The sequence below is a fragment of the Silene latifolia genome, chromosome 6, assembly GCF_048544455.1.
Source record: "Silene latifolia isolate original U9 population chromosome 6, ASM4854445v1, whole genome shotgun sequence".
NCBI classification, from domain to species: domain Eukaryota; kingdom Viridiplantae; phylum Streptophyta; class Magnoliopsida; order Caryophyllales; family Caryophyllaceae; genus Silene; species Silene latifolia.
In genome coordinates this window covers 139,777,803-139,849,891 of record NC_133531.1, presented here as the reverse complement: position 1 = coordinate 139,849,891, position 72,089 = coordinate 139,777,803, and the positions used below count along the sequence as shown (strand labels likewise).

At 40.5% G+C, this 72,089-nt stretch overlaps 2 protein-coding genes and 2 non-coding genes across 4 annotated transcripts; 2 read left to right on the top strand and 2 right to left on the bottom strand.

Annotated features, from left to right (window-relative positions):
- Positions 1-13,995: 13,995 nt before the first annotated feature.
- Positions 13,996-14,102, bottom strand: LOC141589121 (small nucleolar RNA R71). Its single transcript, XR_012520073.1, has one exon. It is a non-coding gene; the product is annotated as a small nucleolar RNA R71 (small nucleolar RNA).
- A 32,383-nt stretch (positions 14,103-46,485) lies between these two features.
- Positions 46,486-46,592, top strand: LOC141589527 (small nucleolar RNA R71). Its single transcript, XR_012520461.1, has one exon. It is a non-coding gene; the product is annotated as a small nucleolar RNA R71 (small nucleolar RNA).
- A 10,461-nt stretch (positions 46,593-57,053) lies between these two features.
- On the bottom strand, positions 57,054-58,014 carry LOC141588814 (uncharacterized). Its single transcript, XM_074410238.1, has 3 exons — positions 57,979-58,014; positions 57,540-57,587; positions 57,054-57,458 (listed from the first exon to the last, which is right to left on the bottom strand). The coding sequence occupies exons 1-3, from the start codon at positions 58,012-58,014 to the stop codon at positions 57,054-57,056; spliced, it is 489 nt and encodes a 162-aa protein (XP_074266339.1).
- A 1,300-nt stretch (positions 58,015-59,314) lies between these two features.
- LOC141588813 (uncharacterized) lies at positions 59,315-60,295 on the top strand. The gene is made up of 2 exons (XM_074410237.1): positions 59,315-59,942; positions 60,072-60,295. The coding sequence occupies exons 1-2, from the start codon at positions 59,315-59,317 to the stop codon at positions 60,293-60,295; spliced, it is 852 nt and encodes a 283-aa protein (XP_074266338.1).
- The last annotated feature ends 11,794 nt before the right edge of the window (positions 60,296-72,089 follow it).

The window sequence follows — 72,089 nt, the reverse complement described above, 5'->3', positions numbered from 1 at the left end:
GGGTACGTATTAGGAAGCTCTTTTGATCAAACACCTAATCCCGCCCGCCTCGATAGCGGCCTCTACTAATGATTAGGGAAATTATCTATACTTGATATGTTGTCGATTTATATGCATGCAATACAACATCCAACGTTTTAATCCTAGCATGTGAATTAATACTAAGTCGGTGAAACAATTAATTTAATCATACAATTAATGTCAAGGTAGAATTTAAGTTGATTACATGTGAAGGCATACAAGAAATACAATAAAAGAAATATAATAAAAATACAACGAATGAAAATTACAATAATTACATTGGATTTCTTGATTTATGTCGAAAATACATTTAAAACGGATGATTATAGAAAAGAAAGAATAAGTAATTAAACGAACATAAATTAAGAGTGATAATACGAGTAATAGTTAATTAAATACGTAATTAATAAACTAGGTCAAAGCAGAAACGGGAGTTCAGGGACAGAAATCAACCGGGAACAGGCGCAGCAGAGCTGCGTCCCTTGGAAGAGGCGCAGAAGTCGCTGCGTCTGTTCCTAGGTTGAGTTCTGGCTGTGAAGCCGGAACTGCATCTCGTTAATGTTCATTGATGAATTTAATGCTTGATTATGAACAATTGACTCGGATGAAAGTGATTAATAAACTATTTACATGTGATTAAGGTCATAAAAACGATAAAACATGAACGAAAACAATTAGAACGAATTAATTACAAAATGAGAAAGATTATTTACAAATACAAATTAATCGAATTAAATGAGTTAATTAGGTTAAACAAGTTATTAATGATGGTGACGATAAACAACAGATGGAAATATATCAAAGGTGAATTCCAGAGATTCAATATGGATGAATCAAACCTCTAAAACCCGAATTGAGTATAATGACGAAAACCCGCAAATATGGATTATAAGGGATTTAAGTCGGGATTTAAAAGATGAATTATTTATTAATAATTAACATGTTAAAATTATCATGCTTAAATTATTATGTTAAAAGAAACGTGAACAATTGATAACAAAGCAAAAACAATAGGACGAACAAAAGATGAAGGAAGAAGAAAGGAAGCAGGAACTGTGGCAGCCTCATGAAGAGGCGCAGCAGGTGCTGCAACCCTTCGAAGAGGCGCAACAGTTGCTGCGTCCTTTCTCGACGGTTGTCTCCTGATAATCCGTAAAAAGGGTTTTAAAACAAGGTTTTATAAATCGGTTTTAAGTGTGTTTTCGACGTAAATCTTACAATTGTGATTACAAAAATGAAGAACAAAAATAAAAGAAGGATTTACACCCTCAGACTTACATGTTTGACGAAACGAGATGAACTAAGTTAACGTTCAGTGATGCTCGACTCGAATGTACGACGAAAGTGCCCTCTAGGAGGAAAACGAACAAGATTGAGTAAGTTGATTGATTGTGGAGCTGGTCAAATTGGTCGGTCATGCAAACGAGGCTGGTACTCAGAAAGATCCGAGCTTATGTGGTCGAATGTTCAAGCACGTAGACGCCAAAAAGTAAGAACGTGGTCTAGAATGCAAAGGGAGAAGAAAAGGGCGGACACTCGCGTGAGAAATATGTGAGACCGAAGGTCTCTATTTATACTAATCACGGAAGGAAGTAGGGTTTTCGGAGAAACTTTGGAAGTGAATCTCGAAAAGATATGAAAAGATACGAAAAAATACGCAGAAAAGGACTTGGGAAGAGGCGCAGCAGGCACTGCGTTTCTTGAAAGAGGTGCAGCATCTGCTGCGTCCTTTCCCAAGTGATTTCCTCCTGCGGAAGAAAGATTTACGTGTTTTTATTATGGCAAAGTGGATTAATCTCGTTTCCTTAATATTTTGTGTGAATATTATGGGAAATACTTTACCAAAGATTAAAAGAATGGAAAATATGGAATAGAAATATCCGTAACATTCCAGAACATTCTGACTCGGTTATTAAAAAATGAAGACGGTTTATGGCCCGGACTCCAAATGTACTCTAATTACTGCCAAAATGACCGTATCGGCGCGTAGATGACAATTAAGAGGTAGACACAAGTGTTTGAGTGTTCACTTGACGATAAACTTACAAACTGTCACAAATCGTTCCGTGTACCAAACATGCGGCCCAATCATCATCGGGTGGCTTGCGGGAGGTGCAGAAATGAGGTATCTACAATTCCTCGCCAGATTCAACAAAAAGAAAGTGTCTATTCCTAGGTGTAACGTTGGAACAGCAGTGGAGGCATTCAGGCAGGGGTTACTACCTCATAGTGACTTATACAATGAGCTCACTAAATATCCCTGCCATACCTTCGAAGATGTCCAGGCCAAAACTCTTACTTTTATCAGGCTGGAAGAAGACAAGAGCTACAAAGTCGGATCATCCAGTGGACCAAAGGACTATGAAAAGAGCAATAGGAAAAGCAACAAAGGAAACAATTACAGACCTACTCCATATTCTAGGCCGGACCATTCAGAAGTCAACCTAGCACATGAATATCAAGGTAAGGCTAAAGTTTTCCCACCTATTTCTGAGCATAAATTCAGTGTTGATATTGCAGGGTTAATCCAGAGGCTTGACAACATGGGACCGTGAGTCGATGGCCCAGAAAGGTGGAAAATCCTAACCCTAGGAGAGATAACTCCAAATGGTGCGAATTCCACATGGACGTTGGACACACGACGGATGATTGCTTTACCCTGAGGAAAAAAGTGGCTTACCTACTAAAATATGGATACCTGAAAGACCTGATCAAGACGAAAGGCAGGAATGAAGACCAAGGCAAAGAGAACCATGAGCATAAGCAGGATCACAGCCTTCCTCCATCACCGCCAATCTATGAAGTAAAGTTCATATCTGGTGGATCATAAATCTGCGGCCTTACCAGTTCAGCAACAAAAAAGATAGCCAGGACACCAAGGATTACATCACCCTGTAAATCGGATCACCTCCCAACAATCACTTTCAGTGATTGTGACCTGGTAGGCATCCCTGATGTTCATCATGATGGCCTGGTAATTTCTATGCAGATTGGAACTGCCACAGTAAGAAGGATCCTAGTAGATGGAGGTAGCTCAGTGAACTTGATCATGCTTGACGTACTGAAGGCCATGAAAATTAACGAGGATCAAATCACCAAAAAGTCCAGCGTTTTGGTAGGATTCATTGGAGAAACCAGAAGCACATTGGGAGAAATCCATCTCCCAACCTACGTTGAAGGAGTCTCATCTTATGAGAAATTTGCAGTCTTGGATTGCTTGTCATCCTACAACGCAATCCTAGGCAGACCCTGGATTCATAATGTTAAAGCTGTACCATCGACCTATCACCAGTGTATCAAGATACTAACGGATTGGGGCATAGCCACAATCAAAGGGGATCACAAGACAGCCCAAGAATGCTATACAACAGCCTTTAAACCTTCCAAGGCAGGTAAGTCCCTTGCATAGCAATTACCGTACCCTATCAGGAGTACTTATGTAGCACCTCCCAGAATGGAAACAGATCAGGTAATCCTAGACCCTGAGTACCCTGAAAGGTATGTTCTTGTAGGGTCTGACGCCCCAGATGGTGTCAGGCCTGAACTGGTAAAATTTCTTAAAAATAAATCATCATGGTTTGCTTGGTCTCATTTTGATATGACTGGAATTAGTGCCGATGTAATTACACATAAACTTAATGTTGATCCATCTTTTAAGCCTGTGCAACAGAAAAGACGAAAATTTACAATTGAAAGAAATGCAATAATCAACGAGGAAGTGAAAAAACTCTTGGATATGGGAATGATCAGGGAAGTAACGTACCCTGAGTGGCTGGCTAACGTGGTTGTTGTGCAGAAAAAGAATGGAAAATGGAGAGTCTGTGTAGATTACACTGACCTGAACAAGGCTTGCCCTAAAGACCCTTTCCCCCTGCCTCATATTGATGCCATGGTAGATGCAACAACAGGACATGAGATGCTAACATTCATAGATGCCTCTAGTGGATTCAATCAAATAAAAATGCACCCTGTTGACCAGGAGAGTACTGCATTCATTATAGACCGAGGTGTTAGGCCCAGATTAGCCTGATCTGACTCTAACCTGGCCTGACTTTACTAGGCTGATTAAGGGAACTAGAGACCGGACAAGTCTAACCATTATTTGGCAGATAAAGAATATTACAGGATGAGTAGGCTACTAATTCCCAGAAGAAAAGCCTGATGGTAAGCATGGAATGACCTGGCAGCACACCTAAACAGGCTGGACTATGCTGAAGAGCAGCCAAACGGTTATATAAAGATAGATGTTCATGTCCTATTCTCAAGGAAGACCAAGTCTAATCATAAGACTATATCACCCACGAACCTAGACGTACAAGAGGAGAAAGAGCTAAAGATCAATGAAAGGAGAATGAGTCAACCGAATTAATAGGGAATGTGTCCTATTAATCCGGTAACAACCCTGACAATCGTGAGAGACGTTGAGATCAATACAACATTAGTATTTTGAGAACTATAAATACTGTAATCTGCTATTTGTAAAGGCATTCAAGAATTCATCAATTATTATTCAGCTATTTGACAACTCATCTTTCATTCTCGTATATTCAATTACTTAATCAAAGTTGTATTCAGCTTAGTAAAATAATACAAGTGATATTCCTTACACTACGCCTCCCTTTATTATTCATTATTCATTCACAATACACAAAACTTATAGAACTAGATACCCAAATCACTCCTTAAATAAAGCCGGATCCTATCAGGGGTAATCCTGCTAAAACAATTGGCGCCCACCGTGGGGCATCTAGTTCTTTAATCAAAAAAAAAAATACCTTTTACCATCTTTCATTTAATATTCACACACAAAAATGGTGGAACTCACCTCAGAACAACAATTAGCGGCTGCCCTGGCCAAGATCAAAGAATTGGAGACAATCCAAGAGAAGGCAGCCCAAGCAGAAGCAGAAATCAATAGGCTGAAAGAATCTGAGTCTAGTCTGATGAAGAAATTGGAAAATCAGGCCTCGGGCTCCAAGACCAGATTCGAGCCAGGAACTCCATTCTCATCCATTATCAAAAACATTGACTTCTCCAATTTTGGAACCCCGGAGAAGGATACATTATCCGGTACCCCGACTATTCCCAATGACGAAACAAACAAGATCAAGCAAAGAATAATGATGGCCATGCTTCAGGAAATTCAAAAACTCCACAACAAAATAGAAAACATACCCGGAGTACCAGACCCTGTGGCTGAAGCAGAAGTTGACAGCTTTGCAGATTCACCCTTTGCAGATGAAATTGCAAAAATTGATCTCCCCAAGAAATTTACGGTTCCATCCATGAGAACTTATGATGGAACCTCTGATTCACAAAATCACGTTGCTATATTCAAACAAAAAATGTTGGCTGCCTCAATACCCAGTGAACTCAGGCAAGTCTGCATGTGTAAGGGCTTTGGTACAACCCTGACCGGGGCAGCATTACAATGGTTCATTAATCTCCCAAATGGAGGCATCAAGAATTTTGCAGAATTGATCAATGCCTTCAATCAACAATTCGCAAGCAAAGCAGAGACATGGCTAAGAGAACCAAGAACTGTTCAGGGTAAAGCAACTTCTCAAGAATCTCTCAAAGAATTCCTGGCCAGATTTGTCAAAGAAAAGGTGGCCATTCCCAGGTGTGATGAAGAAACAGCGGTAGAAGCCTTCAGGCAAGGAGTCCTGCTTGACAGTGACATCTATGCAGATCTGACCAAGAAAGCATGTCCAACCTTTGCCATTGTTCAATCCATCGCCTTAGAGCATGTCAGATTGGAAGAAGATCTCAACTTCAGAACGAACTCATCCGGAGGAAAGCAAGGCTATGGACACAGTAACATAAAAAGCTCCTACCAGAAAGGAAGCAATCCCAGATCAGCACCCTATTCCAGGCCTGAACGATCTGAAGTCAACATGGCACAAGAACATAAAGGTAACCTTTTTAGCCTTCCAACTATTCCTGAATATAACTTCTCTATTAATACTGCAGGATTAATCAAACGCCTGGAAAGCCTGGGAGATACGGTTAGATGGCCAAAGAAATCTGACAACCCCAGGAAAGATCCAACAAGATGGTGTGATTTCCATCAGGACATCGGGCACACCACAGAAGAATGCATCCAACTCAAAAAACAAGTGGCATATCTTCTAAAGAAAGGCTACTTGAAAGACTTAATCCAGCAGCCAAAGAACAAAGATGAAGGACAAAACAAGAGAGATTCAGGAAACGGCAGAGATCCTCCTCCTCCTCCCCCCATTTATGAAGTCAAGTTCATAAATGGAGGATCAGAAATCTGTGGTCTAACCAGCTCAGCTGCCAAAAGAATATCCAGGGAATCCAGACTTCAACCTCCTTCTAGGCCCAAGTCATTGCCTGCTATCACCTTTGATGACTCGGACCTGCAGGGAATATCAGACCTACACCATGACAGCTTGGTAATCACCATGCAAATTGGCACAAAGAAAGGTATCAAGAATCCTGATAGACGGAGGCGGTTCAATCAACCTGGTGATGCTTGACGTCCTCAAAGCTATGAAGATAGATGAAGGAAAGATCATCAAGAAATCCAGCGTCCTGGTTGGATTCAAATGGAGAAACAAAAAACACCCGGGAGAAATCGGCCGCCAACCTATGTGGAAGGCGTGGCTTCATATGAAAGATTTGGAGTAATGGACTGCCTATCCTCGTATAATGTAATCCTGGGCAGACCGTGGATCCACAATGTCAAAGCAATCCCATCAACATACCATCAATGTATGAAAATTCCAACAGTTGGGGATAACCACCATCGGGGAGAACAGAGGATGGCTCAGGAATGTTACAGTCAGGCTTTGAAACCCTCAAAGTCAGGTAAGTCCCTTGCATAGCAATTAAAGTCACCTGTCAGGGAGGAATATGTAGCACAATCACAGATGGAAACAGGAGAGGTCATATTGGACCCAGAATTCCCTGACAGGAAAGTACTTGTAGGGTCAGATGCACCCGACTCAATCAGACCCAATCTGGTCAGCTTTCTCAAAACTAAAATGTCTTGTTTTGCTTGGTCACATTTTGATATGACTGGTATAGATGCTGATGTTATTACTCATAAGTTGAATATTGACAAATCCTTTAAGCCTGTACAGCAAAAGAGGAGAAAATTTGCTGCAGAGAGGCATGCAATCATCAACCAAGAAGCTGACAAGCTACTGGACATGGGAATGATCAGGGAAGTAATGTATCCTGACTGGCTTGCAAATGTAGTAGTCGTCCAAAAGAAAAATGGCAAATGGAGAAACTGTGTGGACTACACCGACCTAAACAAAGCTTGCCCAAAAGATCCATTTCCCCTGCCACACATTGATGCAATGGTAGATGCCACTGCAGGCCACGAAATGTTAACATTCATGGATGCCTCCAGCGGATTCAATCAGATAAAAATGCACCCTGCAGATCAGGAAAGCACAGCTTTCATTACTGAAAGAGGTATATATTGTTATACTGCTATGCCCTTTGGATTAAAAAATGCAGGTGCAACCTACCAAAGGCTAGTCAACATGATGTTCAAAGACCAGATAGGAGACACCATGGAAGTCTACATAGACGACATGGTAGTCAAGTCAAAAAGGCGTAAGACCACGTCAAAGACCTGGAAGTAGCCTTTCAAATATTGGAGAAATTCAATATGAAGCTCAACCCACAAAAATGCCACTTCGAGTCTCAAGAAAATTCTTGGGTTATATGGTGACAAAAAGAGGAATAGAAGCCAGCCCTGAACAAATTAAAGCTATCCTGGAGCTAGAACCACCAAAGACGGTCAAAGACATACAAAAGCTGACTGGAAGAATAGCGGCCCTGAACAGATTTATTTCAAGATCATCAGAGAGATGCAAATCATTTTATAACCTGCTAAGGAAGAACAAGGACTTTCAATGGACCCCTGATCATCAGGCTGCCTTTGAAGACCTAAAAATATATCTATCCTCTCCCCCCTTGCTGGCAAAACCAATCAAAGATGAACCCCGACAAGATACCCATGCGATCCACAAAACCGCCGTCGGTGCGCTCTTGGTCAAAGAAGGGACGGACAACAAGACACCATCTATTATGTAAGTAAGAGTCTCACGGACGCAGAGATCGAGATCGTATGGCCTACTTGAAAAATATGTTTTAGCTTTAATTATGAGTTGCACAAAATTAAGACCATATTTTGAAAGCCACCCTATAATATTCAGAACCAATCTTCCTATCAAGTCCTCAGTACTTAGGAAACCAGAATTGTCCTGGACGAATGTGCAAATGGTCACCCAACTAAGCACATACAATATAACATTTGAACCAAGGACAAAGAATTAAGTCACAAGCATTAGCAGACTTTGTGGCTGATTTTAGCCCGACCCTAGAACCCGACCTAATAAAAGAATGGAATAAACCGACCAAATACCAAACAGGACCTAGAATGGACCCTATTTGTCGATGGTGCAGCCAACATGAGGGGCACAGGCCTGGGGGTAGTACTAAAATCACCACAGGGGGATAAGATAGTACAGGCTATAAACTGTGCATTTGAGGCTACCAACAATGAAGCAGAATATGAAGCCCTTATAGCCGGATTAAAGGTATGTATTGACCTTGGTGTGCAAAATCTAAAGGTACGTACTGATTCCCTTCTTGTAACACCCCACGGTAATTGAAGAGGTCCAGTGATAGGTTTAAATGACTAGTGCTTAAAGGGATTGGAAATACTACTCATATCAACAAAGTGCACTTTCTTTTATGGTCATCCATGCGAAAGAACTCCAAAGTTAAGCGTGCTTGACTGGGAGTAGTCTTAGGATGGGTGACCTCCTGGGAAGGTTTCCGGGATGCGCATGAGTGAGGACAAAATACGCTGTAAAGGACCCGTGTTGATCTGTGGGCCATGTACACAGCCTGGTGAGTTATCATAAGTAACTGATCCCGACCCGGTTTGGGCCGGGGTGTTACAAGTGGTATCAGAGTAACCCTGCGACCGTGTGGTGATCAGAGGCAGTTGTTATACGCTCCCGGAGGCAAGGTTATACGCTCCATTGTAATCACACACCTAGCGGGGAGGATTCTGGGTTGGCGGTTATGCTCCCGTGCGCAACGAGGACGTTGCGTTCTTCAAGTGGGGTGACCAGTAACACCCCACGGTAATTGAAGAGGTCCAGTGATAGGCTTAAATAACTAGTGCTTAAAGGGATTGGAAATACTACTCATATCAACAAAGTGCACTTTCTTTTATGGTCATCCATGCGAAAGAACTCCAAAGTTAAGCGTGCTTGACTGGGAGTAGTCTTAGGATGGGTGACCTCCTGGGAAGGTTTCCGGGATGCGCATGAGTGAGGACAAAATGCGCTGTAAAGGACCCGTGTTGATCTGTGGGCCATGTACACAGCCTGGTGAGCTATCATAAGTAACCGCTCCCGACCCGGTTTGGGCCGGGGTGTTACACTTCTTATTTCCCTTCTTATTTCCAACCAAGTAAACGGAATATATACTATTACACAGCCATGCTTTTCGGCCTGAAGAATGCAGGGGCAACGTACCAGCGCCTGGTCAACATGATGTTCAAAAATCAAATAGGAGATATCATGGAAGTCTACATAGACGACATGGTGGTAAAATCCAAGAACGCCGAAGATCACGTGAAGCATTTGGAAGTGGCATTCCAAATATTGGAAAAATACAATATGAAACTCAACCCTGCAAAGTGCCACTTTGGAGTCTCTGCATGTAAATTTCTTGGTTATATGGTTACAAAAAGAGGCATAGAAGCCAGCCCAGAACTAATAAAAGCTATCCTAGAACTTCAGTCACTCAAGTCTATCAAAGACATTCAGAAATTGACAGGCCGAGTGGCCGCCCTGAACCGATTCATATCAAGATCCTCTGAAAGGTGTAAAATATTTTACAACCAGCTCAGAAAAAATAAAGAGTTTCATTGGACTGATGAACATGAAGCAGCCTTTCAAGACTTATAATCATATCTATCATCTCCACCCTTACTGGCTAAACCAGAGAAGGAGGAACCTCTGTCAGTATACTTATCCGTCACTGACACAACAGTCAGCGCAGTCTTGGTAAAAGAACAGGAGGCCAACAACATCCTGTCTATTATGTAAGTAAGAGCCTGCTGGATGCCGAGATGAGGTATAGATTACTTGAAAAATATATTTTAGCTTTGATTATGTCATGTGCTAAATTAAGTCCTTACTTTGAACGTCACCCCATCATAGTCAGGACCAACTTACCCATAAAATCCGTCCTGCATAAGCCTAAATTGTTAGGAAGGATGGCCAAATGGTCAGTTCAACTTAATACATATGATATTTCCTTTGAACCCAGAACATCAATTAAATCACAGGCCTTAGCAGACTTTGTGGATGATTTCAGCCCTAACCTAGAACCTGGCCTCGAAAAAGAAGTTAACCAATTAGAAGATAAGACCTCAGATCAGGAATGGACCCTGTTCATAGATGGGGCATCCAATACCAGGGGAACAAGGTTAGGGCTAGTACTTAAATCACCACAAGGAGACATGATAGCACAAGCTATAAGCTGTGAATTCAAAGCTACCAACAATGAAGCAGAATATAAAGCTCTAATAGCAGGCTTAAAGGTATGTCTAGACCTCGGTGTTCAGAACCTGAAGCTAAAAACTGATTCACATTTAATTGCTAATCAAATAAAGGGAATTTATACGGCTAAGGATGCAAAAATGATTTCGTATTTAGAATATGCAAAAAACCTTACCGCTAAATTTGCTTTATTTGATATAGATCAAATACCAAGAGACCTGGACACGAAGGCTGATGCTTTGGCCAGCCTAGGTTCAAATTTTACCCCTACAGTTTTTGATAAATACCAATTGTTCATTTATTAGAGCCAACTATCAACAAAACTGAACAAGTCAACCCCGTCGTTCAGGATAGTAATTCTTGGACCAAACCCTATTATGACTGGTTTTTCCAAGGAATACTACCTCAGGGAAGACATGAAGTAAGGGCTTTTAAAATCAGAGCTTCAACCGATGCTATTATAAATAACACTTTATTTAAGAGATCACAGGCTCGACCATACTTGAGATGTTTAGATCCCGATGAAGCTAAGCAAGTACTTCAAGAAATACACGATGGACACTGTAGTAACCATAAAGGAGGAAAGAGCCTGGCAAGTAAAGTACTCAGGACAGGCTAATATTGGCCAACACTGAGGGCTGACTGCCTAGAATAATCTTCAAAATGTGAAGCATGTCAAGTTCATGCACCAATAATACATCAGCCATCTGAGCTCCTTCACTCAATTTCCGCACCCTGGCCATTCATGAAGTGGGGCATGGATATTGTAAGAAAGCTCCCCATAGCTCCAGGACAGAAAGTATTCATGTTGGCTATGACCGATTACTTCTCCAATTGGATTGAAGCTGACTCTTTCAGGCAGGTAACCGAAAAAGAAGTATTATCTTTCATCAGGACAAACATTATATGCAGATATGGAGTCCCATCAGAAATAGTATGTGACAACGGAACTGATGTGACCATAATTAGCGCATATTTAGCCCCCGAATTAGCCTTGTTCCTATGCTTTTTAGTGCATATTTGGGTCATTTACTATCTTTAGTTCTTTGTTTTGCATATTCTTTGAGATTTTGATCCCTTGGTAGGAAAGGAGTAAGAATCTTGCATTTTCATGGCAAAACGAGACTAAATTGATCGAATTCAATGACCAAGCATCAAGGAGAGACAAGATTAGAAGGCCTTTGTACATATTATAGTAGAAGAGCAATGTTGAGAAAGGATCCTTGAGTCCCCAAGGAAATCCCCAAAGAATTTATGAAGAAAAGGGAAGAATAGAAGAAGATACGTTGCTGAGTGACAATCCGAGCGGATTGTCACCAATCCGTCCGTCCCGCAGCTGCACAATCCGAGCGGCTTTGCTCTATTCCACTCGGATTCCACCTCCACAATCCGCCCGGATTCCCTTGAATCCGCTCGGACCCCATCGCCAGATTCCGCCCGTCCCGACCTTATTCCGCCCGGATTCCAGCACAGCACGATTTCCTCTTCTCCAAGCTACGAAGAAAGAAGCCCTTCTCTCGAAAAATACCGGCTCCTACTAAAAAGTGTAATTACTAGTTTAGCCCTTATTTAACCCTAATGCATCCTCCCTAATTTCCACTATAAATACCCCATTAGTCTAATTAGAGGAGCATGTTCTTCTTATCAATAATTAGTGTAGTTAATATCAATCAAATCTCTCTTTAATATTGTAATCAAGTATTAATCAAGTTTTAATCCAAGTTTTAGTTCTTTAATCTCTCTTTTGTTCATCCTTTATTTTGGGTAATTGAAGATTATTTGGGTTATTATTGGGAGATTGACAACCTCTCAATCAAGCATTCAAGTACTTCTTTTATCTTGCTTTGTTATTGGAATCATTAGTAGGTATAATCTCTTAATCCCTTTTTAATTATTGCTAATTACTTTTATTTGTTCATCATGTTTCACTTTGTTAGTATGATTGACAACCTTGCTAGCATGTTTAATATGATGATGAGTGAGTAGTTTCTTTAGCTAGGGTTAATGGGTGATTAGGGGAAACCAACATGGGGAATGATTCATGCTTAAATTAATATGCTTTCATGTTTTATTTGCTTGCTTGTTTTGATCTCAACTCATGCACATGTTATGTTTGATGAAATGCTAAGCCTATGAATCCTTGCATTTACTATCATCACCTATCTTTTCAATGAAACTTGTAAGACATAACCCAACTCGAGTCTCATTAGACCATGCATGTTGTTGAGTAGGGAAGATTAAGTCGACTTGTAGGTGTTGTACAATCTAATCGATTCGGCTCCGGGACCCAAACTTTCCTATGATTGTAAGATATAACCCAACTCAATCCATCACAACAATAATTGCTTGCTTATAATTTGAGAACATGTTTGTATGATCATATCCCATGATTCCCCTATGATCCCATGACACCCTAGTGCCTTTAATCAATTGTTTACACCCTTTAATTCATCTTGTTTGTTTATTTTCATTGCTATTTTAGTTTAGTAACCTTCTACATCAACCCAAATTGTGACACCCCAAAGACACCACTAGTTTCAATCGAAATCTCATCTCAACTCCCGTCCCTTGGGATCCGACCTTTACTTGCCTCTTTACTAATTGTAGAGTTGTTTGTGAAGTTATAAATTGTGTTTTGATTCGACCGTGACCCAACGACCACATCTTTAATTTGTGAACACTAAGCGGACTCACATCAAAAATGGCGCCGTTGTCGGGGACGGTGTTAGCTTGATTTAGATTTCTTTTTATTGTTATTAGTTGTATCTTTTCTTCGCCTTGGGGAAGTAAAACTCCTCAAGGTTTGTTCTAATTGTTTTCGAGTTGTTTGATATTTTGCATGTCTAGAAGGTCACAAGGTAATTTGTTACCCATTGATCACGAAATTGAGAGAACTTTGACAACCAATAGAAGATTTGTTAGAAGGAATTTTAGAGGTATTAGTGAGGCTATTGAACCAACAATTGAGTTCACCAATCCTTTCGCAATAGAAGGAGAAGAGAACCCATTACACAATACCCCACAAAATCAACCTACAATGCCTAAGTTTTCATCACACTCCGTACCCACCGAGGAGAACCTACCCAATGGTACTCCTACACCACAACATCTAACCGGAAATTTTATTGCCAAGTCCGCCTTCATCCAATTAGTTGAGAGAAGCCAATTTGGGGGGATGCCTAGTGAAGACCCTCATTCTCATATGGAAACCTTTTGCGACTATTGTGATGCAATCTCTCAAACGGGCGTGACTCAAGACCAAATTAGATGGGTCTTATTTCCTTTTTCTCTAATCGGCACCGCAAAGCAATGGTTGAAGGGCCTTGATAAGGCCACTCTCGGAATAGATTCTTGGAAGAAGTTGGCTCTAGCTTTCTACAAAAAATTCTACCCACCGGAAAAGACTAACATGCTAAGAGCTCAAATTACGGGTTTTAAGCAAAGGGATGAAGAATCTTTGTATGAAGCTTGGGAGCGTTTTAAAGGAATTTGTCGCTCATGTCCTCACCATGGACTTAGCGAATGGTTTTTGGTACAACAATTTTGGAATGGTTTATATGAAGATTCTAGGAACATTCTCAATATGGGATCAAATGGAATGTTCGCCGAAGTTGATGACAATCAAACATGGAACAAGATTGAGGAAATGGCGGTCCATAACTCACAATATAGTAGACCTCGCAAGGCTACTAGAGGAGGAAAGCATGAAGTAGACTCCGTTACTCAATTGGGTGCTCAACTTAGTGCTCACATTGACACAATCAACTTGAAGTTTGAACAAGCTATGGCTAGACTTGAGGAAAACTCAAAATCATCAAAGCATCGTGTCAATGCCATGACGGCATCCTCATCAATCCCAAGTGGGATATATGAGAATTGTGGAACTTTGGGTCATGACCCAAGTGAGTGTAGGGGAACAACCGAACAAGTGAATGCTTTCCAAGCATACAAGAGTGGTACCCCTTATTCCAATTTTTATAATGAGAATACCAAGTTCCATCCAAATCTCTCATACAAAAGCCAAAATGTTCAAAACCCTCAAACAACATACACCCCACCACCCATGAGAAATCAAAACCAAAGACCCTTTTACAATCAAAACCAAGGTTACCAAAATCAAAATCCATACAATCACCAAAATGACCAAGGTTTTGATGTCCAAAAAGCGGTCCTCCAAATGCAAAAGAATCAACAAGAGTTTTTCACTCAAATGCAAAAAGATAGTCAAGCAAAGGAAACCACCATCAATAACATTCTAGCTCACACCAAGATGTTGGAAACACAATTGACTCAACTAGCATCTTCAAGCTCACAAAGACAAAAGGGGCAATTACCACCTCAAAGTAATCCCCCTAGACATGAAACGGTTAGTGCCATTCACTTGAGAAGTGGCACAAGGTATGAAGCACCGAAGAAGCAAGTTGAGGATGAAGTTTTGGAAGCTAGTGATAAGGAAGAAATTGTGCAAAACTCCAAAGATGGAGAATCATCAAATGAAGAAAGTTCAAAGAAAAATGAAGACAAGGCCAAGGAGAAGGAGCCCGTTGTGATTAGACTCCCTTTTCCAAGTCGTCAAGCCAAGCCCAAACTTGACGATCAACTTGGAAAGTTCATGGAAATTGTGAAGAATTTGGAAGTCTCAATTCCTTTCACGGAATTAATCAATCACGTGCCGGCCTATGCGAAATACATGAAAGATATCCTCACAAAGAAGAAGTCAATCCGGAAACTTGAGACTATCGCCTTCACTAAGGTGAGTAGTGCAATACTTCAAGGGAGTTCACCTCCAAAACTAAAGGATCCGGGAAGCTTCTCAATACCGTGTACCATTGCCGACACGACGATCAACAAAGCCTTATGTGATCTAGGGGCTAGTGTGAGTGTCATGCCGTACTCGGTGAGTAAAAGGTTGGGGATGGGAGAGCTTAAATGCACCAACATCACACTCCAAATGGCCGATAGATCGACGAAGACACCATTAGGGATATGGGAAGATGTCCCCGTGCGAATTGGGAAGTTTTTCATCCCGGTGGACTTTGTCATTATTGATATGGAGGAAGATTCCAACATTCCGATCATTCTAGGAAGACCTTTCCTACACACCGCGGGTGCGGTGATTGATGTGAAACATGGTGAGCTCACTCTAGAAGTGGGAGATGAAAGCATAACTTTTAATCTTGACAAGACCATGAGAGCTCCCCGTTTGCATGAACCATGTTTTATGGTTGATCATTATTGTCGGAAGGATGAAAGGAAGAAATCGGAATTCCAATGGAAGAAGAAAATTGAAGATGCTCCATTCAAAGAGCAAGTGAATTGTGACAAGGAGAGCTTGCAAAGCTCATCAAAATCAATCAAGGAAGAAGAAGATGGCCTCATCGGCCAAGACAAGAGATTGGGAGAATTGTCCCCATCAAAACAAGAAATTTTCAATGATCAACTTAATGAAGTTTGTGGTCTTTGGGACGACGAATTTGAAGGGATTTTTAATCCCTACATTGGACATGCTATTGATCAAGATCGACAACAAGGGCCAAGGTCTATTGAAGACCTCTACCATGATAATGAACAAGCTTTTGATTACTTCTTCAAGGTGTTGAGCAACATCAACAACACCTTGAACATGCCCCCTTGACATCTCATCAAGAATGAGAGTTTGGTGGAGTCCTCCCCAAACCACCACTTGTAAATATTTCTAACTCCCTAACTCACATTTCAATTCTTGTATTACATTTTTGTCATCTTTGGATTTACTTTGATCAAGATAATTGTCATGTTTGAGAGAAGTGAGGGAGGGACTAACGATTTCAATTGATGTGTAGTGCTTTACCTTAGTGTGGGGATGGCAATTGCCTAGGCTATCCATGCCTTAGTAGTGCCCCCAAAATGAAGAACACAAGACTTGAAAGAAAGAATAGAAGAATGATAAGGGAAATGCATTGTGCACGGATGGAACTGAATCCGAGTACACAGGGGAAGAATCCGAGCGGATTGTACCGAATCCGCCCGTCTTCAGTAATCCGAGCGTATTGCAGAAAAGACGCCCGTCCTGAACTGAGCTGAATTTTGAAATTTTTTTGACTGTAAGAGAATCCGGGCGTCCTGAGCAAGAATCCGCCCGTCTTGAAGAATCCGCCCGTCTTGAAACAAAGACGTCCGTCTTTGCAGCTGAGGAAAACAAGAAAAATTTCCTGGACTGAAATCCTTCCGTCTTCAGCCAAATCCGCCCGTCCCGTGTCAAGAAAATCCGAGCGTCTTCCACCGAATCCGCCCGTCTTTAGGCGAGTTCTGTAAAGCCCAGAAAGAGCAGAATCCGCACGGATTAGGCAGAATCCGCACGGATTGCTCCTGCAGATTCGAAAATTTCGGTCTCTTTAAAACCCCTCCCACCTTCATTCCTTCATTCATTCATTCATAAACACTACCCACAACATCAAAACCCTCATTCTCCCCATCACAAAAACAAAAACCCTCAACAACATTCACCAAGAACAAATCAAATCATCCCTCCTAACAACAAATTAATCACTCCTCCTTCATCAAAAATCAAAACCAAGCACAAAATCTTCAACCTTTGAGTCGATTTTTGAATTCATAAAGGCAAAGCCTTTCACCTTTAAATCGATTTGGGTATACTACAAATTGAAGATTTTTCATTCTTTTCTTGGTTAGTTCATCAATGGCCAGGACTAAGGGACCAACAAAGGCAACAAAGGCTAAGGCACTCTCACAAAGGCAAAAGGCTCTTCAAACAAAGAAAGCATTGGCTATGGTGGTAGCAACACCAAACTTGGAAGTGCAACAACAACAACAACCTTCTATGGGAGCAACAACACCTTCTACTCCAGAAATCGATCAACTTTTGCATTATCCGGAGGTAACTTTTATTTCCGATACCCATAGAAATACCTTTGTCAAGTTTGCTATGAAGTCATTACAATCCACCAAATTTATATGTGAAGATACCTTAGAAAAATTGGGCGTTCTTGAGCAAACTAGAGCCTTTTTCAATGCCATGGGGTTGAAGAAATTGTTTGAAACAAAGGAGTTGACATACCCCTCCCTTACCTTGGAATTTTTGAGTTCTTTGAAAGTCACCAAAGTTGAGAATAGGGAGAATCTCGAGTTTCGTCTAGCTAATGTTAGTAGACGCATTTCCTTTAGGGAATTGAGTGAAATTTTGGGTCTTAGTGATGAAACGCGATATTTTAAGAATTATGGAAAGTACGACCCCGAACCTCTTTGGGAGGCAATTTCCGGGATGAAATTTGAGGACTTTCATGCGAGTCGTGCTCTTTTAGTCCACCATCCGGGCATAAGAGTATGGCACAAGGTCGTGGGAAACACCATAATTGCAAGGAAAGATACCAACCATTTCACCAAACTTGATTTTATCCTCCTTGAATCGGCTTTGAATATTGGAAGAGTACACACCAAGCCTTACAATTCTTTGAGGCTCTTGGTAAATAGATGGCTCAACATTGATTGTGGGAAGAAGGGCACTACCGTTATTGTCAATGGCGGCCTAGTCACTATCCTAGCCAAGCACTTTGATCCTAACTTCAATAAGGATAACAAGTACAAAGCAAAGGAGGGTGGCCATCTTGTTGATATGCATACTATGATACACAAGTTCAAGTGGGTTGCACATAACCCCCTTGACACTAAGTATGGATGGCTCACTAGTGAAGCTAGATCGTTCACCTTGCCTTCAAAGATTTGTCGTCTAAGCGTCCACCGGACCAATTATCTACTTCCCCTTTCCAAAGAAGCCGAGTATATTATTCAACAACAAAAGGGTGATCTTGAAATGCCCTCCTCTTCCATTGTCATACCACCTTACCCCTTTGAGTATGAAGAGTTCAAGCCGGAAGGAGTTGAAGCTAGAAAAGATTATGTGACTCTTCTCATGCAAGCAATGCACAAGCAAGCCTTTGAAGATCGGAAAAATGCTTACTTGGCTCAATATCCACCCCTCCTACACTTATCTAGGCAAGGACTACTTGATCCATCTTGTCCTTTGCCTAGTTGGGCGGATAGAGAAGTCCTATTTCCGGGTGCATCTAGGTTTGTTTTGGGTGACATTGAGGTTGTTGGTAATGATGAAGAAGTTGATGATAACATTGGTGAAGAAGCAAGTGAAGAAGGAGGAGAGGATGGTAAAGATGATGATGAGCAAGATGAGGAAGAAAGTGAAGAAGCAAATGACAAGGGAAGTGGCAATGTGACCTCTTCTAATGAGGAAAGTTATGATGATGATAGCATGATGGAAGACTAGCAAGCCTTAGAGACTCCTACACTCCCATGGTTTGTCTATTTCTCTCTTTGTTTTAAATATTTTTTTCTTGATCATTGTTGGAGTAGTCCTAAGCACCATAGAGGACTCACACCTCGGTACCATTGAGGTGTTTTCATTCTATTGTTCCCATTTGCAAAATCCAAAGTGACAAATTAGTTTCATGCATTGCATAGTGTGTGCATGAACTACACCCATCCTTGGACATTAGAAATAGTGTCTCACTTGGTTTGGGGAAGTTAATGCATACACAACGGGAGGTAATCTAAATTATCCTCTCCGTCATAACAAAAACCATGCATCATGTAGTGTAGTTTAGTGTAGATTGCATTTAGTGTAGAAATCATGCATCATCTTTGCATAATTTCCATCACTTTGGCCATTGAGGACAATGCCCATATTAGTGTGGGGATGGGAATTCTAACATTTAACTCTTATTCAAAAATCCAAAAAATTTGAAAAATTTCAAAAATCATAAAAATTTGAAAAATTGAAAACCCAAAAACATGTTTGTTTCCTTTTGTATAAATTGTCTTGTATATTTTGTGTTTGTTCACATTGATCGGCTACGCCACATCCGAGACATGAGGATATTGAAGACCGCATGGTATGATCTTTCCAATCTCCTTTTTCCTCTTTATGTTAATGACTATGTGGCTTTATTTTGATTGATGCGGTAAAACAATGTGAACTTAGGACTTGCATTTAGTTTATATGTCATAATAGTTGATAGAATCATTTGCATTAGGATGTTTATATTAGTTGCATCATAGCATGTAGTTGCATATTAGAAAAGTTTTGAAAATGCCTATTTAGGAACTTTGACAAGAGCAACTAAGCCATTACAAATACTTGTTCAACATAAGACTTTGCCTACTAGAATGGTTGTAAAACACCCTAGATAGTGTCATACTAGTATCTTTTGACCCATGACCCAAGGCCTAGTCAAGGGTTTGCATGTGAGTCACCTATCCAACCCCGTGATGCGATGTGGACTTGGTTAACTTGTCTAGGTGACCTTGTTTGACCTTGTGGTAAGGCAACCCAAAAATATTTTCTATCAATAAGCTTAAAGTGCTCATTTCAAAGAAATTTTGTCATGTGGAAGTAATTTAATGCTAAGGAAACCTCAAATGTTCTGAATTGTTGAAAGTTGAGAAATTTTAAGTTGTTTTGATGGAGACGTACCACTTCGATGTGCTTTGGTGCGGGATCCATTGAATTGGGCCCCCATACGGTTGTGAATTCGGCCGCCCAGAGACAGAGTGACTATCACCCCGAAAAGCTATTGTCTAGAGGTTAACCGGTTGCCTAATAAGCGATTGGCGAAAGCAAAGGACACTAGCCCGGAAGGGACAAACCCCATCTTAAATTTTTGAAATGTGAAAGTCAAATGAGGTCGATTTTTGAATACTAGTCATACCCACCCGTTGTGTATAAAGATTTGAGCATTTCATTCCCAAAAAGCCTTTTGTCAAGCCACTTGGTCGAGCTTGGGACGATCCATGACCTTTACTTTTGTAGAGAATTCGAGACTTGTCATGTCATATGCTACTAGCATCATAGGGATCATCATTCCACCACCATCCGATCGCTCTTGACAAAAGCATTTGGAAATTGAGGACGAAAGTAGTCTAGTTTAACACCATTTGGAGGTGATTTAGTGCCATCCTCTTAGACTTAGTAATTTGTTGAACTAGTATTTGTGAAGGATTACATGCTCTTAAATTTGTTCCTCTTTAGTGCCTCCGCCACTTGATGAGGGAGTGGCTATTCTTTTTGAAGATGCATCCATTATGTGATTTTGTGTGCTTAATGTTTGGATGTGTCGCCATTTTGGCAAGACCCACCTTGCCTTGCAAGAAGGCATCCTACCTCATGGTTGTCTTGTTGTGAGTTGAAGGGGCGGAGTGAGACCCGCTAATTGTCTCATATCGGCTATATTATTAGGATAGGTTAGTATTGGTCCAAGTCTTTGTCACCTCTTTACTCGGGACGAGCAAAGGTTTGGTTTGGGGATATTTGATGTGACCATAATTAGCGCATATTTAGCCCCCGAATTAGCCTTGTTCCTATGCTTTTTAGTGCATATTTGGGTCATTTACTATCTTTAGTTCTTTTTTTTGCATATTCTTTGAGATTTTGATCCCTTGGTAGGAAAGGAGTAAGAATCTTGCATTTTCATGGCAAAACGAGACTAAATTGATCGAATTCAATGACCAAGCATCAAGGAGAGACAAGATTAGAAGGCCTTTGTACATATTATAGTAGAAGAGCAATGTTGAGAAAGGATCCTTGAGTCCCCAAGGAAATCCCCAAGGAATTTATGAAGAAAAGGGAAGAAAAGAAGAAGATACGTTGCTGAGTGACAATTCGAGCGGATTGTCACCAATCCGTCCGTCCCGCAGCTGCACAATCCGAGCGGCTTTGCTCTATTCCGCTCGGATTCCACCTCCACAATCCGCCCGGATTCCCTTGAATCCGCTCGGACCCCATCGCCAGATTCCGCCCGTCCCGACCTTATTCCGCCCGGATTCCAGCACAGCACGATTTCCTCTTCTCCAAGCTACGAAGAAAGAAGCCCTTCTCTCGAAAAATACCGGCTCCTCCTTGCTCAATCTAAAAAGTGTAATTACTAGTATAGCCCTTAATTAACCCTAATGCATCCTCCCTAATTTCCACTATAAATACCCCATTAGTCTAATTAGAGGAGCATGTTCTTCTTATCAATAATTAGTGTAGTTAATATCAATCAAATCTCTCTTTAATATTGTAATCAAGTATTAATCAAGTTTTAATCCAAGTTTTAGTTCTTTAATCTCTCTTTTGTTCATCCTTTATTTTGGGTAATTGAAGATTATTTGGGTTATTATTGGGAGATTGACAACCTCTCAATCAAGCATTCAAGTACTTCTTTTATCTTGCTTTGTTATTGGAATCATTAGTAGGTATAATCTCTTAATCCCTTTTTAATTATTGCTAATTACTTTTATTTGTTCATCATGTTTCACTTTGTTAGTATGATTGACAACCTTGCTAGCATGTTTAATATGATGATGAGTGAGTAGTTTCTTTAGCTAGGGTTAATGGGTGATTAGGGGAAACCAACATGGGGAATGATTCATGCTTAAATTAATATGCTTTCATGTTTTATTTGCTTGCTTGTTTTGATCTCAACTCATGCACATGTTATGTTTGATGAAATGCTAAGCCTATGAATCCTTGCATTTACTATCATCACCTATCTTTTCAATGAAACTTGTAAGACATAACCCAACTCGAGTCTCATTAGATCATGCATGTTGTTGAGTAGGGAAGATTAAGTCGACTTGTAGGTGTTGTACAATCTAATCGATTCGGCTCCGGGACCCAAACTTTCCTAGGATTGTAAGATATAACCCAACTCAATCCATCACAACAATAATTGCTTGCTTATAATTTGAGAACATGTTTGTATGATCATATCCCATGATTCCCCTATGATCCCATGACACCCTAGTGCCTTTAATCAATTGTTTACACCCCTTTAATTCATCTTGCTTGTTTATTTTCATTGCTATTTTAGTTTAGTAACCTTCTACATCAACCCAATTTGTGACACCCCAAAGACACCACTAGTTTCAATCGAATTCTCATTTCAACTCCCGTCCCTTGGGATCCGACCTTTACTTGCCTCTTTACTAATTGTAGAGTTATTTGTGAAGTTATAAATTGTGTTTTGATTCGACCGTGACCCAACGACCACATCTTAATTTGTGAACACTAAGCGGACTCGCATCAGGAACCCAATTTGTGGGAAAAAAGACTAAAGCTAATGGCCAGGCTGAATCCAGTAACAAAGTGGTCATAAGTTGCCTAAAAAAGAAACTGAAGAAAAGATGAGGCAGATGGGCTGAAGAACTTTCATTAGTGCTATGGGCAGACAGGAAAACTCCGAAGAAATCAACAGGCCAAACACCCTATTCTTTGGTGTATTGCTGCGAAGCTGTCATTCCTGCAGAAGTACGGTTGCCAACATCAAGATATAGCCTGAACAACGTTGAAGCAAATAGAGACCTGATGCAATACAACCTGGTCCTGACAGAAGAACTAAGAGACGCAGCCAAAATTAGGATGACATCATACCAACAAGCAGTAGCCAGGACTTACAACAAAAATGTTAGAATTAGAGTTTTCAGGGAAGGAGACCTTGTCCTACGAAAAGTTTTTCCAAACAAAAAAGAAAAATAAGCAGGCAAGCTCCGTCCTACATGGGAAGGCCCTTACTTAATTGATTCAATCATTAGACAAGGAGCATACAGGCTCCAAACATTAGAAGGAGAAATGATCCCAAGATCTTGGAATGTAACACACTTGAAATTATTCCATATATAAAAACCTACGTCGGGCCAAAATCAGGTAAAAAACTATATCTTTACTATTAGTGTTTCATATGCTATATGTGCAATCCATGTCTATATATATATATATATATATATATATATATATATATATATATATATATATATATATATATATATATATATATATATATATAACCCAATTTCTCTTATTTTCTGAATCCTGAAAAATTATACATGATAAATATTTGTATGCATAAATATTCAGGATTGGGGGCTACTCTACTATACATGAGCCTCTTAAAAACAAAAATTTTTGCACTTAACTGTTTCTAACGAGCTGGTAACCATCACCGGATACAGTAAATGTCAGGACCAATCAGGCATGAAATAATTGCCTGACCTGACTAGGTTTACTGCACACATTTACAACCGGCTGGACGCAGCAAGATGGTGGAAGGGTGTTTTATCCCGACCATCAGTCTAAAAGCCCTCCTGTCAGGCCGAGTACCAAGCCCTCCAGTCAGGCAGGGGACATAAGCCCTCATGTCAGGCCGGTTTTCCCACCCTTTCAACCACTATGGCAAAAGCCATACATGGTTGAATTACTTACGATGGTCTAAATCACAAGATAGGTTCAAAAACTTGAACAGATTAACAAAGTAAAGATTTTTACAGGTTTACAGGATTGGAAAGACAAAATTCACAGGTTCAAAAAAAATTCAAAAGCAAATAGAACATCAGGAAATAAGCAAAATTAGCCAAGAAAGGCCATTACTATCATATTAATAAAGCCCTTACCCCCTGGGGCAAAGGCACCGAAATATTCATTAAGCCAGGGATAGTCTCCCTGACCTACACTGAAACAAAGAAAATAAAATTGTTTGTCCAGGGACATCCCCCCTGGATGGGCCAATACCAGCAAAGAAAATTCAAATTACTGCTTCTCCTTAGAAACAAAGATCATCGACCTCCCACTCTTGGCCGACCAGGCCTCGGCATCAACATCCTGCTCCCCGGAGAATCGACCTCTTGTTCATTGCCCATGTTGTGCGGTCGGGATACTTAGAGGCGTGAAGGCCATCTCGGCCCGGGGTTCCACTTAGCCCTAGCCTCCACAGTTCCGACTAGCAAATGCTCTACCCTTAATATAAAAATACAGGGAGGCATCATCAAGCTTGAACTCTAAATCATCCCTCTCCAGGGTAAGCTTCTAATTCCTGTCCAGCGCCTCCTGCAAGAGCTGTTTGTTCGAGCTTGCCTCAACCTTAGCAGCATCCCTCTCAGCCTGCACCTTCGCCAAGTCAGCAGCCCTTGCAGCTAGATCAGCCCGAGCAAAATTCAGTTCAGACTTCAACTTATCATAATCTGATCTCATAAGGTCAATCCTGGCTACCAGAGAAGTAGCCTGATAAGCACTGTGGAGACAGGCTGTAGCACCCTGAACAAAAACAAGAAATAATATAAATACACTGTCATAATAATAATAAATACACATATTATGAAAGATACACAATAATAAAAATAACATACCTCCCTTACAGAAGCTAAGGCACTTGCCAAAAGACTGACAGAATGATCTACTTAAGCAACTGCCTGAGTAGCAGTCTCAATAGGATCAAGGGTGAGCATGACATCTGACTTGGTAGTATAGTCCCTGATTTTTACTTTAGCAGCCTCCATAATATCTACCCTGGCTCTCACTTCCCCGATTGGGGCAGACATATCAACATCTTCTATTTTTCTCTTCTAAGCTGCTTCAGCAGAGGCAACAGGAACAATAGAAACCTTGGAAGCATCAAGCAACTTGGTTAAATTAATAACAGGCTCAACATCACCGCCTCCCTGGGAGCCTTCCTCCTTAATCTTAGCCAATCTGGCTGAAAGATCAGCCATACCAAATCTGGCAAGGCGAGTAGATGACCTGGTGTCTATAATACAAAACACTACATTAGGAATAAAAACTACCTATTATGGAAGAGCCAAAATAGGAAGAAAAAAGAAAACAAAATATACTTATCGCTCAAGTAGAAGCACTATGACCTTCTTCAAGGTTTAGGCACCCTGGTAGCACCATCAGCTTTCAGGCAGCGAGGAAGATGGCCAGCCCCGCAACAGAGAGGCCAAGACCTCTCCAATGGAGGAATAGAAAGAAAAGCAGAAATGTTTGCAGTAGGGTACTCAGTTTCAGTAACCCAATCATCAACTGCGCACAAAGGAGGTATGATTCAATATAATTTTATTTTTTACTAACGAATAAACATGCAGGATAAAAGGAAAAGCCAAAGTACTCACCAAAGAACGCAAGCTTCATAGTTCAAATATGCGGATCGGGGCCCACACTGGTCCCGATAAGCATGTACCAATGACCCGATTCTTGTCATGGCCGCTATCCAGATTGCTGAGAAGGGGAGTAGTGGAAGGCCTGACCTTGAAGCTTATACGGCCAGGGCTATTGGTCTTGACAGCATAACAAGTCTTCAGGTCGTCAAGGGAAAACGAAATATTGTGTTTTTTACAGAGATATTCAACAGAGCAGACTACTTTCCATACCATAGGCATCCGTTGATAAGAAGGGACACCGATTTCTTTAATAACCTCCACCATAAGAGGAGAGAAAGGAAGCTTACAACCTGCCCTGAAGGCCCAATCATGAATACAGAACCAACCAGGACATGCCCAGTCAGCCCTGATAGGATAATTTTCAGGGATCCAAACTTCGGAATCAACAGGAATAATTCCTTTATCTTTCAGCACCTTTTCAAATTCAGGCTTCAGGCGATTTGAGAGAGATTGATCATCTTTTAGAGCTTTTATGGGTTTGAATTCAAAATCACCATGGAAAATTGAAATCATCTCGAGAGGAGAATAATTCGGTTTATCAACCACAGGAGGTTGAGCAGCAAAAGATGAAGGGAGATTTTCAGAAGTAGTTTCTTCAGGGTTTTGGACAAGTGGAGTTCCAGGAGACATCACCCCCCTGGAAGATTTCTTTTTTGCGGCCATTGTTGAAGGATTGTTAAAAATTAATCGAAGATTAAAAACTGGAAATTAAGGAACCGGAAGAAGAAGATTATTAAAAGAGAATAAAGCGGATTTTTTGGTGAAGATCAACTTAATGAAGTGAGGAGGTATTTATAGTCGGTGAAACTAGGGTTTCAACCGCAACTTGGAAGGATAATTATTAAGGAAGTTGCGGTAATTGCAACACGCGTCATAAACTGGACAACTAGCCATTACAGAAGCTGATTAGTCACAATTCAACCGTTGAGCAATTTTACCAAAGATAGAAGTTATCTCCTTATTCCTGGCCTGACCCAGCGAAAATAAGGAGATAAGGAGCAATTGTTGGGCCTGGAAAACTACGGATATCCCTGATCAACATCTGACCTTGGCCTGACTGTCAGGATGTCAGGCTATAAGGACACATGAAGATAGGCGCCAGGCCATGGAGAGGACAATGGTCAAAATATTAGGACGATATCTGGCCAAGAAGTCATGTTATAAAAAGAATACACGCGCATCATTAATTGGAAAGATTCTACAATTAAAGGCAGCAATTATGGGCGTAATAATGGACATTATTATGGGTAATTAAGACAGAATATTTGGCATTAAAGACGAGGTGATCCAGCCGTTCAACATTGATATATAAGGAGCACTTGGGAAACATTCAAACACAAGACATTCGACACTCAAGCAGATTAGTCAATTCTAAGCAATATTACAATCATTTGTGCTAATTACCAAACAATTATAGTGAAATCCTCCTGGCTTGGTGCCCGTGGGTTTTTTCCCATTTAAGGGTTTTTCCACGTACAAATCCTTTGTCTTATCAGTTCATACTTCCTGTTTTATATTTACTTACTACGCATTTGCTTATTTGTTTCGTACCCTGACGTTTAATAAACAAGATAAGTGTAAGCTAGTTGACCCTGCCTAGATCTACCCTGACCTGATTTCGCCTTGTGTAAAATCCACACAAAACAGTAACCAAACAACCCATGGAGTTTAATTCATGGGAAAAAGAAATTCCCACATGACAATCAAACATACTTTTTGCGATTCATGTGAATTGTGATGTAGTAATTAAATTCATGTGAATTGCAAACTAACACATGAATTTAATTCCTCCATCACCCAAACTAGGTCTTAGTTTAAATTTTAGATCTATGTAACATGCATAAAATATAAAAGCATTTTAATAAAAAGTATAAGGAAATCGAATTTCCTTACATTGGTTATAGGTAAATATGGGCACAACAAGATCTTCTATCTTTGTTGTTCTTGAGCTTACGAAATATGGTGATCCTCCAAGAAACCGAATCTTCAAAATAGAAGATCTCCAATCGAAATGCACCCAAGAACAAGTGACCTAAATCCTAGTATATACTAACTAGATATATATTAGGACACCCTTAAATATAATGTTGAATATTACTAACCCTTAGTAAATATTATTTTTGATTACTAACTTCTTAGTAATATTATTATGATTTTAGAGAGAGAAACTAATTGTTTTTCCACATGCAAAAGTAAAACAAAAATGAGCAACAATTACCCATTTTAAGAGACCAAGGGGCCGGGTAGGGTGTGAGTAGGAAGAGGAGAAGTGTTCCACTATTGCATGCTTACAATAATTATTTGCATAGGATAGAGTAAGAAAGCTTGGGAAGAACAACCCTTGAAAAGAACAAAAGCATGCTCCATAAGGGTAATGATTGTGTCTAGTGTACACAATTTTCCACCCTTTACACGGTTTACAAGGGGCCAATATGGGTCCATTTTGATTCTTATATTTTCCGTACAAATACGTGTAAATATCCGCTTAAACATCTGATGAGTCATAATTATATACATATTTATGCCTCCCCTTAGTTGCTTTTGATATGGTTTTCGTGCTAGATTATATCATTTACATGCCTTTTATGTTATAACGTTGATACTTCCGCTATTTGATGTTTAATGCAGGAATGATGCATTTGAGGAGCAAAGGAAGGAAATGGGCATCGCGGGGTAGGCATGAAGGAATACACGAAGCATGGCACGGGAATCCATAAGAATAAAGGAAGGGAAGTTAAGAAGAAAACACGAAGAAAAGAGCAGAAACAAGTGATGCCTCGATCAACTAGAACTGGTCTCGATCGAGGAAGTTGGTGACTCGATCGAGTAAGGCCAGGCTCGATCGAGGAACCACTTTATTCTATAATTTCCGCAAATTTTCTTATGTCGGTTATGTTTTATTATAAATACCTAATATCGTACCCTAGTTTATCTAAGCATTATTATACCTAGTTTCGTATAGCTACTCCAAAACTCTCTTAGAATACTTTTAGTCGAGTTTTATTTATTATTCGCATCGGATCTATTGCCTTTAATTACGGTATTGTTCTAATCTTTCCTCAGTTATTATTTCAATTACTTTTTCATCTTTTATGCTTTTAATCACGTTTCTTATTATTGCTATTGTTGTTATTGTTATTAATATGAGTAGCTAAACCTTCTATCTAGGGTGAAATGGGATCTAGGTTGTTAGAAAAGGGTTTACTTATGAATTGATTGTTAAAATGCCTTTTGATTATTGTTTAATTATCGTCTTAAATCTAGTTGATTAATTACGATCAGAATTGATTAATTAGTCTTGTATAAACTAGGATTATCACCGACAGGGTTAAGACTAGTATAGGCCACGATAATTGAATTATACCGACTTAATAATAGCGATTGCATGTTAAGTTAGATCTAAAAAGACATATTAGAATCGACCGATCATATGACTTTAAATAATATAAATTGCTCAATCAATGAATTAAATCCTACCCTTGATGACTACCTAGTGAGCCCAATCCCTAGACTCTTTAATATTATTGTTATTCATCATTTATTTACATTGTTATTAGTTGGTAGAAATCAAACAATCAAAACCCGCAAAATTGGTTATTTTAAGACGAACTTTAATATTAACAAACTAGAATAATTACCTCGCCTCTCTGTGGATTCGACCCTTCTTACCGCTAGCTATTAGTTAGTAGTAATTTAGGCTTACTTTTATTAAGGTGATACGACTTTATCCTTGTCAAATTTGGTGCCGTTGCCGGGGAGGCAACAATTTTTCTGTTTGTTTGTGTTTAATTTTGTCTTTTGTCTCAGGGAGCATCAGTTCCTTGAGACAGTTTTATCTTTTCTTGTTGTTTTCGTGTATGTCCAGGTCTAACATGTTAGAGATTATACCTTTTGATCTTGAGCCAGAAAAGACTTTTCGCTACAGACGAAAATTTCAAAGAGAAGTAAGTCAAGTGGAAGACTTGAGTACAATTGACTACGAGCGGTATACTTTTGCAGAAGATTCATCCTTAGAAGAAGACATTCTTATTTCTGCACATGTGGTTTCTACAACATCAAAGATGCCGACATTAGCCAGTCACTCTGAACCCACGATTGCTTCTATTACTAAAGACTTCAAGCTCCCTACCACCGATAAGGGAACTTTTGAGATCAAGCCTTCCTACATCAGCTTAGTAGAGAGAAATATGTTTGGAGGAAGAGCTGGAGAGGACCCCGCAAAGCATATGGAGAATTTTGTTACTTATTGCTGTTTTATTCCTTTGACAGCTGGGGTGACACAAGATCAAGTGAAACAAACTCTATTCCCTTTCTCTTTGAGCGATGATGCAGCTGAGTGGTTACGGGACTTAGATATGGAGACCGACGCAATTACCAACTGGACTTCTCTAGCTCTTACATTCTACAAGAGGTATTTTCCACCACAGAAAACTAATGCTCTTAGAAGTCAAATTACAAGTTTTAAGCAAGGTCCTACTGAGGATTTTAATGAAGCTTGGATTCGTTTTAAACAGCTAGTTCGGTCCGTCCCTCACCATGGTTTTGAAATTTGGTTCTTTTGCAACCAGTTTTACAACGGGTTGTATGCCGATCATAGATCCTTACTTGATTCAGCTGCTAATGGGAGATTCCAAGATAACACTACTGACGGTAATGCTTGGAATATGATTGATCAAATAGCTACTCACACAGCTGAGTATGGTAACCCCAGAGGAAGTAAGAGAGGTAGTGGTTCAAACAATTCTATTGCAGAGTAGCTGGTGGCTTTAACGGCTCAATAGTCGAATTAAAGACTACTCAGTCTTTGGGAAAGCAAGAAAAGGTACATATGGTTCAACAAAAAGTGTCATGTGAGAGATGTGGGATAGACGGTCACACTGCGGCCAACTGTATGAGTACTATTGAATAAGTTCATGCCTTCCAATCTTTCAAGCAAGGTACTCCTTATTCTAACTTCTTCCCTGAAAGGAGTCAGAATGCTTTTGCTCAAACTCCACAATAAGGTGCCTATATTATTCCTCCACATCGTGGTAACCAACCACAAGGGAATTTTCTTCGGCGAAATCAAGGATGTTTTCAACAAATTCAACCTCTTCCACAAGGTCCAAATAGTGAGATGGCAGATTTGAGAGCTCTCTTACAACAAACTTTGTTAATACAACAAAAGAGAACAGATCAAATCTCCGAACTTTTGGCTCATAACAAGATGTTGGATACTCAATGCAAGTTGCTCAAATGGCGGCTCAAAATCCTTCAAAACAGTCCGGCCTTCCTCCTCAAGGTAAACTAGCTCATGAGCACGTTAATGCTATTTATTTAAGGAGCGGTACTTCCTATCAAGGTTCGAACATGCCCATTAATGAAGATGAAGTTCCCTACATGCGTCCTAAGGGATTGGGAAATTTGGAGCTAAGTGATGACGAGAAAGAAAATTGCAAAGATCAAACACGGGAAAAGACGAAAAGCGAAAGAACAATGCATAGCATGGTTCCTCGATCGAGTAAACACGGGCTCGATCGAGGATCACCCTTACTCGATCGAGTTCACCGAGGGCTCGATCGAGGCACCCCCCCCCCCTCTTGGTGATTTTTCACGTGTTTCAGCTACGGCATTAGACAAAAGAAAGTTCCTCAATCGAATACAACCCAGGCTCGATCGAGTCATCCCTGAACTTGATCGAGTAACCACTAGACTCGATCGAGTCACTCCTGTAACTGACAACGGTGCTTCCAAAGTTATTTCTAAAGCGAAAGAAGCAGAGCCAATAAAAATTCAACTACCTTTTCCCCAAAGATTGCAAAAATCCAAGCTTGAACAACAATTTGGGAGGTTCATAGAGGTAGTAAAGAATCTTCAAGTGACAGTGCCATTTACTAAATTGGTAACTCAAGTGCCGACTTATGCTAAGTTTTTGAGAGAAATTTTGTCAAAGAAGAGGTCTTTTGATGAAGTGGAGACTGTCGCGTTCACTGATGAATGTTACGCCGCATTACAAGCCAATTATCCACCTAAGCTTAAGGATCAAGGGAGTTTTTCTATTCCTTGTACTATAGGCCCTTTGACTATTGACAATGCTTTATGTGATTTAGGAGCAAGCGTCAGTGTCATGCCGTATAAAATTTGCAATCAATTAAACATGACTAAGCTTAAATGTACTAACATGACTATTCAATTGGCTGACAGGTCTATTAAGTACCCTATGAGTATCTAAAAAGACGTGCCAGTTAGAATAGGGAAATTTTTCATTTCAGTCGACTTTGTAGTGATAGATATAGCTGAAGATTCTCTTGTTCCTATTATTCTAGGACGACCATTATTGCATACAGCAGGGGCGGTTATAGATGTTAGGCGTGGGAGTCTTACCTTCAACATTGGAGATGATACTATCACTTTTGGTCTTGACAAAGCATCACGTCTTCCTGATTTAAAATTAAAGCTTCTTGTCATATGATTAATGCTCTTGATCCTATTTTTGACAATTGCCTTGCTTTATGTTTTGACAGGAATCCACATGACGCCCCTGCTGTTGCGTCATATCCATGGAGCAAGGAAGTGGATGAAAAGAGAAGTTGATTTATGGAGATGAACCTCCTCCTGAGCCAATTTATAACTATGACGATATTGTTGACATAGAAGCCGAGTTGGATGCTTTGGAGGCCGAGATTTTCAAAGAGGAGCCGGTCAAAGTTTTTGATGAAACTCCTACGACGGATGAAGTGCCCTATCTCCTACCGAGTGATAATGACTTGAAGAATAATGAACATTGCTCATATTTTACATTAGACTTTGAGTTTGATGAGCAAGAACTTTATTTGTCATTTATTTTCTCGTGGACTATTTATTGGTGCTACTTATGCTTGTGTGTAGCACATGCGCTACTTTTCGATTTACTATTACGCGCTTTAAGTTGTATTGATTGTGATTTGTGTGCGCATTTGTTTCAAATGTAGAATTGGTACTCGCTACATGGTTCCTCGATCAAGTGTCAAGGGGCTCGATCGAGTATCTTTCTCTTTGGGTATAAATCGTAGCTAGACGATGATAGGAATTACGCGTTTGATTATTTTCCCTACTTTTGCAGCTGGTTTGGGGGAATTTCTATGCTCTTACCCGGTATTCTCTTCCCTTGTACCTTCTTTTACTGTATTATCTATTTCTTTTCCATTCCTTTTGTTAGTAGTGTTCTTTAGGTTGCTGGATTTGTGTGTGATTGCTATGTTGTAGGCGTCACAATGAGGACACTATGACATTTAGATTTGGAGGAGGAGTTTATTTATTGTTGTGTGCTTTTATATCAAAAATCCATAAAAATTAAAAAAATTCAAAACACAAAAACATGTGTTTCCTTTGTTTTAGGTCGAGTCTTGGTGAATTAAATAACAATGATGTTAAATTGCTTTGTTTTTGCATTTGAATCATACTTAGTTGTTCTTGTACTTCGTTTTGACCCGTTATCCATGAAAACAAAGCTCATAACGCGAGTCCTGGCCGTATTTGACATACTTTATGCTAATTAGATTTGACACAATCATGTTGGTAAACTACTTAAATTCTGAGGTCTATAGAGCTTCCTAGGCCATGAACATCAATAAAATGGTCTCATTTGTCAATTAGGCTTGAGGGTGGTTTCTCCCTGTGGAATATGTAATATCAAACTGCATAAGTGTGACATTGATTTCTTGATACTTTTATTGCTTTCATTTGACTAAGTACATGTGGATAGGCGGTTCTTACAGTTCAAATAAGCCTTATATTACCTTTTGTTTAGCCCGTTTGAACCCTTGTAGCCGTTTCTTATCCTACTTCTAATAGCTACAATCGAAGAATTTGCCTACCTTATCGGGACAGTTGCAGTTGCTTGTTTATCATATCTATTTTACTACTATGGTTGGGATTGGGACTATTATTGTCAATTGTGGGTGTAGTAGAATTACGTAGCAATTGTGTTCTATCCTTGTGTTGAAAAAAAAAAAGAGAAAAATATAAGAAGCAAAAGAAACAGAAAAAGAAAGAAAAGAAAAAAAATCGGAAAAAAAGAATTGAAAATAAAAAGAAAAGTGATTGCTTCATTTGGTTATTTCTCTAAGTTGGGTTCATTTTTTTATTATAAGATATGGGATTAGCGCTGCGACTACCATCTTAGACCCACATATCCATAATGTGCCTTGGCACAAACAATTTTTATCCCTTTAACCCATTTGCCACTCTTATTGTTCTTGATACATGTACTTTTGTCTACATTTGGTGATTGCATATTAGTTGGGGAAATTTCTATCACATTAGATTGCATGCATGTTTCATAAGTTGAGTGAGTGTTTTTACTTCTTTCTATCTTCACATATATCTCACCCTTACAAAACTTATGAGTGCATGAGTGAAATCCGCGAGAATCCGACTAATTTATCTTGTAATATTGAAAGGTATTTGGCATTTGTCTTAAGTATGGTGACTTGAGACTTGAGCTACGTTTTCTATTTCCCGTACCTTTTGATGTGTAAGTTTTAACGATAGGGTCAAGTCGCTTACCACCAACAAAATTAACCCAATTTAAGCGTAAATCGGGGTCGGACCACAAGGATGGAGGGGGTTTCTACTTAGTCTAAATAAGAGTCTAGTCTAGTCAAAAACGAAGAAAAAGGGTTTGATTTAAACTACTTGATGCAATTAAACAAACTATTGAAGAAATATGTGTTCAATTGATTAAAGGCTAGGATTTTCGGGGTTATCTAAATTAACCATGGGCAAACAAGTCGATTTAAATAGTCTATGATGTAGGTTTGTCCTAGGATGGGAATCAATCTCTTGATTATCCTAAAAGTGATTACCAACTCTCATTGAGCAACAACCCAATCTAAAGCATGCAACAAGACCACCACAAACTCTCATTTAATGGAGGAATTAAGCAACTAAGACAAAAGGCACAAGTTCTCACTTACACAATTCATCAAACACCTTGTATGCAATACTAAGAAAGACAAATTCTACACCAAAGACTCAAAACAATCAACCTATCATGCCCAATAATCCAATTTAGACTCCCCCTAAACCCTAGAAGGGTAACTACTCACTCATGTTTAAATTGTTCAAGCAAATAAATGGAGAAGAACAAACAACAAAAATAGATGACATAGTAATGATTCTAGCAATTATAAAAGACAAATCAAAATGTAAACAATTGATTAATAAAGTAAACAAGAGAAGAGATGTACCAACAAAAGTAAAGATGATTGCTTTGATTGAATGAATGAAGGTAATCCTCCAAAAATCTCTCAATACAATCCTCAAAAACAAGTGTAAACAATTGACAATTATTAATACTAACTAATTTTTACTAAGTAATTAATAATAATTATGGAAAGATTAAAGCTTGATTAAGGAAAGATTACAATAATTAGGGAAAGTTTCCAGATCTAGGGTTATGTGTTGAAATGGTTAAGGGAGGGGGTATTTATAGTCTTTCATAAGATTATGAAGAAAAGAGGAGAAAGGAGGAGAAAAGCCCAAAATCCATCAGCTGTTGCGTTCTGCCGTTGGATCGGCTGCCGGTTCGCCTACCGGCAGAAAGGTCAAATAAACTTGAAGTTTGGAAATAGCTAGCAAGTGCGTTCTGCCGGTGGACCGGCTGCCGGCCTGCCGGCAGAACACTGTCTTCAAGTCTTCAAATTCTTCCTTGTGATGTGCTCTGCCGGTTGGTCGGCTGCCGGTGTGTCTACCGGTAGCGAGGCCAAATGTAAATTTGCTTCTAACTCCAATAAAATTCCTCCTGCTGTGCTCTGCCGATGGACCGGCTGCCGGCCTGCCGGCAGAACACAACCTTCAGTATCCTTCTTTCTTTTCCTTGGCATAGTTGTGGGGGTGTTCTGCCGGTGGCCAGACCGGCTGCCGGTCTGCCGGTAGAACACAATTCTCAGCATTTTTCACCTCTTCTTCATGTAAAGGCATTGGAATGCCTTCCTTGCCCCAATTCATCTATACTCGACTCGATTCCTGCAAGAGGAACACCAAATCACAGGTACGGGGATTGGGCACAAAATATAAGGAAAGGCATATAAAACTGACTCGATATGAGTCGGAATGCGTGAAAGAAAAAGGGAAATTTGGTGCAAATAAATCATATATCAAACCTCCCCACACTTAAACCTTACTCGTCCTCGAGTAAGTCCAAAATCAATGCAAAAGACACTACTATGGTGGTAAACAAGACTGTATGCACAATATAAGCATCACTCAACCAATCTACTAATAATATCTGAATGAGTATTAGCGCACTCAACGCCCCTTCAACTCGCAATTTGGCACCCATGAGGGAAGGGTGCCCAATTACAAGGCAAGTTGGGTCTTGCTACAAAAGTGCGATGCATCTATCATGAAAGACGTAATCAAGCAATAGAATGCATCTCACAAAATGATCCACTTTCCTCATCTAAATGGCCGGATTTTCAAGCACCAAAACACGGTCTTGGTCGGGAGTACCGTCTCAGAAGTTCCAACGGAGGTGCCAACCCCCTAAGCATGGCTCAAGCAACCCTAGTGTGACCAATGCTCAAGAAACAAATTCAAGAGCGGGGTAAGGGGAAGTAGGCAAGTCCGCTGAGAATTACTAAACCGACACGAGATTCAACCCAAAAACCCATGACCAAGGGGACCCAGGCAACGACATCCTCACGGTTTTCACTCGTCACTCATTGAAAGAACGGGGTGATTCTTGTGATAAATAGTAACCAAAATCACTCTCCTATCTCGACTAGCGAAAACGTGCCCGCAATCTAATGTGTAAGACCGTCCTATGTCCAATGAAATGCAAACAATGGTAAAATGCACACAACATGAAGCAAGGGTTGTAACGGGGCTAGAGAGTAGGTCGAAACGGGATTGGTTCAAGCACCGTTTGGATATGTGGAGTTCAAATCAAGAATTGTCGACACATCATAACCCATTTCTTATTGCAACACATGAGACACGTCTATGCCCTAACATAGCATAGATCACCAAAACTATGCAAAAATTGCATAAACCCAACTCAAATTGGAAAAACTCAAATGTACTCCTCTTATTTCAACAAATGGTAACGTCTACACCGTAACAAAGGCTCGGTTTCCCAAGCCATGAAAAAATTGTGTAAACCCGACTCATTTTGGAAAAACATCAAATTGCCCTTTTATTTAGCAACGGCTTTTTCTACCCCGTTTAATGATGAGGAGGGGTGTTGCTTGCCTCTTTCTTTTCTTGACAACATATGTACAACACAAGTGACTCATTTTTTTTGATTTTTCATGACATTTTCACTTTTCTATTTTGTTTTTTTTTTCATTTCTTTTTCAGAACCTCTTATTTATTTACAATGCCGAAAACACCAAGCTTTTGACCCGAGTGGACATGTACACTATCCACTATCATGACCCAAATCACCTCCTACAACACAACTACAAAACCGACCAATTCTTGATTAAGGAAGGGTGGTTATGGGATGTAGCTATTTTGGTGGGTTGCCAAATGGAAAGGCCAAAGCTCAAAGGGGTGAATCAAAAATGGAGATGATGGAGGGGAGAAAACAAGGCTATTTGGCTATGAGAGGTTCATACGCAACGGATTTTTGCTTCATATCATGTGCACAAAAATGTAATGCAAATTCACGGTCTAAGGACGAAATGACACACTTATGCATCTTGATGTGACACGCCTCGCGAGGAGACCTACTCTCAAACCTAGATGAGGGCGGGGTATGAATGTACCCGCCCTAGGAGGCTCTACCTTTTCCTTTGAGTAGCTAAGTCGAGCCTATGGTCTAGTCTACGACCCTAGGTCTCACAAGATCGGTCTAAACTCATTGGTCAAGCCCGCCTCCCTCGGCTAACTAAGAGGTCACGGGTGCGAGTCACGGGGAGGGGAAAGGCACAATTGGACGCATAACTCATCATGGGGGTACTTGGTTCCCTTCCTAGACCATGTTCATGCAAAACATTTATTTACAAACGGATGCGAGACTTCAAATTGAAAAACATGTATATACAAGAACATATGCATGCGAGAATTGAAAATAACAAGGATAGAAACATGCAACAAGTCAACTAAACCTAACAGCACATCAATCACCAATCATCCAACAGTTCCCCAAAGGAACATCCAAGGCACAAAAACCCGTCCTCCTCCATATTATACAACAATATAAAAAGAGAGAGAATGGAAAAGGAGAAAGAGATAGGGACGTGTATACCAAGCGGTCTTCTAGTCTCCTTTTTGCCTCACATGGTTGATTTATGTGCCAAAAGTTAGCCAACAAACAACATATATATAGAATGCAATGTTTTTGTAAATTTTTTGAAATTTTTAGGCATTTTTTGAATTTTTATCAAATTTAAAGGTATATACAAGTATAAACAAATATTCACAAAGTGGATATTTCCCTCCCCACACTTGAACATTACTCGTCCCCGAGTAAGTCTCCAATGGAACAAGTCTAGGGAGAGAAGAGGGAAAAGAAAGGAACATATTTTTGTATTTTTTCAATTATTGAAAAGAAAATAACATATTTTTGGTATTTTTGTTTTTGGAAATTAAAAGGACGTATTTTTGGTGTTTTTTAATATATGAATTTCCTCCCCCACACTTATTTATTTACATTAGTTCCAAATGGAAATAAATGTGTGGAGGAAATTAAAAAATGAAAATGCATGTTTTTGGTTTTTTTTAGGCCCTCCCCACACTTATTTGTAGACATGGGAGGGCATTTAGAGAAATAAATTAACATGTTTTTGTTGGTTTTGTCATTTTTCAATTTTTTTTTTTGTGATTTTAAAATAAGAATGCAATGCATGCTCTATTCTATATGCAATATTTAAATTACAATGCAAGGTATACTAAGTGAATGCAATATTTAAATGTGACAATATATTACAAATTTGAAATCTAATGCAATCCTATATGAATGCAACTATGTGAATTTCTAACTAAATGCATGCGAAAAATTAAACATGAATGAGAGAATTTGGATTAAGGGAGAGATCATACTTGTCATTTTGGATTGAAAAGGGAGGAGGTTGGGCCACCAACTCGGCCCCTCCGGACTAGGAGTCCATATCATCATCATCATCATCATCATTCTCTCCGGTACCATACTCGGAGCCTTGAATCAAGTCATCGGGGTTGAAGGTGAGGTCACCTCCACTACCGCCGGTACCCATGAGACCTCCCGTGAAGTCTCCACTCATCATCATCACACTGCCATCACCTCCCGTAGAAGCATCTCCCATAAAGGCCCCACCGGACCCCGTAGCACCCACGTCACTAGAAAAAAAGGGTCGGATGCCTCCCACCCAATGGGCGTCATGCCCCTCCGGTCGATACTCAGGCCTAGGGGAAAAAATGGGGGCGGAGAAGTAGTTCGGTTGGAGGTTAAGACCTCCGTGAACCATCTTCCCGTCCTTAGGGTAGTTCCCGTCGGGCCAAGTAAAGTAGGAAGGGTGTGGGGCATCGAAGGGGACGTAGTCCCGTCTACAAAAGTCGTCGTAGATCGGGTAGGAACCGGTGGATTGATCATAGTATATGCGGTCCAATTTCTGCCCCAATACATCCCTCTCACTAGCAGCCTTTGCAGTGGCAATTTCCATCCTCTCCATCCACTCGGTAAAGGAAGGTGGTAAGGGAGGGTAGGAAGGTTGGATCGAGGAGGACCCCTCACCGGGTTGGAATTGCCATGGTGGAGGTTGGTGAGTTTGTGGCATGGCGTATTGGAGGGAGGAAGGAGTGTCCACTCTACGATCTCGTGAATACACACGTGGAACATTAGGAGGAGGTTGGTCGGTGGGTGGTTCTTCTTCAATTTGGAGGAGGTAGTCATCTTTGTCTTTCTCAATTTTGATTGCCGTGACATTGGGGAGTAGGATTGAATTCTTGTAGTTGATTTGCCAATACTCTTTATCATCAACGGGGTTGACCTTAAGCCACTCAAGGTTGTTGGCCAAGTAACGTTTGGTAAAATAAGTATCCCCGGGTATCCAATTCATGGTAGAAAGGTCTACCGGACGGTCCAAATTTCGGGCAATACGGGTGATGATGCCACCCACATGGATTGGGACTTTTTGTCCCGGAGAATTGGCAATTTTTGATAAATGAATTGCAAGGTGGTGAGCCACATTAATTTTGAAGGCGGTGGGTTTTGTAAACAAGTAGGACCCCAAAATTTCAAGTTCATTGGTCCGAAATACCCACGGCTCATCCACCGCAAGAACAGTGCATCCCATAAATCGATGCCACACCCGAATGACGGGGTTGTGGCAACTAATTGCGGCCCTTTTTACCCCAACCTTGTCCTCTAGACCGGAAATTGCTTTCCAAACACGGGAGTAATGAAAGTCAGCGGGTGGGTTATGTGATGCGGCATTTTCCAACCCAAACATGTTAGCCAACCGACCCAATGAAATTGTGTGGTCCCAGTTCATAAGACGGAAACTAAGGGTAGCCACCATATTTGATTGCCGGTGCTTGCTAATCCGTAAACTACTCAAAAATTCCCAAGTGAGTCGGGGGTAAGTATATTCATGCATTGTGTACATTCCCCTAATTCCTACCCCGGTAAAGAGAGCTTTCGTTTCCCTAGCTAACCCGAGGGCCGATAAGGACGGATGATGTATGTAGAAACTTAGTGGGGGTTAGGGGACGATTTTTTAATAGAATAAACTTAACCTTTTGAGTTTGGGTGGCAAATTCCACCGTCGGAAAATCTGGATTAGTGTTGGTGTCGTTGGCGGCTCGTGCAATCAACACGGCTTGGTCCCTTGCGACATTGGCTCTTGTTCTCCTTCCCGCCATTGTGAAGATTAGAGTGAGTTTAGTGAAGGTAGGTGGAAGATTGGTTGAGATTTGAGAGAGTTAGGGTGAAAATGGAGGAGAAGTGAATGGGAAATGAATTAGAATTTAGGCGAAATGAAGGAGAAAAGGGGGGTTTTCGTGGTTTAATTTGGGTCTGCGTGTGCGTTTTGCCGGTATGCGGACCGGCAGCCGGTCTGCCGGCTGAGCACACCCCCTATTTTCTAATTTTTTTCGAATTTTTCCTAAAAAGAATTTGTTCTCGCTACCGGTGGACGAACCGGCTGCCGGTCCACCGGTAGAACACATATCAAAGATGTTGAGAAGCTGAGCAAATGAGTGGAGTAGTGTTCTACCGGTAGGCCGGCAGTCGGCTCACCGGCAGAGCACTCCTCTTCACTATTAATGAACTTCCTCAAGTCTTCAGGTGTGTCTAGCCGGTGGGCCGGCTGCCGGCCTACCGGCAGAACACACTCCTCCTTCAATTTGCTTCAAAATAATTTGGTCTCGGTGCCGGCAGAGGCACGGCTGCCGGCCTACCGGCAGAACCCAACATTCAGCTCATTTTCAACAATTTTCATTCAACTTGTTCAATATTCACAAACTCGAAATTCGAGACTTTTCGTTGACCTTGGGATTCGTGTTTTCCACAACTACGCCGACGCATCATGTCGGGATTTCGGGTCAAACGAAAATAAGGCTTGTTTTCTTCAAAAGTGACCTCCGTCACCAATCCAAAGTTAACAAAATATGGTTCCAAATCTCTCATTATCTACCTAGAATGCATGCTATATACAAATGGTGGTTCTTGTGGAACTCCACCAAACCGATGCTTGCTCGATTTTTGGGATCATTCATCCCCCAAGGATGGGGGATCTTCCAAATCAACTTCATTACGGGTCTCAATGGGAAGACCTTCATAGAAGTACTTAACTCGGTGACCATTCACTTTGAAACACTCTCCTTTGTCATTCTTCAACTCGAACGAACCATAGGGAAACACGGTGACTACCTCAAATGGTCCCGACCATCGAGACCTCAACTTTCCGGGAAATAGTTGAAAAGTAATACCTTGTCACCCACAATGATCTCCTTTCTTGTAATTTTCGAGTCATGCCATTTCTTGGTCCTTTCCTTGTAAAGTCTTGCACTTTCATAAGCATCCATCCTCAACTCGTCAAGTTCATTGAGTTGAAGAAACCTCTTGTTTCCTGCGACATCTAGGTCATAGTTGAGCTCTTTGAGGGCCCATCTTGCTTTGTGTTCCAACTCGAGAGGTAGGTGACAAGATTTACCATAGACCAACCGGTAAGGAGTAGTGCCGATTAGGGTCTTGTATGCGGTTCTTGGAGCCCACAACACATCATTGAGCTTAGCACTCCAATCCTTCCTAGACTTGTTCACAACCCGCTCCAATATAGCTTTGATTTGTCTATTGGAGACTTCCACTTGCCCGTTGGTTTGGGGGTGGTAAGCAAGAGCTACCTTATGCCAGACACCGTACTTCTTGAGGAGTGCATAGATGGTGCGGTTGATGAAATGAGACCCACCATCACTTATAACAGCCCGAGGTACTCCAAAACGGGGGAAAATATAGTCTTTGAAAAGCTTAGAGATGACCTTTGAGTCATTGGTAGGGGCGGCGATTGCTTCGATCCACTTGGACACATAGTCCACCGCAACTAATATGTATTGGTTTCCAAATGAAGATGGGAATGGTTCCATGAAATCCACACCCCACACATCGAAAAGCTCAACTTCTAAAATGTTGTTCAATGGCATCTCATCTCTCCTCCCAATGTTACCTCTTCTTTGACAAGAATCACAAGAGTGTATCATGGCATATGCATCTTTGAATAGGGAGGGCCAATAGAAGCCACAATGAAGAACCCGAGCTTGAGTCCTAGATGTGGACAAGTTCCCTCCATATGTGGTAGCATGGCAAGCTTGGAGAATTTCACGGCCTTCTTCTTGAGAGACACATCTCCGGTAAATCCCATCATTGCATCTTCTATAGAGGTAAGGGTGCTCCCACACATATCTCTTTGATTCATATCTCAACTTCTTCCTAGCTTGGTTATCAAATTCTTTGGGGATAAAGCTAGAACTCAAGAAATTGGCTATATCCGCATACCAAGGGGTGGAATGGGTAATAGCAAGGATAGAATCTTCGGGCAACCATTCCTCAATAGGGACCCCATCGTCTTTATCCCCTCGGGACTCTTTAGTTAACCTCGAAAGATGACCCGCCACAAGGTTTTCGGATCCCGGCTTGTCCTTAATATCTAGATCAAATTCTTGAAGGAGTAGTACCCATCTCAAAAGTCAGGGTTTAGCGTCCTTCTTCACCATCAATAGTCTCAAGGCGGTGTGGTCGGAGTAGACCACCACCTTAGACCCAACAAGGTATTGTCGAAACTTATCCACGGCATGAACAATTGCTAGCATTTCCTTCTCGGTTGTAGAATACCCGCATTGTGTTTGGTCAAGGGTCTTACTTGTATAATATATCACATGGTGCTTCCTATCCATCATTTGCCCAAGTACCGCACCAACCGCGAAGTCCGAAGCATTGCACATTATCTCAAAGGGAAGGCTCCAATCCGGAGCCCGGATTATTGGGGCCGTGACCAATGCTCTCTTCAACCTATGAAAAGCCTCAAGACAAGATTCATCAAACACAAAAGGGGCATCTTTGAGGAGTAATGAGGTCAATGGTTTTGCTATTTTTGAAAAATCTTTAATGAAACGCCTATAGAATCCGGCGTGGCCTAGAAAACTTCTCACTCCCTTTACATTGGAAGGAGGTGACAAGTTCTCTATAACGGCAACCTTAGCACCATCAACCTCAATACCCCTACTAGAGACAACGTGACCGAGTACAACCCCTTCCTCTACCATAAAATGGCATTTTTCCCAATTAAGGACGAGGTTGTGCTCCTCACATCTCTTCAACACATTAGTCAAATTTTCAAGACCATGATCAAATGAGTCCCCATGGACACTAAAGTCGTCCATGAAAACTTCCATGCTTTTCTCTAGAAAATCCAAAAAGACTGCCATCATGCACCTTTGAAAGGTGTCGGGCGCATTGCAAAGCCCGAATGGCATCCTACAATAAGCATAGACTCATATTGAACAAGTGAAAGTTGTCTTCTCTTGGTCATCCGGGTGGATGGGAATTTGGAAGAACCCGGAGTAACCATCTAGAAAGCAACAGTATGCATGGCCCGCGAGCCTCTCTAGCATTTGGTCTATAAAGGGAATCGGGAAATGGTCTTTAAGGGTGGCGGCATTAAGTTTCCTATAGTCAATACACATGCGCCACCCGGACACCAGTCTAGTAGGTAGGGTGGTTCCATCCTCTTGTTCAACCATTTGTACCCCCCCCCCCCCCTTTCTTTGGTACCACGTGAACTGGACTAACCCATTTGCTATCGGTTATTTGGTAGATAATCCCGGCCTCAAGTAATTTCAACACTTCATTTTTAACACCTCGGCCATTTTAGGGTTTATCCTCCTAAGACCATCTACCTTGGGTTGACTCCCCTCTTCCAAAACAATTCTATGCATGCACAAACTCGGGCTTAAGCCCTTGATGTCATCAATGCTATACCCAAGTGCCCTTCTATGAGTTTTCAAGATTTGCAAAAGCTTCTTTTCTTGGGACTCACTTAGGTTAGCATTTATGATCACCGGGTAAGCCTCCCCCTCATCAAGGAAAGCATACTTGAGTGAGGGAGGTAGGGATTTGAGTTGTACCTTTGGAGGGAGAAAACCCTCCACTTTCTTCAATAGTTCCTCATCGACTTCATGATCTTCCTTCATAGCCTCATCATGCAAGGAAATTTGAAAAACCTCTTCCATCTCCGCTTCTTCATGGGCTACTTAATGTACTACCTCATCTATCAACTCAATAGTGCTCAACCTTTCCATCTTTGGTCCTTTCATCAAATTCGGTAGGTTAAATTCGACGTTGTTGCCCTCAATTTGGAAAGTTAGCCGCCCATTCTTAACATCAATAAGCACACCTCCGGTATCCAAGAATGGCCTACCAAGAATGATGGGGGTATGGCTATCCTCCGGAATATCGAGGACAACAAAATCGGTGGGGATTAAAAGCTTTCCAACCTTGACGGGTACGTCCTCAAGCACCCCCATAGGGCGCTTGACGGACCTATCTGCCAATTGGAGAGTCATGGTAGTGGGAGCTAGGTTTTGAATGCCAATCCTCTTTGCAACTTTCAAAGGAATAACACTCACACTTGCTCCCAAGTCACAAAGAGCTCTTGATATAGGAACACCACCAACTACACATGGTATTGAAAAGCTCCCCGGGTCACCAAGTTTAGTAGGCATTTTGTTAAGGATATGAGCACTACATGCCTCTTCCATAGCCACTATCTCTTGGTCACCCTAGACTCTTTTCTTGGTCAAAATGTCTTTTAAAAACTTTGAGTAGGTTGGCATGTTCATAATCACTTCCGTAAAGGGTAGGGTAACCTCGAGTTTCTCAAGCATATCACAAAACTTGGTATACTTAAGGTTTTCCCTACTCTTAATGGCTCTTGAGGGGTAAGGAATTTTAGGAACAAGTTGGGAATTGGAAGATACCTTTGGAGGAGCCGAATTCTTTGTTACCTTTTTAGAGTGTTGCAAAGGTACTTTTTCAATAGCTTCTTCCTCATAAGGGAGGTCTTCCACATATCCATAAACATCCTTATCCACTTGAATTCCGCTTCTTGACGAATCTTCACAAGATTTCTTCCCCTTCTTATCTTCACCAACTCTAGTTGACGGTACCATGGGTGAGTTTCCCTCTTCACCATTCATTTCCAACCCATTCCCCTTGGGCTCTTCATCAACTTCCAACTCAAGGTCTTTGTAGGGGTCCTCAAGCTCTACACCGCTCCTTAACACTACCGCATGAGCATGGTGGCTATTTGAGGCATCCTTGGAGCTTTTTCCTTGGGCCAATAGACCACCGGGCGGCTGTTGAGGGTTAGCCATAGCATGAGAAGCCATCCTATATTCCATTTCTCTCATGTCCTTAAGGAAGGTAGCCCTTAAGTTTGCTTGTTCTTGTTGGGTTGCCTTAGCAAAATTAGCCATCTCTTGACTATGTTGAAGTTGCATGTTCTTTATCATTTTCAAAAGCTCATTTTGAGGGAGCTCTCCTTGGGGTTCTTGATAAGGTTGGTTGGCTATGGGTAGAGGGAACCCATAGTCATACCGAGTGTTGGAACCTTGGTTGTTGTTTTGTCCCCCTTGGAAGTTAGCTCTAGGACCATTGTTGTTGAAGTTTGATCCCTGACCTTGTTCTTAAGACCCTTGAACGTACCCTTGCCCAAATCCTTGATTTGCTTGGTTCACTTGATTCCCTTGGTAAAACCCTTGGTTGCCTTGATTTCCACCAAAATCTTGGTACCCTTGTGGTTGGTTACCATAGTTTTGGTTTTGATTTCTGGGGTTAGTCCTTTGGTTGGGGAATGTTCCTCTTTGTTGAGAAAAACCGGGTGGATTATTTGGGGCTTGTGGTTGAAGGTGTTGTGGGTTTTGAACGTTGGTACTTTTGTAGCTAAAATTGGGGTGATTCCTCAAACCAGGATGGTAGAAGTTGGTGTTTGGGTTGTAGACATTGGGATTGTTGTAGGGTGGTCTTGTATTGTTGTTATAGCTTTGGAAAGCATTAACATCTTGGACATTCTCTTCATAGCCACTGGTATAGTTGTTGGCACACAAGTCATAGGTATGACCGCTCCCTCCACAAAGCTCACAATTTGAAGCTTGAACCACTTCCTCCATGGGTGGCCCATGTGAAGTCGCGGCTTGGTGCACTTGATTTCTTTGAAACTTTTCAAATTGTTTTGTGAGTAAGTCGAGCTTGGCATTTGTCTCGGAGTTGGAGGAGTTTTCCTTAGGGAACTTCCCATTCCTTCTTAGCATGTTTCCTCTAGAACCATAGTTTGCTTCCGAATCTACCATTTTCTTGATCAATGTCGTGCCCCCTTCATCATTCAAGTGATCAAATCCTCCCCCCGCGGAGGCATTTACTATCTCCTTAGTCCTTGGTAACAACGTTTGAAATAATGTTTGAGTGATGTACCATTCCGGGATTCCATGGTGGGGACAACTTGCTATTAAGTCATGATATCGGTCCCAAGCTTCACCTAAAGACTCCCCGTCTTCTTGTTGAAATGTATGAATCTCATTACGGAGCATTGCGGTCTTTGAAGAAGGGTAATATTTGGCCATGAATGCTTTAGCCAAGGCATCCCATGTCGTGAAGGTATCCGGGGGGTGAATGTTCAACCACCGGTCCGCCTTGCCCGTCAATGAAAACGAAAACAACATCATTCTCAAGGTGTCCTCGGACACCCCATTCTTTTTCATCATTGAAACCTTCCTCTTAAACTTCCGGAGGTGAGCATGGGCATCCTCTTCAATATGCCCCCCGAACAAATCCTTCTCAATTAGCCCGACTTGGGCGGGATGCATTTCAAAGTTGTTTGGGGCCAAGGTGCCAAAATTAATAGGGTTACATGAGTCATTATGGTTAGGCCGATTGTGATCTCGTAGAGCCATTTGTGGTGGAGGATTTTGCATATGAGGGGGTGGTGATTGAGGTGGGTTATTTGGAATAGGGAAGTTATGAAAAGGGTTTTCTATTAGAGTCTCAATTGTGATGTTTGGTTGGAGTGTGGTTGTGGTATCAATATTTTGTGGGATGTGTTAATTTGGTTGGTCAAAGTTTGCTTGAGGGGAATTATTCCTAACTCTCTCAAGGGTCCTTGTCCTCAAGGTTCTAAAAAGCCTTTCGGGGTCGGAGTTGAAGAGTAGAGCTTGGTGATGGTTCCTTCTAGGCATACACTTGACAAACCATTAGTCTCCTAGTGTTTTTACACACTAGGGGAAGGCAATAAATCACACACTCTACAAAGAACACACAACTACTAAAACAAACTAACAATTGAGATAAGACTAAAGCAAAAACTCTAAAAAAAAACTTAGTATAACCTAACGCCATCCCCGGCAACGGCGCCATTTGATGTGTAAGTTTTAGCGATAGGGTCAAGTCGCTTACCACCAACAAAATTAACCCAATTTAAGCTTAAATCGGGGTCGAACCACAAGGATGGAGGGGGTTTCTACTTAATCTAAATAAGAGTCTAGTCTAGTCAAAAACGAAGAAAAAGGGTTTGATTTAAACTACTTGATGCAACTAAACAAACTATTGTAGAAATATGTGTTCAATTGATTAAAGGCTAGGATTTTCGGGGTTATCTAAATTAACTATGGACAAACAAGTCGATTTAAATAGTCTATGATGAAGGTTTGTCCTAGGATGGGAATCAATCTCTTGATTATCCGAAAAGTGATTACCAACTCTCATTGAGCAACAACCCAATCTAAAGCATGCAACAAGACCACCACAAACTCTCATTTAATGGAGGAATTAAGCAACTAAGACAAAAGACACAAGTTCTCACTTACACAATTCATCAAACACCTTGTATGCAATACTAAGAAAGACAAATTCTACACCAAAGACTCAAAACAATCAACCTATCATGCCCAATAATCCGATTTAGACTCCCCCTAAACCCTAGAAGGGTAACTACTCACTCATGTTTAAATTGTTCAAGCAAATAAATGGAGAAGAACAAACAACAAAAAGAGATGACATAGTAATGATTCTAGCAATTATAAAAGACAAATCAAAATATAAACAATTGATTAATAAAGTAAACAAGAGAAGAGATGTACCAACAAAAGTAAAGATGATTGCTTTGATTGAATGAATGAAGGTAATCCTCCAAAAATCTCCCAATACAATCCTCAAAAACAAGTGTAAACAATTGAAAATTACTAATACTAACTAATTTTTACTAAGTAATTAATAATAATTATGGAAAGATTAAAGCTTGATTAAGGAAAGATTACAATAATTAGGAAAAGTTTCCAAATCTAGGGTTGCGTGTTGAAATGGTTAAGGGAGAGGGTATTTATAGTCTTTCATAAGATTATGAAGAAAAGAGGAGAAAGGAGGAGAAAAGCCCAAAATCCGTCAGCTGTTGCGTTCTGCCAGTGGACCGGCTGCCGGTTCGCCTACCGGCAGAAAGGTCAAATAAACTTGAAGTTTGGAAATAGCTGGCAAGTGCGTTCTGCCGGTGGACCGGTTGTCGTCCTGCCGGCAGAACACTGTCTTCAAGTCTTCAAATTCTTCCTTGTGATGTGCTCTGCCGGTTGGCCGGCTGCCGGTGTGGCTACCGGTAGCGAGGCCAAATGTAAATTTGCTTCTAACTCCAATCAAATTCCTCCTTCTGTGCTCTGTCGGTGGACCGGCCTGCCGGCAGAACACAACCTTCAGTATCCTTCTTTATTTTCCTTGGCATAGTTGTGGGGGTGTTCTACCGGTGGCCAGACCGGCTGCCGGTCTGCCGGCAGAACACAATTCTCAGCATTTTTCACCTCTTCTTCATGTAAAGGCATTGGAATGCCTTCCTTGCCCCAATTCCTCTATACTCGACTCGATTCCTGCAAGAGGAACACCAAATCACAGGTACGGGGATTGGGCACAAAATACAAGGAAAGGTATATAAAACCGACTCGATATGAGTCGGAATGCGTGAAAGAAAAAGGGAAATTTGGTGCAAATAAATCATATATCACCTTTGAATTTGTTTTATTGGTACACCTTGGTCATCGTTTTGTTACAGATATGGATAGCTTGAGATTTTTATGTGCACTAAACATTAGCTCTGAGTTGTTTATTCGTAATTTATATGATTGCCTTTTGTATTGTGTGATGCTTTGCTTGAGGACAAGCAAAGAGATGGTTTAGGGGACTTTGATGAGTCATAATTATATACATATTTATGCCCCCCCTTAATTTCCTTTGATACGGTTTTCGTGCTAGATTATAATAACATGCCTTTTATGTTAGAACGTTGATACTTCCGCCATTTGATGTTTAATACAGGAATGATGCATTTGAGGTACAAAGGAACGAAATGGGTATCGCGGAGTAGGCATGAAGGAATACACGAAGCATGGCACGGGAATCCATAAGAATGAAGGAAGAGAAGTTAAGAAAAAAACACGAAGAAAAGAGCAGAAACGAGTGATGCCTCGATCAACTAGCACTGGGCGCGATCGAGTAAGGCCAGGCTCGATCGAGGAACCACTTTATTCTATAATTTCCGCAAATTTCTTTAAGTCGGTTATGGTTTATTATAAATACCTAATATCGTACCCTAGTTTATTTACGCTTTATTTTACCTAGTTTCGCATAGATACTCTAAAACTCTCTTTGAATACTTTTAGTCTAGTTTTATTTATTATTCGCATCGGATCTATTGCCTTTAATTACGGTATTGTTCTAATCTTTCCTCAGTTATTATTTCAATTACTTGTTCATCTTTTATGCTTTTAATCATGTTTCTTATTATTGCTATTGTTGTTATTGTTATTAATATGAGTAGCTAAACCTTCTATCTAGGGTGAAAGAGGATAAAGTTGTTAGAAAAGGGTTTACTTATGAATTGATTGTTAAATTGGCTTTTGATTATTGATTAATTATCGTCTTAAATCTAGTTGATTAATTACTGATCAGAATTGATAAATTAGTCTTGCATAAACTAGGATTATCAATTACAGGGTTAAGACTAGTATAAGCCACGATAATTGAATTAGACCGACTTAATAATAGCGATTGCATGTTAAGTTAGATCTAAAAAGACATATTAGAATCGACCGATCATATGACTTTCAATAATATAAATTGCTCAATCAATGAATTAAATCCTACCCTTGATGACTACCTAGTGAACCCGATCCCTAGCCTCTTTAATATTATTGTTAATCCTTTATTTACATTGTTATTAGTTGCTAGAAATCAAACAATCAAAACCCCCAAAATTGGTTGCTTTACGACGGACTTTAATATTAACAAACTAGAATAATTACCTCGCCTCTCTGTGGATTCAACCCTTCTTACCGCTAGCTATTAGTTAGTAGTAATTTAGGTTTACTTTGATTAAGGTGATACGACTTTATCCTTGTCAACATCGTTTATGTTTAAATGCTTCCCAATTAATTTTGTCTAATAACACTCCGTAAATATACATGTACATATACACATATATTTTACATACTAATACTAATCACGTTAGTCGATTAGTATAAATTTAGTGAATTAACAATTAATTAACTAAAAACCCGTATCACATAATTCATTAATTAATTATCGCATAATTAAATAATAAATTTCGTCGGCACGAGTTCCTAACTCATTCTCTCTAAATCAATCGACTAACTTTTTAGTCAATTTATCAATGGACTAATTAAACAGTATCACATACAATTAATTAGATATTTATTGGGGCTCATTCCTTTAGGTGTGATCGAAAGGGATCAGTTGATCACCGCCGTCATACGACAATAACGTCAAACTCTAGTCAGCCAACCGTTATTGATTTACATTAATCAACTGGCATGGATTACATAAATATAAGTATCCCTATTATATTCTTGTAATGAGATTTAATTTGTATACGCACTATTGTGGAGGAGACTAACTCCAATAGAAATATATCTCAAGATTGGTATCCCTTAGATGACCGTGAAATTCAATGTCAACAAAGCAAACTCAACTTCAAACTCATATAAAACACCACTGACAAAAGAATCAGCACTATAAAGACATACGAAAGTCTAAATAGATTTCGAGTTTGCATGTCATACACTCATACCTTGCCAGTTGCATATGAGATCATATTCCCCGACACAAATCAGTCTTGATCTCGTCCTCGAGTAGTGTTGTAACACCCTCATACTCCAAGTGCCTTACCAGGACAACTTAAGGCATGGGAATGCTACCATCTCGGTTACTGAGGCAAGGTATATCAAATAGACAATAAAGAAACATACTTTATTAATTATGTTTAACGTGATACAAGTCCAAATCCAAAACTGATAAAGTAAAATACAAATGTTCCTCAAAACTGTCAAACCAACTAAATCAATGTGAAAGAATGTTTTGACACAGCGAAGATTTCTAAACAGCTCGTGGTGACTCAACCCAGCTATCTCATGCGCATCAACTCATACCTGCTCAATAACTGCTCACCATCCGCGAATGGATCACACCAGTTTTTTAAAACAATTAAATGGGGTCAGTACTGATTACACAAAACAACACAGCTGCAGCAAAAGCAATACAACAATCCAATCCAACCAAACCAATCTCCATCATATCACCACACACCTGACTTTACACTAAAGTGTGTAGTCCTGCCAGAATACTCATCACAACAAGTATTCCACACCGCCAGTGGGGGACCGCAGCCGTTCCCACCTAAGCGCTGCTCATCTCATTCGAGCGATAAACCAAAGTTCCTAAATGTGCACATCCCTTCTGTAACGGGTTCCACAGAAGGCGAATCAAGGGGGTGAAGCCACTCCTGCAAGTGACTCCACTCAGTCGAGGACGCACTTCTCAAACCACATACAATTATACGACAATTTTAATATACTATCAACAATCACCAATTCCAAATTCAATACCAATACGATATACAACAACAACAATTAATCACCAACAAAACCATGTAATCAATACTGAGTAGGGAAACCCTACCTGGAAAAGCAATCACCAAGATCGTCACAATAAGTTAATCATAATCGTTCTTCAACGAAATCACCTCCTATAAACATACAATCATACAATCACAATCTAACATCAACAATACTCCCCAAAACCCCCAATTTACCCAATTAGGGTTTCAACTAAAATCAATGAAACGATACAAAAATCATACTAGAAGCTTACCCACAATGCGACGGTCTCAACGGCGTAAAGAACTCAACGATCCAATGACTCTAGCCCTTAGGATTTGATAGCAATGCGAAAGAGGAGAGTAACGTAACTTGTTTTTTTTTTATTATGAAACTTAGAATAGGGTAAAATGACAAGAAACTGACGAAAGATGCTTTATATCCTTCTCGCGTTACTATCAAAACCCGGCAAAATAACCCGTAAGACTCACTTACTCGATCGAGTAAGTGACTTACTCGATCGAGTGTCACACGTATTCGATCGATTACCCAACATGGAGACTACTATTTTACGTAAAAACATACTTACTCGACAGAGTAAGCCCCACTCGATAGAGTACCCATAGACATAGAAAACCGTATTATTACAGTCTTCCCTCCTTAAAAAGAACTTCGTCCCCGAAGTTCAACCCATACTCAAAACAAACATACTAACTCGACCAAGACACAACAACGCAACTAAGAACTCAAAACGAAACCCCAACCTATAAAACATGAACTCTTAACACCAACTCCACCAACTATGCCTACTTCCACAACATGACTCACGATATCGTATCCACCACATTATAATCTGTCGACACTAACTCCATACATTTTCAAATACCATCCACCAATGTTGCTAGCTTCATCTCACTACATATTATCCACTAGAATCTCCAATATCAAGACACTCATACACATCTAACGGAATGTTACAAGTGTAGCCTTTATACTTCAAGGTTTCTCATCCAGTCCATTAATCTTGATTTAAAAACTTCTTCATGTTCGATCAACTCCGATCAACCTTATCGTTCTATAATCATGAAATAGCCCACCCTATTAAAAACAATCCATTGGCGCAGTGGTAGCATGGGGCTGCGCTTGGTAGGGAGGTCTGCGGATCGATCCCCCACAACTACGATTGGGAGGGGTTTAAATATCGTAATCCTTGGACACGCCCCGAAATCCGGATTAGTCGGCCCAATGTGGTTCGGATTACCGGATGGTTTAGACCAAAAAAAATTTAAAAAAAATCCAAAATTGTTTGTTTGATTGTTGTTGGTGTTGTTGATTGGTCTAAAATCCCTCCATTTGCCTTCTCCCTCCCTCTCAATCAAAGCAAAACCAAGCAAACCAAGATCTCTCTCTCTCTCTCTCTCTCTCTCTCTCTCTCTCTCTCTCTCCCTTCCTATTCCCCCTCTCTCCCCCCCAACTCAGGCACGCTATCCTTTTCCCTCTATCCAGTTAATCACACAATAGTTTCTTTGACCTACGTAACAGGTCAAAATATTTGTGTGTTACTATAGGGTAATAGGAGGGGAATGAATAGGGAAGTAATATGTGAGGTGTATTTCTCATGTTTGGTATGCGGGTAATTATTCACCTCCTAGAATTATTACCCTTGTGAAGGGGTAATACATTACCCACCCTCCCCCCTGGGTAATGATTAAGGGAGTAAAAGATCTACTCGGTAATCATTACTCTCATGCCAAACATATCATCAACGAACTCATTACCCCACTAATTAATTTCCCCCAATTATCGCCCAATAAAACTTACCCCTTAATAATTCCATTGATTCCGGCAGTTCTCAAAGAAAATCAAGGTGAGAGGCATAGCCAGGTTTCACATAGCACCTGAATACAGAGTATGAAAAATGCTTGTGCAGTTTCTAAATGTTCAATAGAAAAGGGTATTAACCTTAGAACTGTAGCTGCACCATGAAATAGTCCACATGAACTCTAGCATGGGTGATTACGTGGAGTGATTCCTACATGCTAACCAGGTCTGCCGCATAACTTTCATTCAGGGAACGTGGCCTCGACAACCGACTACCCTGAGACTACATAGAAGTCATAAGTAACCTAAATAACAAGCATACTCACCCAATAGTACAAGGAGACCGGTAAAAATCCATTTAAACAATTCATCCAAATACGAAAATATAAAGTAATACTCCCTCCTATTCCCGATAACCTTCCCTATTCATTGGTGGCACGGGAATTAAGGGTGTTTGAATTAAATAAGTTAAATATTGTGGTGGGGTGAGATAATTGGAAAGAGAGAAGGTAGTGTGGGGTATTATTGTGGGGTGAGGAGATTAAAATAAGTATTGTTGTGGGGTGATGTGATTAAAATAAGATAAAGTATGGGTATTGTGGGCTATTGTTGTGAGGTAAGGTGATTAAAATAAGTATAAAATTTTACTAAATATAGAAAGAGAGAAGATATTGTGAATAGATGAAAAAGGAAAGAGTGAAGGTTATGTAGAATAGGAGGAAGTATCAAATACAACCAAGCTCTAATTCCAATGACTTAAAAAAATACTCCCTCCGTCCCGGTCATTTGTTGTCCTTTCATTTTGGCACAAAGACCAAGAAAATAACTAAAAATACTAATTTAACCTTCCACTCATGAATGTTCTAGCGGGAAACTGCTCTCTAAAAAAAGTGGGGCCCTCCAAAAGATTTTCCTATCTTGAATGAACTAACCACCAGAATTGCTTCTAACAAATTCTAACAAATCCTCCCTCTGTAGGCCTCTATGTTGCACACCGTGCATTAGTTCCAATGGAAAACATTCCAAAGTATTTTCAAGGGGTAGTATAGTCATCGAACCATTTCAAAGCATCCTAAAATAGAAAGGACAACAAATGACTGAGACACCCAAAAAAGGAAAAGGACAACAAATGACCGGGACGGAGGGAGTACAACCAAAAAAATAGCGCCTGAAAACCAAGACGAAACGTATATCATTGGATAAGAGCATATTTTGTGGTGCTGGCGGCAATGGACCACTGGTAGGGGTGGTTAAACTGAAAAATAACACAAATCACATGATTATTAGTTACTCTTTCATCCCTTTCAAGTTGTAGATATTTTCGTATAGAGTATATTAGATGGATCATGTTTTCGACCATTGACTAAAGATGATGTTAAACTAAGAAGCGTTGCAACTGAAACTGCAATTAAATATCATGCTTTTATTGTCGTCTAATTTACGAAAGTTCTGTGTACACATATGGACATTCCTTAGTTTTTCGAATATTAAACTCAATGATTTGTTGTACAAGATAGCTCCATTATGTCTTTCTAGGCAGCTGTTATTGTTTTATCACCATTTTTTTAATGGGTTTGATTTTTTTGTTTGCCAGGAAAACAATAATGTTACTGATACAGTTCAACAAGTAATTTTGCTTTATCACTTCATATTCAGGCCAAGTAATAGTAAATTTTATCTCATAGGATATATATTTATCAGCAAACTTTCAAATATGCAGAGTAAATCACTAAATCTAAGAAAATTACCTTGTTGCTTCGCGTACTATGGGTCATCTTATATCAGAATGTTGTCAAAGACCGTTCCTGCCTTCTCTTGCGATCAGGCAAATTTTGAACATGGGAAATTGTTCAAATTGGAAAAGATGGTTATTTAGAAAACATTATGAAGTTATACCTTGATTGTCAGTTCATGGAGTCTTCAACAAATTACCAGTCCTCCAAGCCTTAAAATTGAACACCACGAAGAGGCAGAGAAGCCTCCTCTGTCTTAATCGCCTATAAAAGTGATCTCACTGGTGCTCCTTCTACTGTTCCTGTCTCACCAATTCAACAAAAAACACATAAATATTTCTTTGGAAAATATTGCATCAACAAAAATGATACGGCTCATTTAGTCGTAGTTAATTGAGGATAATTAGTATGTCTTTGACAGTTAGAAGTGGTGTTATGGAGCTTAATTGAAGGTTACTTGTTTGTAAGTTTTGATTAGATATTGGGTCGGTTTAGCATGTTCGATACGGAGTCCAAGTCCGAGGATAGGTGGGCCCAACGACCTATGAAGATGTCGTGAGATATGTGCGCAAATATTGGTCATATGTCGCACTCATAAGGCGCGCATATGACAAATAGGTAGACGACAAAAGCAAGATTCGCGACCTGCGCGCGACCTGCACGCGACTGACATTCGTGCTGCTTACTCCTTTGTCGCACAGTTTGGTTTTATGAGACTCGTGTTTATTGTTTTATTTTACTCGCTTTGTATTGAGACTCGCTTTGACATTTTATTAGTTGACTTTGTTTAGAGAGTACTTAAGTTTATTTTCAGTTTGAGGGAGACTTATGCAATTTTCTTAGAAAACCTAATGATGTTTTAGCAACCATTATGCAAGGCTAATTTTCTTCTTCTTGATTCAAACAAGTTAAAGCTCCGGTAATTTCTTGTGAGATTATTAATCTTTTGCTTTATCTTGAGTATTGTTTAATTCCTTGTTTTAATATTCGTTTTGATATTCATCTTAATTAGGTCTACAACTAATTAGGGTTTATATTAATTCTTATGCTAAGATTCGATTAAATGCTCAGTTTGCTATATTAATCTTATCGCGGTAGCAATTGTGACTAAATTCTCGTACTCAGTTTGTCGTAATGTACTCATAAAAGGGATTAAACTTGTGATTTGAATATCGACAGCGTTGTTGGTATTAATTATTTCTACTGCTTTTTCTCAATTGAATGAATGCTTCTCATTACTTGAACTTGAATTGCGTAATTTGGGTTAGTAATAGAAAAGGTGATTAAAGGCAACCGATTTGACTTTCTTCACTGAATTTAGATGAGAAATTGATATTTGATAAAATTAAACTTTATTAGATATCATAATAGATTGCTCAAGGTTGGTAGTTGATTGTAGTCAATGATCGGGTCTTAATTTGGAAGTGGATACTAGTTTGGGTCAAGATATTTCTCCATATTTTTTTTTTTGGTGAAATGTGAATATATATATTAATTAAAAACCAACCAGTACATTAGCATTGTTACTCACTGCTCCTAAGCATAACACTTCTAGTGCAACTAAGCACAACTAATTAACAACATGCTTATATCTAGAAGACCATTCTCTACTCCTATACAAATTCTGAATGTAGCTCTTAACCTCATTAACTATGTAACATGGAGCAGGAACCCTATTCTCCTCTCTGCAGATATTCCTCGCCATCCATATGTGATATATCAAGGCCACCACAGCTGCATAGACTATATACTTCTTTAACAGGGACTTACATCTCCACTTAATACACCAGTTCAGAGTGTCAGTAGCAGGAAGATCAACTCCTATACAGTCCCTCAATAAGGTCCAACATCTGGTACTAAACTCACACAAGAAGAAGAGATGTTGATGATCCTCTAACTGTGTCCTGCAGATCTCATACAAACCATCAGAAATAACACCAAATCTCAACATCATGTCCTTAGTGAAAAGCCTTCCCTGAACCATTAACCATCCAATAAAGGAATACTTAGGTAAATTCAATCTATTCCAAATGAGATGAAACCATTTCACCCTGACCTGAGCACCCTGCAGCCAATCATATCCACTAGCCACGGTATACTGCCCCTGGTTCGCACACCAGACATCATTCACTAAACCAGTTTTCACCCTATCCTTATTTCTCCATATTTGATTTCTTATAACCTTATTATTTAATTTCGTTTCATTTTTAGTCTACAAATCAAACTTAAACCTCCCTCTCTCAGACAGTTACTATGATTCTTAATAATCGTTCTTCTCTACACTTTAATTTCATTTATGATTAATCCAATTCCTTATGGTTCGACCTTTATTTCTGCTTTATTATTTGTTTAATACTAAGGATTTAAGTGATTATAAATTGTAATTTGAGACATACGACTTTAGCCTGTCAAATTTTGGCGCCGTTGCCGGGGAATTGGCATTAATTATTTTTGTGTTTTAGTGTAGGTTTATGCATAATACTCGTTCTGCTAACCTGAACCTCGAGCGTTTCGATTAAGAGATTGAGCATACTCTTTTCAGGTTACGGAAGAACAAGAAAGGTGCAATAGTGGCTATTCCTAAAGGCGGCGACTTCGACGATCTTTATTCAGAATCTGACAATTCTGAATATTCTGAAGAATCCGAAAAGTCTTTAGACATGGCTGATACTATTAAGGAACTTAATACACCCGATCTCACCCAACAACCTTTTTGTATTACTTATCCTCCGTTGGGTGAGAATGGAACTTTTAAGTTGAACTCGAGGTTGATTCATCAATTGCCCACTTTTAACGGTCTAAGTGGAGAGGACCCCAATAAGCATTTGTCGGATTTCCATAGTTTTTGCTCAAGCATGAAGTCGGCTACAGTTACTGATGAACAACTTAAATTGAGGGCCTTTCCCTTCTCTCTTAAGGATGATGCACGAGATTGGTTATATTACTTGCCACCTGCAAGTATTGATACATGGGTAAAGATGAAGAAAGCATTCCTTGAAAAGTATTTTCCTGCTTCTCGAGCTTCCCAATTGAAGAAAGAGATTAGTAATACGGAACAGAGGGATTGTGAAACTATGTACGAGCACTTGGAACGCCTCAAGAAGTTATGTGCTACATGTCCCTATCATGGATATACCGCTCAAGACCTTGTCATGTACTTTTGTGGAGGTTTTTGCATGGAAGATGCTCGTACTGTGTCTGCCGCATGTGGTAGAAATATTGTGAACAAAAGACGCCTGAGGCTTGGACGATCATCGGTGAGTTGGCTGAGAGCTCCCGGGATTTTGCTAGAAAATATGTAAAGCGCGGAGTCAATTCGGTGGGTTCATATTCTTCATCCTCTTCCAATCTTGAAGAGAAAGTTGATACTTTGACAATTATTTTCAAGGATATGATGACAGGGCAAAGGATGGCAATGGTTTGTGGAATCTATTCCGATTGACATCCTAGTGAGCATTGTCCACTCATGCAAGAAGGTTCTCAAGAAGAGGTGAATGGGGTATGGGAGAGTATACCTCAAAAGAAGTGGGATCCTTACTCTAACACTTTCAATCCCGGGTGGAAAGCGCATCCAAATTTTTATTAGGGCAATTCTCAAAACACCAACAGTTTGGACAAGGTGGTCAATCCGGTCAACATAAGACTCGGTTTATACCTCGACCACAAGTTCAAAATTTACCTCCGACTCAACCTCCCCATAGTGGTCAAATGTCAACTGAAGATATGATAAGAGCTTTGGTTACTAGTCAAGCTACTCTCCAAGCAACATTTATTCAAAATCAAAAGGAGAACAAGGCTAGTATTTAAAATATTGAGAATCAGCTGGGGCAAATGGCAACCACTATTAATCGGTTGGAGGCTAGATATTCTAATGTATTACCGTCTAAAACGGTATTAAATCCAAAGAATATAAGTGCAGTGTCACTTAGAAACAGAAGGCAATTGGTTGAAGCTGAGAAACCAAAAGCAAAGTTCAAGAGTGCTATCTTGCACGAAGAAGAGGAGATTGTGGTTGAGAAAGGTAAGAGTGTAACTCCAGAACCTGTGATAGAAGCATCAGTTATTGTTGAACCGATATTAGAGGTGGATGTCCCATTTCCTAATGTTTTAAAGTCCACAAGACGGATTGAGAATGACAAAGATATTTATGAGACATTCCGTAAGTGTGAGGTAAACATTCCCCTTCTTGATCTTTTGAAAAGTGTACCCAGGTATGCGAAATTTTTGAAAGAGTTATATACTGTTAAAAGACAGGAAAGGCTGAAAGGTGCTCAAAAAGTCAAGGTTAGTGAACATTTTAGTGCCATGTTTCAACGAAAATTGCCACCAAAATGCGGTGATCCTGGCATGTTCACTATTCCTTGCACTTTAGGTGACACTAGAATTGAGAGAGTTGTGTTAGATTTAGGTGCATCCATCAATGTGATCCCATATTCCCTTTATAAGTCTATGAAACTAGGTTCTTTGGTAGAGGCTAGGGTAGTTATATAATTAGCTGGCCGATCTAATGCCTACCCTAAGGGAGTGATGGAGGATGTACTTGTTATGGTTGATAATTTTATTTTCCCTGCTGATTTGTATGTTTTAGAAATGGAACATGATAAGCATGCAGCCCCTATACTGTTAGGGAGGCCTTTCTTGAAAACTGCTAGTACAAAGATAGATGTGTCTAGTGGTTCTTTGACTATGGAGTCCGATGGTCAAGTTGTAAAGTTTAATATCTATGACTCCATGAAATATCCTCTTGATGTGCATTCTTTAAATTTCATTGATATTATTGAGCCTTGTGTGCAAGATGTTTTTAATATTTGATAAGTGCATAATATATAGTCTTTTTGGCCTATTTCAGCACGTATTTCTATGCATTTTTATACTGTTTTTATAGTATTTTGCCCCGAATTGGCTACTTTGGTTCGTTTTGTCCATTTTGTATAAATGAACGCGAAAGTAGTGGAATCGTACTCTTTTTCGTCCTTTTTGCATGCATTTAGAGCAGACGGGATTTTCCAGAGTGAGATACTGCATTTGGAAGCGTCATGGCACAAATTACGAGGCATTCGGGTGCGGACTTGAGCTGATTTGAAGTCAAGGAACTCGATCGAGAAGTTATACCACTCGATCGAGTGGTTTTTACGTCCCAGGAAGGTCGATCGAGTAGTTTCTTACTCGATCCTTAAGTTGCTGAAAGACAGGTTACTCGATCGAGTAACTTTCTACTCGATCGAGTAGATGCTGCTGAGGATTTGCTCGATTGAGTGGTTTTATTCCACTCGATCGAGTGGTTTCGCTGATTATGGGCTTTAAACAGCCCGTGTTATGTTTTATTTCGCAAACCTTAGTTACTTTTCTATTTAAACCTATGTTAACTAGGTTATTATCTATCTTTTTATCTATCAAAAACTTTACTGCGTTACTTTGCTTCCACTGTAACCTTACTTTGGGATTATTCTTGCTCGGATTTTGTTCTTTACGCCGGAATTCGCTTGATTGTAATCCTCTTCTCTTTTCTTATTAATAATTAATCTTTCGTTTGCTTTAATTCTTCGTTCATTACATTTATTCTTCTGCCCTAATTTACCTTTATGCAATTTATTGTTTATTTCATTATGTTTACTGCTGGAAATTTATCTGCTGTTAGTTTAATTAGCGACATGAGTAGCTAAACCCCTTTCATGTTGGGATTAGGGGATCTGCGGTAGGATTGTGACGATGTAGTAAATGAAACAGATGAATTAATTACAAGACTCTGTCACCATAGCAATTTAATTGTATTTATCGACTTAGTTGAGTGCACGCTTCTGAGTTATTTCCTTAATCTGGCTAAAATTAATCCTAGATCGAAAGATTGGACTAAATAGGCCTGCTATGCACAGTAGACTACCCTGACGAGAATGAAAGTTAAGTTAGTGGTATTTTAGGATAGAAAGTGGACCGAAATGACCTTTCAACATCCGTCTTACATTAATTCGTCTGAGTCATTTACAGCTGAGTCACTAGACTACCGTAGTGAACCGAAATCCTGACATGTCCCTCTCTTTCTGATAGTTTAATCCTTATTTCTTACCTTTACTGCTCTTGCCCTTTATTTCTCTTCCTTTAAAACTTCGTAGTTTAGAAAACAATTCCCCCCCCCCCCCCCATTTGTGACCAAACAGACGGACTTCTACAAATATCTTGCCTCCCTGTGGAGATCGACCTGACTTCCCTAGCTATATAGTTAGTTTAGTTAGTTTATTTTTGACAGTTACACGACAGACGTGTCAAATTTTGGCGCCGTTGTCGGGGAGGCAATTGCCCTATTTGTTTTAGTTCCGTTTATTTTATCCGTCTCAGGGAATTTTTATTCCTTGAGACTGTTGTTATTATTTTATTTCAGTGTTGTTAATGCCCAGGTCAGACAGGTTTGAATTAGTTTCAGCTGATTCGGAACCAGAGAGATTATTCAGGCATAGACTCCGTCTGCTGAGAAAATCACGAAAGGAAGACTTGAGTACTTTCGAGCCAGAGCTTGATCATTCTCTTTTCGCGGAAGACAGTCCGATTTCTACAGTAAAGATGCAAAGCTTTCTAGTCATTTAGTGCCTAAAGCATCCTCTATTTCGAAAGGTTTCAATCTTCAGACTGAGGATGGTAATACTTTCGATATCCGTCCTTCTTATATTAATCTGGTGGAGTGAAATATCTATAGAGGAGTGGCTGGTGAAGACCCGAGGAAGCACATGGAGGTCTTTATAGATTATTGTTCTACTATCCCCGCCACTAAAGGGGTAACTCAAGATAAGATTAAGGAGGTTCTATTTCCTTTCTCTTTAGCTGACTCAGCCAGGGAGTGGCTGACTGACTTGGACCGCACAGCTGCTGGGGTTACAGATTGGGAGACTCTTGCTCTTGCATTTTACAAGAGATATTTCCCTCCACAGCGCACCAATCTGCTGAGGGCCAAGATTACCAGTTTCAGACAGGCTCCCAATGAAAGTTTCTATGTGGCATGGTCGCGATTCAAGAAGTTGGTGAGGTCTATTCCTCACCATGGTTTTGACCCATGGTTTCTAGCTAATCAGTTCTACAATGGGCTGTATGATGACCAAAGGGCCATATTTGATGCGGCATCCAGTGGAAGATTCCAGGAGAATACAAATGATGATAAGGGATGGTCCCTTATTGAAGAGATGGCGAATCACAGTGCTGAGTATGGTAACCCGAGGGATGGGATTAGAACAGTTCATGCAATGGATAAGCAGGTTTTGGCTCAGCTGGAGACCATGAATGCTAGGTTTGACAAGTTGGAATTACAAGCTGCTGGGGAGCCTCAGACGGTCCATGTTCTTACTAGAGGAGAGACCGTTTCATGTGAGAGATGTGGAGGTAATGATGGCCACACTGCTGTTGGCTGTCTTGTGGAGAAGGAACAAGTCCTTGCCTTTCAGCAATATAGGCAAGGAGGAAGTCCCTATTACAATAATCAAGGGCCAGTCCATCCCAATCTGAGGTGGACTAGTCAGAATGTGCTTAATCCTACTCCTCCTCCGCACCAGCAGCAGCCTTATGTTCCTCCACATAAGAATCAACAAGGCTTTCAGAAGCCTCCTTCCTTTACTCCTCCTAACCATGGTGCATCATCTTCCGGTGGGGTGAGTGAAATTGGTGAGCTTAAGTCTATGTTGCAAGCTTTTACGAAGCAGTTCCAGCTGAGCGATCAACAGACAGATGCGTCCATAAAGGCACTTGAAACTCAAGTTGCCCAATTAGCCATGAATCAATCCTCGAGAAAACAAGGTCAATTACTGACTCAAAATGAGAAGAACCCACATGAGACGGTAAATTTCATCAATCTGAGAAGCGGTCGTTCATATGAGGGGCCGAAAGTACAAAAATCAGACCCGAGGATGGCTAAAACTGATGATGAACAGTGTTCTGGCGAAGATAATGAGCTGACAGCGAAGAAAGTGCTCGATCGACTGGTTTCAGGTGGTCGATCGAGCAGATTTGGTGAAGAAAATGGTCGATCGAGTAGTTTTTCTACTCGATCGAGTGAATAGGAAAGTGGAGTTGATCGATCGAGTGGAAATTTTACTCGATCGACTGATTTTGATGAAGATTCTACTCGATCGAATGGGCAATTTGGTCGATCGAGTAGTTTTGATGACGGGAAGCTTATTCGAGAGCCTGCTAGTGCTCGTTTAAGCGATAAATCACCGGAAAGACCTCGTTCGAGAGGTAAGAAGCGTCCAAAGGATACAGAACTTGCTCCGGAAGACACATTGGAAGAGAGAAATAAGGGACTCGAGATATCTATCACGGTTCCTTTCCCGAGGAGGCTGTAGAATACAAAAGCCAATCAACAATTCGGCAAATTTGTCGAACTTCTGAAAAGCTTGGAAGTCACTGTGCCATTCACTGAGTTGCTGACAAAGGTACCCTCTTATCTTAAGTTTATGAAAGAAATTTTATCGCGTAAGAGGAATATTAATGATAGTGAGATCGTAGCTTTGACTGAGGTGGGGTCAGCCCTATTTCAAAATAAGTTACCTCCTAAGCAGTCAGACCCGGGTAGTTTTTCGATTCCGTGTCATATCGATACTCATTTGATTGATAACGCGCTATGCGATTTAGGCGCTAGCGTGAGTGTCTTACCATTGTCTCTGGCTAAGAGACTTGGTTTGACAAAGCTGAGTTGCACCAATATGAGAGTCCAGATGGCCGACCGTAGTATATCACGGCCACTAGGTATAGTAGAAGACGTACCTGTTCAGATCGGGAGATTCTTTATTCCCGTTGATTTTGTTGTCTTAGACATCTCCGAAGATGCACACACCCCTATTATTTTAGGGAGACCATTTTTGTCTACTGCCCGTACAATAATAGACGTCGGGGGTAAGACTTTGACCTTTCAGGTAGGGGACGAGGAGCTGATTTATCATCAGTCTAAGTCCCGGAGGGCTCCCATGCAAGCTCAGCCTTGCAATGCCCTCTCTTATATTGATCATATTATTGACACTCCAGATGAAAATTTGGAGTATTGTGCTGCTATTGTTACCCCTCCGCCTCAGATTGAGAGCAAAAAGGAGGAAAGTTCGTTTGTTTTCCTTGCTGCAGGTACAGATGAAAGCAATGAAGGAGCTGTCAAAGGGTGTGGTGCAATTACTGTCAATCAAGTTGGGAGTAAGGATGCTAAAGACGGTGATAGAGGAGCAAGGATGAGGAAAGTTTGTGCTTATGTGGATGTGAACTATTCCCCTCCTAAAGAATTAAATGATTCAAATTCAAGCTCATGGAAGTTGAAGAGGACAGTCAATGTTGCTGAGATGACGTCCTCCAGTCAGGAGCCCTTCAAGAGGCTACTGATTTGCATTGGGATTTGAGCGGGGAAATGCCCCATGTAACACCTTGTAACAGATAATTTTTGAATTTTCCGTTGAATTTGTTTTATTGCTTTTAATTAGGACAATTAGTTTATAGACTGTTTTTAGCGTAGATTTAAGACTATAGACTGTTTATATGCGTATTTGGTATTTTGGGATATTTTTGCACGTGTTTTTATGCAGGTTTGGGGAAGTTTTACGCATTCCAAGGGAAGAAATGACGAAATTAAAGAGCTTACGCGAGAAAAGAGCTCGATCGAGTACTTTTTGTACTCGATCGAGTGAAAATATGGTCGATCGAGCTCTTTTTCAAGTCGATCGAGTAAAGCATAAAAGGGGACTTCTCGATCGAGTAGAATTCTACTCGATCGAGCAGCTGGATCATCGAAGTCCTCGATCGAGTGGATTAAAACCACTCGATCGAGTGAAAATGCAAAAGACGCAGGGAGTTTTTACTTTAAACTCTTATGTTTTGTTTTCTAATTCATTTCCCCCTATATTTCGTCAAACACCTCCTATTTGCGATCAAAATCAACCCCAATCCCTTTTTTTCTTGCCCAATCTTCAAATCCGCCACCTACAATCCTTTGCTTGCTAATTAATCTTCCAAAACCCCATATATTCCCCTTAAATTGTGTTCGTTTTCTCGGTTTTAAAAGGGTTTTAGGGTTTGCGATTTTTTCGATCGAAAATCGCCTTATCTTGCTTGTTTATTTGAAGATTAATTGCATTTGTAGGATTCCTATCATCAAGTAAGTGATTCCTTCATCCTCTTTGCATTTTAATTTCGATTATTTTGATTTTTATGAGGAAAAATTGGAATTAGGGTTTGAATACCCATTGTTGGTCGAATTTTTCGACTTTACTTGTCCTTTTTGGCCCTTATCTATCTTGCTTGATGATCAATCCCCTTTCCTCGTTGTTGTTGCATGATCAATTCGAATTTTACGCAAAATTTCGCGATTAGGGTTATTTCAGTCGAAATTTTCGACTGTCAGACGGGTTATATGCTGCCATGATTTAATTAACCTCGGTTGTTGTTAATTGTTGCTGCTATTCCCGTTCCCTATCGCTGTTTGCCCGCTGTTTTTCGAAATTTTTGAGGAATTGTTGGGAATTGTATGCTGTAAGTCGAAATTTTCGACTGGTAGGGGTTTCACATGTTGTTTCTGCTGGTTTTTCGTGCTGATTTTAGCCACTATTAGCCGCTGTTTCTTATCATACCCCTTACCCTTTGTTTACAGGATGGATTCTAGCTCTTTACCCTCTACTAGTTCATCCTCTAGTATGTCTCTGTCTGAGACAGTGGCCCCTGCTGTTGCCACTGTCTCCACTTTAGTGACTACCGCAGCCCCAGTGTTTCTAGTTTCAGCTGCAGGTACAGTTTTTGCTCCAGCTAGCTCTACTGCTAGCTCAGTTCAGGCTGCCACTTCCTCTACGGTCACCACCACTGCTAGCACTGCTGCTAGTCTCTCTTCAGTGGTGACCACTGCAGCCACTACCTCTACACCAGCCGCTACTTTTGCACCTGTGGTGGACTCGCCAGCAGCCGCAGCTGCCTTCAGAGCAGCCCTGGTCCCACACACCGTCGCTGCACGGGCTTCTGCCTTGAGTTCCAGAGGACGGGGCCGGTTTCGTGGACACACTAGAGCTACGCCAGCTCCTGTTACCTCCACCTCTTCCGCTCCTAGCACTTCTACAGCTGCTGCTCCTTCTACTTCTGGCACAGTCACGGTTCGAGGGGATGATTCCCTCGACCCTCACCCAGACTATTCGCAGGTACATTTTGTTAATGCTTTACATCCCAAGAAATTTTATAACCTGTTGAGTTGTGTGTTTATACCTTCCCGATTTCTAGAGAAATCGGCGCTTGTGAGACTCGGCATTTACGAGTCGGTTTGTGCTTTACTACGGGGCACGGGGATAGCCGGACTCATCACTATGAGCGGCCGTACCTTCTTCGAGCTGAGCCTTGAGTTTCTCTGCTCTTTTACCTTCTCCCCCGGGGCACACGAGGCTGACCCCGATAGTTCTTCAGTGTCCTTCCGGTTGTTTAACCGGACTTTTCCGATGACCTTAGGGGAGTTTGGTAGGTTACTTGACCTTACCTCTACGGGCGTAACTGCTGCCCCGAGGAAGGTCTACCGTCAGCTTTGGCGGTGCTTTGCCCAGACCACTTTTAGGGAGCGAAAGCTCAATCAGGTCCACCTTCCCCATGTCCGTTGTTTCCTTAGACTGATGGGGAGCACTATTTTTGGCCGAAAGGAGCCGAACAACATGACAAACACCGAGCTCTCCATCTTGGGCGGTTACCTGAACATCGACTGTGAGGGTCCTTTTACCTTCAACATAGCTTACTTGACCGCCCAGTACCTTCAGAGCCAGGGGAAGAAGGAGACGGGAACCATTGCCTGCGGTGGCATAGCCACCATTCTTGCCCGTTGCCTTTTCCCCGTTTGGCCTCGTGATCTGCAGTACCTCGAGGGAGAGAGGCTACTGAGTCTGGATGCCATGCTTTCTCAGCATTGGCTGACCCCAGACTACCAGACTTGGAAGATTGACGGCTCCTTGTCTGTAGACTTACCTTGTGACACTCTCCCCCGTCTAGAGCCCTTACCTACTGTGGTAAAGGGCGCCCGTCTACCACCACTACCTCACCTTCTCCTTCCACTTCAGCCACGACCACCTCCTGCTACACCCGCCGCCAAGAAGCGGCGACTTGAGACTGGAGAGGGGTCTACACCTTCAGGGAGTACCCAGCCTTCCACGGCTACTCCCGATCCGGCCCCTACTCCCACTACTACTACCACTCCTACTCCACCTCCCACTGACCAGACACAGACTGAGCCGGTCTTACCGGCTACTTACGTACCACCTCCTCCCTTTGTGGCGCCCGCGGTCATGGACCAAGGGGGCGCCGTTTACGGTTTGTTGCTTGAGGTTGCAGAGCGTCAGGCTCGTATGGAGAGGGATTTGGCTCTTACTTTACACCCTCTGTACGAGTACCACTTGCGGCGACACCGTCCGATTCCAGAGGGTTGGCCACACCCTTCCTTCTTCCTGTTCCCGGTGAGGGGGTACCGGAGTCTCACGAGGAGGAGGACGAGGACCCAGAGGTGGCAGTGGAGAGAGCTCGCGCTGAGGAGCAGAGGAGGAGAGAGGAGGAGAGAGACCCGGAGTACAGGGTGGTGGAGGAGATCCGTGACAGCAGTGACGACGACGACGTGTAGCTACTGGTCTACTCACTTCCCCAGTTTTCTGGCTGGTTTGGGGAAGTTCGTATTTTGTATGTATCTCTTACTCTTTTATTTTGTCTCCTTTTATTTATTGTTTTTATTTATTTATTGGTTGTATATTCCCGTTCCCCTGTATTTTTTCTGCTGGTGTATGCTGGAGGACAACAAGGTCGTTGTCCGTTTTGGTTTGGGAAGGGTATTGCATCCTTTTGAGTCTGCATTTGCATTTGTTTTTGCATTTACGTTTATTTTTCAGCTTTGCATTGTTGTTTATTTCTTTCAAAATCAAAAATCCAAAAAAATTAGAAAAAATCAAAAATCAAAAAAATTTCACGTTTATTTTTGCATATAGGTTGAGTCGGAACAGTAGATTTCCATGATGATAATGCACTATAACTTGTCATTTCACTTGAGCCTTGCACTTCTTTTGATAGTTATTAGCTTTGTCATACGCATATTCTACGAGTTTCTGTTCAAATATAGCTGACTGTTTAGACTTGACCTGATAAATTGGCAAACTACTTGAAAAATTCTGAGTTTTAGAGCCCATAACTGGTGACATTCATGACCAGTTCATTAAGAATTGAGAGTAGTACTCCTTGCATAGCATGTTCATCATTTTTGCACATTCATGACATTCAATTTCTCGTCAAATGCACATATTCGGGTTTGTGGTTGGTGTCACATGCAGGGAGGTGCTTGCAAATTTCCTTTTCCTTATATTTTTCACCCATTTAGCTCCACATAAGCCAAAACTTGCCTTTCTGACCCATTAGCTACATCCCAAACTAAGCCTGCCTAGTCAAGCTAGTTAGCATGTTCTTTTGTGGTATGTTTTTCCGTTGCATTTTGGCCCGTATTTCTTGTTTTGGAGTTGGTGTAAGTATAGAGGAAGGAGGAAAAGAAAGAAAAAAAAGTATTGAAAAAGAAAAAAAAAGAGAGAAAAACGTGAAAAGAAAGAAAGAAAAAAGAAAATGAAAAAATGAAAAAATGAAAGAAAAAGAAAGAGCTGAATGACGTGAGTCAGGAAGAAAAAAAGAAAGAAAGTTTGAAAAAAAGAAGTTTGTTTTATTTGAGTTGGTCCTTTCAGACGGTATTAAAAAAGGGAATTTTGTGACCGTCTGACTCCTCTGTTTTATCCCATATTTTTTGAGGAGATTGTGTTTGAGTTTAGTGAGCTTTGTGCCAAATGAAGGGCACTTGCACTTAGTTTTTCAGTCAGTTGAGATTCGGATGGTTTCATTATGGTCCTGTTAGGAACTAGCTTGACGCTTTTACCTCCACATTTCCATAACATGTTTTGCCTTTCTCACCTGAACCTCACTATTCCCAAATTATTTGTAAGCCCTCGGTTGTGACGGACATTATTGGTTGGAGTGTGTGCATTAGTACTTGAATTGTCTTTCATTTTTGTTGCATGCATGCTATGTAGGTCGCAGTTAGGTGAGTGACTGTCTTTTCTTCTCTCTTTTACATATGATTTTCACCCTTTGCTTCATGAGAGAAGAGTGACCACGAGAGAGTCCGATTTTGTTGGTCTTGCAAGGTCGATAGGTTGGCTATATTTCTGAACAGCTTATAATTCGTTTGCGTATTGACTGCTTAGCTTTAACTGTTAGTTTTTGTTGCATTAAATTGGTTCAAGTAGACAAGTTAAGCTAGCTCTGAGTTATCATTTCCGTTCCATTAGTTGCATTTTAGTTTACTCGAGGACGAGTAAAGGTTCGGTTTGGGGAGATTTGATACGTGCATAATATATAGTCTTTTTGGTAGAGCTGATCAAATGGCCCAGGCCCGCTAGCCCGACCCGGCCCAGCCCGATTTTTTCATGGGCTTGGGCCTCGATTTTAGGCCCAAAAAGCCCATGGCCCGATTCATTTAATTGGGCCGGGTTTGGGCCAATGTTAAAGCCCGAATTTTGGCCCGGCCCGGCCCGAATATATACAAAACTTTCGATTTCATGTATGATTTAAGGATGTAAATTAGTGTTAGTAAAAAAAATAACAAATCAATTGCTATGTAGTTCATGAGCCGTACTAATTTTTTTACCTATATTAGTGTTACAAGCCTTATTAATTTGCTTACCAATATTTATGTGATATCATTATTAGTGTGATAAGTCATTGATTTTGAGCCTAAGAACAACATATACTCTAGGAAGTACTAAGTAGAACAATATAACAACGTAAAGTGAACAAGGTGCTGAAATACGCGTTATGACGTAGCTAAAAATTGTGCACTTGGTTGTATGAGTCACCCTAAACAAAAGGTACATGAAAGCTACTTTAAGTTTCTACTCCTTATATTGACAATACTAGGAAAAATTATATAGTTTTATACAAAACTTTTGCAAACAAATGCACAAAGTATTACATATTGAGGATTTTTAAATTTTTTTGAAGAGTAAAGGTTATAAGCCCAAATTGGCCCGAATTAGCCCGAAGCCCGCTTTTAGCCCGCATGGGCCGGGTTTGGGCCAATAAAATAGGCCCGCATATGTGGCCCGACCTGGCCCAGCCCGCATGCTTGGGCTTAATTTAATGATTAGGCCCGGCCCAAACCCGGCCCGGCCCGGCCCATGATCACCTCTACTTTTTGGCCTATTTTAGCACGTATTTCTATGCATTTTTATACTGTTTTTGTAGTATTTTGTCCCGAATTGGCTACTTTGGTTCGTTTTGTCCATTTTGTAGAAATGAACGCGAAAGTAGTGGAATCTTACTCTTTTTCGTCCTTTTGCAAAGCATTTAGAGGAGACGGGATTTTCCAGAGTGAGATACTGTATTTTGAAGTGTCATGGCACGGATTACGAGGCATTCGGGCGCGGACTTGAGCTGATTTGAAGTCAAGGAACTCGATCGAGCATTTTACCACTCGATCGAGTGATTTTTACGTCCCAGGAAGATCGATCGAGTAGTTTCTTACTCGATCCTTAAGTTGCTGAAAGACAGGTTACTCGATCGAGTAACTTTCTACTCGATCGAGTAGGTGCTGCTGAGGATTTGCTCGATCGAGTGGTTTTATTCCACTCGATCGAGTGGTTTCGCTGATTATGGGCTTTAAACAGCCCGTGTTATGTTTATTTCGCAAACCTTAGTTACTTTTCTATTTAAACCTATGTTAACTAGGTTATTATCTATCTTTTTATCTATCAAAAACTTTACTGCGTTACTTTGCTTCCACTGTAACCTTACTTTGGGATTATTCTTGCTCGGATTTTGTTCTTTACGCCGGAATTCGCTTGATTGTAATCCTCTTCTCTTTTCTTATTAATCATTAATCTTTCGTTTGCTTTAATTCTTCGTTCGTTACATTTATTCTTCTGCCCTAATTTACCTTTATGCAATTTATTGTTTATTTCATTATGTTTACTACTGGAAATTTATCTGCTGTTAGTTTAATTAGCGACATGAGTAGCTAAACCCCTTTCATGTTAGGATTAGGGGATCTGCGGTACGATTGTGACGATGTAGTAAATGAAACAGATGAATTAATTACAAGACTCTGTCACCATAGCAATTTAATTGTATTTATCGACTTAGTTGAGTGCACGCTTCTGAGTTATTTCCTTAATCTGGCTAAAATTAATCCTAGATCGAAAGATTAGACTAAATAGGTCTGCTATGAACAGTAGACTACCCTGACGAGAATGAAAGTTAAGTTAGTGGTATTTTAGGATAGAAAGTGGACCGAAAGGACCTTTCAACATCCGTCTTACATTAATTCGTCTGAGTCATTTACAGCTGAGTCACTAGACTACCGTAGTGAACCGAAATCCTGACATGTCCCTCTCTTTCTGATAGTTTAATCCTTATTTCTTACCTTTACTGCTCTTGCCCTTTATTTCTCTTCCTTTAAAACTTCGTAGTTTAGAAAACAATTCAAACAACCCCCCCCCCCCCCCATTTGTGACCAAATAGACGGACTTCTACAAATATCTTGCCTCCCTGTGGAGATCGACCTGACTTCCCTAGCTATATAGTTAGTTTAGTTAGTTTATTTTTGACA

Bases quoted from the DNA above. Each gene is read 5' to 3' on its own strand.
- LOC141588814 (XM_074410238.1), bottom strand. From the start codon at position 58,014: ATGCTCAATCTCTTAATCGAAACGCTCGAGGTTCAG. The intron at 57,588-57,978 runs GTTAGCAGAACG...TGTGCGAACCAG, and splicing joins TCGAAACGCTCGAGGTTCAG to GGGCAGTATACCGTGGCTAG. The intron at 57,459-57,539 runs GTCAGGGTGAAA...TTAATGGTTCAG, and splicing joins ATTGGCTGCAGGGTGCTCAG to GGAAGGCTTTTCACTAAGGA.
- LOC141588813 (XM_074410237.1), top strand. From the start codon at position 59,315: ATGGCAACCACTATTAATCGGTTGGAGGCTAGATATTCTAATGTATTA. The intron at 59,943-60,071 runs GTTCTTTGGTAG...TGTATGTTTTAG, and splicing joins TTATAAGTCTATGAAACTAG to AAATGGAACATGATAAGCAT.